The following is a 72,089-nucleotide window of genomic DNA, read 5'->3' as shown; positions in this document are numbered from 1 at the left end:
TGTAAATTCATTTTGGTGGTGTTCAGTGAAGAAATTACCTTATTAGTCCTATCAAGATTTTGTAGAGGACTATAGCTACACGTTGCAAAAACTGTGGGATCTATAATCTAGCAATGTTTTCATGTTTGCCGAAGGTGAAATATGGGGATTCTACCATAATCGTACCCTATCAATTCCTAAATGTTGAATGCTTATCCCTGTGGAGATAAAATAATGTGATCATACAATTACTGAGATATAAATGGTTATTATATCTTTCAATATTGCTGTGTATATGCTTAAAATTATACACTGTAATAAAATGAATACCAAACTTCCAGCACAAATATATACATAGGTGAGAATGTTTCCTCAATTGTATATGTACACTTTATATAATCTTTCAAAATGATTTTAATGTTTTATATATTTTAAGACCTCAACAGTAATGTTATCTTTAGTACTATGAATTACATTATACTTGTAGTCTTCTGGGTTTGTAGGTCAGTTCTGAGGATTCAAACGCTAAAACAGTGAGAATTCTTTCCTGGGTTTATTACAATTTCTGTTAGTCAAGTAAAGTAATAGCTAACAGTTATTATTCTTAGATAAGACTAAGTCAAAGGGTTGTAGAATAACTTTGAAATATAGGTCTTTCTTCCATTTACAGAGATCTTTTCAGATCTTCTTCAGCCCCATGGTCTACAATCTGCAGATTATTTTTACAGTTACCACTAACTTCTTGATCTCTTTAGTTACCAAGTCATATCTTTTGATATTTCTTCTTCTTCATTGATTTTGTTATTTTTTTTCTTTTTAAAGCCATTGAATGAGTTTATCCTTATACCTTGTATTGTATTAATAAAGCAATTATTTCTGTAGTGGTAGTCCTTGCCTCTAAGCTCATCTATTGTAATAGTTTCTTTCCATAGATACAATAATCATTATATGCAAATATAAATAGACATTTATGTTATTCATCGGCTTAAAAACATGTAATATCTCCTTTCTGGCAGTTATGTCATATCAAAACTTTTCAACCTACCAAGTATTTATATTTGGGTATAACATGTGAATATACCACCTATTCACATTAGGATACAGGCAACATAAAAAATGAGTGATTTAGGGCAATTTACTTAAAAACAGAACAGGAATTGTTTATACCAATGAATCTTATGAAAACTAAACTTGATTCAACTTCTCAAAGCTTAGTTAAAGAAGAACACAGATTTCATTAAATAGAAACGGTTGCCTTACAAAATAAAGCATACAATTTTGAAAAGTTTTTTAAAAGGAATTTAAACAAAATTTATGGAAGAATTTATCACATTATAGCAATTCAGCTTCATAACTACTTAGTTAGGGACTCATTGTGATTTCTGCATGAAGGTAAAAGTGTGTATGAATTATTGAGTTGTTTGTTTTCAGTGAAAATTCCCAGCCACACCTGAAATATTTTCACTTTCGATTGATATTTATGTTTCTGATGAAGTTGTTTTACATTTCAAATTTTCAAAATATGTTATTATAAATGTTTAGAATTTTATAATTGTGGAAATAAATAAGTCTAATTATTCTCCTCACTGATTTTAGAAGTTAGAGACTCTTGTGGACAAATGCTTGAGGGGAATAAGTCTCCTTCATATGATGTCTTATGTTTTAAGACTTAGCAGAATTACTGGCCAATTCTGACATGCAAGTGGCCCCAATTCATCATAACAGATGTAATGTTAATACAACACGCTTAATAGATATGATGTTGACCGAAATAAAGTGAGCAGAGATGCCGGACACCATTCAAGCTTTATTAAAGGAAAAGAATCTGCTGGGCTGTGCTCAAAGTGGGGAACAGCCCAGGGCTGCCATGAAAATGGGGGACAGCACCAGGCGTGGGGTTGGTAGAGCTTATATAGTGCACCAAAGGCTGGCAGATACCTTCAGGGAGGGTCATTATTCTAATGTGGATCGGTGTGGAGAAGTACATCCTTGTGGAAGCAAAAGGGGTTTCTATTTAAGTCAGAAGGCTTCTCCTGAAGGGAAGGCGGGAGGGGCTTGGTGCTGTAGTAGAAGACAAGGCTGGCGGCTATTTTGTGCTTATTGAGTGCACGATGGCACCAGTCAAATCCAAAATCCATCATTGACAAGATGATCATACAAGTTATCAACACATGTGGTATTTATATTCAAGTTACTACAAGGGGTATGTGTATGTGTGTGCGTGTGTGTGTATCTTAATAAGAGAATGAAACTGAATTGAAACGCTATAAAATGTACACATTCCCTTCTCTGGTCTTCACCAACATATTGTTATGCAAAAAAAAATGTGTGTGTGTATATATATATATATATATATATATATATATATATATATATATATATATATATATATATATATATATATATATATATATATATATACATACATACATATGAGTTAATATGGTGGCTTTCTTATCATTATTTCTACGTAAATACATGTTTTCTTAGATTCTTTATTGAACTTACCTCTGCTTTAAATAATTTTTAAGGTTGTGTCTTTTTATTTTCTTTAGAGCCTGACTCAGCAAGTCTTTAACTTGGCTGTATCACTTCAATTATATAATATGTTTCCCTAACCTGTTTCCTCATTGCTTTAGGTAGTGAGGAGTTGGTGATATTTTGTCAATTATATTTAAGTAACCCAGAGGTACACCAGATAATATACATTAATGTAGGATCACTGAAGATATTGTGTGCTATACATTTCTTACACTCAGGAACTTAAATGCCATATCCTGAACAAAAAATATATTTGGGGGAAAAAAACAAAAGTCAAACATGATCAACTACTTTCTGCAAGTTTTCTCTCATTTTATTTCTGGAAAACAAAAGAATTTCTGTCTTGATTGCAATAGACAGAGCTCTCACTAAGTAGTAACAGAATGTACATTTTTTAGTTCATCAACCCTCTTTACTCCAGAATAGCTATTTGGTTGCTTTTGAGTCAATATAATAAAATTGCATACTCCTTCTAAGCCTAAAGTTTTCATTTTCATTCAGTTTAAAGCATATATTTGTATATTGTTTTGTAATACAAATATAAATGTTTGATTTAACTGTGATTCATAGCCTAAAGGAATAAAATAAATCGTGCTTAGAATTCTATTGTTCACAAAACTCTCTACTCAGTTCACAATGGCACATGTTGTATGCTATTACTTTTTGAATTATTTCCAGGTAAAGCTAATTTTATCTTAAGTCTGGATAAAATGTCTTTGACTACTTTTTCTCAAAATTGAGGAATTTTGTTAACGACGTATGCTTGTTATCTACCTTCATGGCATGTTTCATATTAGATGTAAACCCTGAAGAAGCAGAAGATGTGAAAGGGCATGCTCAAGAAATTGAGTAGATAACAGCAGTGCACTGGGTGTAACATCTGGATTCTATTAAAGCATTTGATACAGTGTCTCATGAAATTTACTTGAAAAATTAGTTTGAATTTTACTGTCACCTACTAAGAAACTTAAAGTACTATCAATTTGTTTTTTAGTGTCAGCCTGTGATGATAATACTTTGAATGAAAATGAATTTATTTCATACTGAATCTCACAAAATATGCACGTCTGTATTATAACACAACCATGATGAAATGAACAAGTTTTTCAACATCGTTATTGTCATTCTCAAAAGCAGAGAAATGTGTGTAAAATATGATGAACTTACCTGTTTCACGAAGACGTACTTTATTATAACAAATAACTGAAAATAGAGAACCCTAATGATCTTCCAACATGTTTGGTTATAGAAGATTTTAAACGGTTGCTATCATTAGACTATACTTTAAATTTAATATATTTCTCTGATACAAGGAATAAAACATATTTTAGATGGTTCAGTTAAGGTCAATATTTTATTGATTATGTTATTAAAATTACTCAAATTTTAAATCAAAGCAGTGGTGATTTTAAATCAAATGTGGGTAAGTAAAGTTAAACAATAAAAAAAGCAGTAAGAGTAATTCAAATAACAAAAGGGGAAAATTATGCAGCCATTATTTAATTCCAGATATGATGCTACTTTTTCCCCCCATATACTATAAATCAACAAGTAGTAAGTGGTACAACAGAACATGGAAAAATCTGTTTGGCTCTTAACCTACATGCATAGTGTACATTTTTATGTAGCCTCATTTAAAGCTCATAAAAAGATGCTGCCAACATCCTTTTGAGGAATGTAGAGTAGATTTGATTCCCTTTATAGAATCAGAAAGGAACAAAAAAGTTACGTTTAATATGAATATCATAGAGTCAAGTTTCTTGGATGTTTATCTACTGTAAATTCCATCATATAAAGCTTTTCCTAATAGAGGTATCAACTATATATTGCTGCACACAAAGTGTCTCAAAACGTGATGATTTAAAACAACAATGATTTATTGTCACTTATTATTCAGTTGGACAGGAGTTTTTATAATACTCTGATTAAGACGCAGCTGGGTGCTTCTGTTCCCATAATATTGGTTGGAGCCACTTAAATGGCTTCATTCAACTGGATCCTAAGTAGGGCTAGAAAAACCAAGACGGTCTCTCATCCTATGGTGATCCTATTCCTGCAATCTCTAAACATTCAGTAGTGTGGTCTGCATTTTCTTTTTGCATGGTAGCTGGGCTCTAAAAGAAAATAAGCAAAAGCTTCCAATCATAAGGCCTACACATAAAAGTCCAAGGTCAATTTTGCTGCAATCTATTGACTAAAGCAATAGATTTGGGCCCAGATATAAGAAGAGAAAATATAGTTTCCAATTCTTGATATGAGACACAGCATGAAAGAACAAGAATAAGAGTAATTGTTGTTGGCCACGTTTAAAGCTTATGTACAAATTTAATCCCATAAAATGAACCACATACACACAGGAATTTTATGATAAAAATTTGGAAAATATTCCATTTAAAAGGCCTGTAATAAATATAAACGTATCTATAAAGATAAACATATACATGTACATATACATATACATAGTTTTACTTAGCCTAATGTTTCCAAACCTTATCTGATCAAGGTGAATTATAGTTGAAACAACTAAAATTTTTCAAAGCTGTATCAAGCATGTGATAGAAACATAGTTTTGCTGTCCTAAAATTAGTCTTTTTGAATTTATCAGATATTTCCACTTCCATTATTTTATCTAGCCATTCTATATTCTCGAAATTTTAGCCTGGATTCAGGTGTATATAAACTTTTGACTACTTACATAGGGGGAAATAAACTTAAGAGAACTCTGTAAATATATCAACAGTTATTTCAGTTTCTGGAAGCTATGGGAAGATGTTGTTTATTCGTATATTAATTATTAAACAAATCTTGAAATCCTAGAGGTGGCAGACACTGTGTGGACAAAGAGCTAAACTATATAAGTACACGGGGCATTTTTCTTACCTATCTCCACAAATAATGAAGAATATAAATAAAAATTAAGTAAAAGTGAAAAAGGGTATAAAAGGGAATTAAATTGATGGTGCCATGTAGCTGAGGTCAGATAAGGAGAGATATAGAAAGCACAGAATATAAAGTATAATAAAAAACTAAAACTTGGAAGGTGAACATGCATTAACTAACAAAAGAGAACGATTAAAAAAAAAATGGCCTGTAAGCAACACTTCATGGAAAGGTCCTAGAATCAAGAGAAAGCATTAGAAACACTGAAATAAGTTCATGCTAATTTACAAAGTTTGAGAAAAGGAAGAATAAAAAATAACATTGCAGAAGTAATTAGCAATTAGGTCATGTTTTTAACACATGTAAATAAATGTGCCCGTTAGTTGTAGGTTTGTAAGAAGGCATTAGATATGCTTTGCTCTCTTGTCTGCTTGCTTGTTTGTTTATTTCAAGTTGGAAGACAGAAGGTTAAAACTGCATTTTTAGACTGATCGTGTGTGATGATTCAGTAAATGGATTGGAGGAATCCAGGTCAGTGACATCAGGAAAATGTTACTGCAGTACAGAGGAGAAATAAGGGTAACTTGAACCAAATGATAGGGATAGAGAAAGTGGCTTACTTGAGAGATATTTTTTACATAGGCTCAACAGAGCTTCATGATCAAACTTTGGAAGTGAAAAAGAACCCAAGCCATGACTGAGGAAAGCCAGTAATATAAACATAAGAATCAAGAATAACATTTAAATTCTGGCATTAAATGCTGAGTGTGTTGTGGTGTTACTCACTGAATTAAGAAATAGACAATAATGAGTAAGTTTGCTGAGTGAATGATTGAATGGTTTGGAGACATGTTGAGGTTGAGATGTCTATGGGATATTCAAGCATACTCCAGTAGGCTGTTGAAGATTAAGATGTTATACTCAGGAGAGAGACCTGGGCGCAGATGATAGATTTAGTTGTTTGCAATATCTGCAAGACTGATAGCCAATTTTGCTATAGTAACATGAAACAATATGGCTTATATAACAAAAATGTATAAAAACCAATCCTCATGTTTCCACTTCAGCTATGGGCTGGTTGTGGATCTACTCTAAATCGTGGCTTTTCACCAGGCTATGGATAAACTGTGGGTCTGCCCATGTGTTGTTTTGTTCAATATGAGATAGAACATAAAGTTTCAGCCCACATATAGAATAGCCAACTTGTAGAAGAAAAAGTGGAATAGAGCTGGTGGAAATTTATGATATTCTTAAAGCTTCTAATCAGTCACTTTCACTCACATTTTATTGTCCAGAGCAAGTTCATGGCCAACCATAAACTCAATAGATAAGAACTTAGTCTCCTTTTTCAGAAAGACCCTTCAAATTGCATGATAATGATCATGGATGTATAATCTTTTTATAGGTTAAGAGTAAAAAATTAATTGGGCAAAATATATTATTTACTAGAAATGGTAATTTATAATATGGCTGTGGATGAGATGTCCAGGGATAGGTAGTAGATAACACTGTAAATTCAACATCTAGTGTGATAAAGATATGAGAGTTTTTCAAGAATCACAATATTATATCAAGGAAATAGTGGAATTTCAATTATCTTCCTTTTGCTTCAGCCAGGGTGGAAAGGCATCCCCCATAATAGTGAAACCTAAATTGAAAGGGATTGCAGAATATGTCACTGAGCTTTAGCCAAATATATACAGCAGAATATATATATATATATATATATATATATGTATATACACATATATTAATTCTCCCACGAGAGAGCAGCCCCTTAGGGGCACTGCCACAGACAGCACTACATACTGGCTATAAAAGCAGTAGATAGGAACAGAAGGTGAACTATCACAATAGACATTTAAGCAAAGAGATACTTGTTCTTTTTCCTTTCCTTTCTACAAACCCTAACACACTGGAAGAAACAGATCTAGAAAGGGAAAAGAGGAGGTATCTCAGAGTTTCCCCTAACTTCATACCATGGAGGAAGGCACCTTTTAAAATTCAATGTAAGTTTGGAGTTTTAAACTTGAGTGGACATTTTAATAATTCAAAGTAAATAGAAATATAGAGAATATTTCACATATGTCATTAAGGATTAAAAAATAATTTTATAGAATGAAATTGAAAGCTACAAAAAATGATTTCATGTTTATGACCCACTGCTCAGTAGCAGTTACATGTAACTCCATGGACACTTAATAATGAAGATTCATGTTGACAGGGGCTTGGAGGACCTGTGAAAATATCAAGAGAACTCCAACAACCCACTATTTCAAAGACAAACAGGAAGAGATTCACTAGGACAACCATACCAGAGTCAGGGTAAACAGGACCCTGCAAATATATGAAGATGCTTTATCCATTCAAAGTAACAAGGAAACAGACACCTATTCTCTCTTTTGTTTTTTTACAAGAGCACACGGTGATCTGAAACACAGGTCCTAATTGCCTGATATTCTCCTTAGCTGTTGATGGTGTGATTATGCTATGAATATGTTGTTTCTTTGGACAAGTATTAAAAATAACATCAAATCACAGAGTATTCATTATTCTTTTTTATTAGGGAAGGTCTATGGCTAAGAAGTTCTCAAGGATGTAGTATCTGAATAAATTGGGGAACTCATAGACTCTTGAGGCAAGAAAGAGCTAATGTGGTGACTTTTTGTGTCATGTCATTAGACCTGAAGTTACAAGTTATTCAGCCTTTTATTCCAAATTTTGGTAACATCTTTACAGTACTATACTTACAAATTGTTCTTTGTCAGGAAAAACATTATGGCTCTTTCAAAAGATTTATTTTGGAATTTATAAAAGAACTAAGATGATCTAGAGGAACTTACTGCATTAGTGGAAGATAAAAGGATTATAAGTAAAACTTTAGAAAAACTAGGAGAGAAATATGCGATTTTGGCACTAGGGGATAATTGGGATAAAATGTGATTATATTTAATATAATTAGGCTAATGACCTTTATATTTATCAGAGATCCGTTATAAATATTAAAGCTTAAAATATTGGGTAAATGATTATGTATTTTAGATCACCAACATTAAAATACACCTTGGAATATATAATTACACAGTTAAGTTTTATGATGTTTATAATTTTATGTCATTGTTGTCAATTTTATTTAAAAGACAGAAAGATGTTTGATAGAGCTAATAAAATCCTCTGATGGCAGTATTGTCAAAAATATATAGCAAATGTTTTAGTCTACTAAGAACCTATTTTGAGTATTGCAACAAAATGTCTTTAAAGCGTAAAGTGACAAAATAATCATCAAAGTACTGTTTATAAAAATTTCAAAAATAAAATCTTCATAGCATATAATGAACCTTAAGAGTCAGAACATACTACAAATATCAAAGGTCACATTGCCATGACTCGGTGACCTTCTTACTATTAAATGTAATTTTGATATTGCTAAATCCTATCAAATTAGTTTTACTTTTTGGTTTTTTGTTCGTTTTTTAACTTGAATGTTGTGCAAATGGAGGAGAATCACATTTGAATATTGTAGCTAAAAAGTCCTTTATGTGACTAGCAGGTACATCATACAGAAGAAATGATTTAAGAAAAAAAAAATTATCTCCAGGCGAAGCAATTTCCACAAGAAAATACATGGGATGCAATTACTTTTTGGTTCCAGGCCTGAAAAGAACAGACAGCTAGACATTAGTGTTGTAATTGTAGTCCAGAATCTTTCAGTGAAGAGGGTTGATTAAGTTCCTTTAAATTAGAAGTGTTCAAGGAGTGAACTATCCTTTATTAATTTATTGCCATAGGAATCAGTACACATGAGAAAAGAACATATTTGAAATCAAAATTAGGCACTCAGTAGCCAAATTAAATCTATACCAAATTTAGCAAACTAGTTGCTTGACTGATACTGTTCAAAGACCTTCAGAAACAAATCTAAGTTTTAGGCTTGTGATACCACAATCTGAGCATTTTACTTGGTATGTGATAGAAAGAATGCATTTAGTATCATATTTGAGTAATTAAAAATTATCAATAGCTTATTCTGTTCCTAGATATTGAGATAAATGCAAACATTTATGAAAGTCATTTAATTTTTTTTATGTTTCTAGCATGAGCATTTATTTCATATTTTTAATATTTTATTCCAAATATAGTATTTCATTCCAAATATTTTCCTTTAATTTTACTTTATCCCAGGTCTATTGAGATATAATTATCAGGCAGTAAAGTTCAACTAATTTAAGTGCACAGATTAGGAGTTTTGACATGCAGATAGAGGTTTATAACCATCTCTACATCGAGATAAAAGCATTCTCATCATTCCAAAAATCTCCCTCGTGCTTCTTTGGAGACAAACCTCTCTTCCAAGTCTGAATTCCTGAGAAGCCCTGATCTGTTTTTCTGTCACTATAAATTCGTGCATTCGTGAATTTCAAATAAACAGAATCATGCAATAGATATTATTTTGAAACTTACTCCTTTAACACAGCATAATGCTTGTGTTTTTACCAACATTTTTGCATCTATCAATAGTTTACTTATTTTTATTACTGAATAAAAAGAAATAAATTCCGCAATATAGGTATACCACAATTTGGTTATCCATTGACCAAGTGATGGGCACTGAAGTTGTTCCAGTTTTTCCCTGTTATGGAGAAAGGTTCTGTGGACAGCTTCGTACTTTCTGTGCATGATACAATTTACTTCCCTTGGTTAAATACCTAGGGTTTTATTTCTCTTGGTTAAATATCTTGGTATTGCTGAGTAATATGGTTAATGTATGTTTAACTTTATAAGACACTATCAACCTGTTTTCTAAAGTGGCTATAGAATTTTTGATTCCCATCAACAATGTATGAGAATTTCAATTACCATATATTCATCAATTCTTGGTATTTCCAATATTTAATTTTAGCAATTCTAGTGTAAATAGAATGGTATCTCATTATGTTTTAAATTTGCATTCATTTGATTAATGATATTGACAACTTTCCATGTGATTATTGTCCACTCATATATACTTGTTGATGTCTGCTCAATTTTTTCTCATTTTTCAATGACTTTTGTTTGTTTACTCTTCCACTAAGTTAAATTTTTTTTAATGCATTTTAGATAGAAACCCTTCACCAGATATATAAATTCTAAATATTGTTTCCCAGTCTGTTACTTGTATTTTTACTTACTTATTTGTGTCTTTGGAAGAGCAAAAGAGTCTTTAATTTTAATTAAGTCCATTATATTACTTATAATCCATATTGTTTTGTCCTGTTCTATTAATCTTTGATTATCCCAAGGTAACAGGTATTTTATCTTATGTTCTCTGATAGAAATATTATAATTTCAGTTCTTATGTTTAGGTCTACAGTCCATTTCAGCATAACTTTAGTATATAGAATGATGTACCTTTTAGCATTCTTTCTTTTTTAATACGGTTATCCAATTATTCCAGCACCACATGTTGAAAAGACTATTCTTTTGTCTTTTTAATTATGTTAGTGACTTTAATCATTAACTAGCTAAATGTGTGTTGATATATTTCTGAATTCCTTTGGTTTCATTGACCTATATGGCTGTTCTAATGTCAATGCAATATTGTTGGTCATTCTAATTTAATAATTTGTCAAAAAATAAGGTCTTCCAAGTTCTTTAGCCTTAATCTTCATTTCATTTGTTCATATTATAAATCTTTTGTTTTCCAACAAATGTGTTTAGAATGAATTTATCTGGGATAAATTTACTTCCCAACTAAATTGAGAATAACTTTGTACATTTCTTCAAAATGCCTTCTAGGATTTTGATTGGGACTGCTATGAATCTAAAGATAAATTAGAGAAACATTGCAATTTTTATAATATTGATTCTTCCCGTTTATAAACATGGAATTTTTCTCCATTAATTTAGGTATCTGTTAAGGTCCATCAGCAATGTTTTATAATTTACAGTGTAGGGGTTTTACACATATTCCATTAAATGTATTCCTAAATGTGCAATTAATATATGCTATAATAAAATAAGGAAATATTTAAAGTATAAATAAGGAAATATTTAAAATATAAATTTTCAAATGTCAATTGCTAATATGTAAAAGCACAGAGGATTTTGCATGGGCTAAATTTATCCTCAAACTTTGTTAAAATTTTGAAGTTTTAAATGACTAATTGTATATCAAAGTTTTTAATAACTAATTTCATAACAAAATCTGATTTGACCTGGATTCTTTAAGTGGTAAAATCTGACATGAAACGAAATTGGAATATTTAGGCTTATTTTCTATCACATGTAGTGTGAATATTCATAATTTTTGCTATGGATATTTTAATTAGTTTGATTACAAGGTGTTGCCCTTGACCACACTGGGGATGCAGCATAGCACATGGTATGTCTGCATTATTTACTTACTAAATTCTATAAAATTCTGACTTTTGAAACATATTAGACCTCAAGAGATTTGGATGGATAAGCAATTATGGATGGACACCTATAAGTGGAACTCAATTTTACTGACAGATTTTTTCTTAGGAATAAGATTTCATAGAGGGAGACACACAGGTACATGGAAACTTGAAATTCATTGATCATTTACAAATCAGTGGATAGTGATCGTACACAAATAATCTTAGGACATTTAGTCTTTTTCATAAAATAGAATTGATAGTAGACTTCTGCATTATATTATTTATAAAAATAAAAGACATAAACATATTAAATGTAATTCTAAAATTCTATAACAAAATATTAGACGACATTATATTCTTGGTGTTTTGTAGGATTGCATAAACAATACACAGAAACTGCACACTGCTAAAAAAATGTTGATAAATTTGACACTATGAAAATTATAATATGACACAATAAAAGAGTTACTATTTCTTGTGAAAGAGAAATTCTTTCTTTCTCCCATTCTCTCATTGTGGACACACAACCTTTTATAAATGCCTTGTTAAAAAAACTTAGAAATATACAGTATACTAAATTTTTACCTGTGGTTTCTTATGTGCAGCAATTTACTGTAAAAGAAAGTAGTGGAGAAACTGCTATATTGTCTGTCTAATTGTTAACACTAAAATGTCAGGATAAATTGTGTAAACTGTATAAATTAATTTTAACCTAAACCTTCTGGATTGTTAGCATCACAAGTGCTTCAAATACTGTTATTCATATCACCAAAAATATTTTAATGGAACTTAATATACTCATATGTAATAAATATATTCTATTGGTGAACTTATATAGGGTTGGTAAAATGATCTTTGTGGTTATACTGCCTTTGCAGGAATGAGGTATAAGTATCTAGCCAGCTCAGCAGTCAAACACCTCTGGATGTTGGGTTTACAACATTATTTAGTCCTATATTACCACGTAATAGTGAACTCTTCCTCATGAGCCAAAAAGAGTAATATTTGATCCTGATATCAGAACAACATTGCATCCACTTCAGAGTAATATATACCTGCAGGGCTCTTTTCAGAGTACTCAAGATTAGAGCATAAAATTCATTGAGCTTACTGCAACAGGTGGTTTTTAACTGATTGCCACAAATGAATATGTGTGTTTATTAAACAATCCAAAACAAAACAAAAGGTAAAGTAAATAACAGAATGTTAAGCTCTTTTCAAATTAATAGGCTGGTACACCACTGTTCATTATCTTATTCTTTGATCTTTTCCTATATATGTGAAATGCTTTAAAATTAAAAATGAAAAGAAAGTAATTAAACAAAATATATTAAGTTAATAATTACCACAGTCTAAGGATGGCCATGATAATAAATTTGACTCTTAAATGACTGAAATTTGGAAACACTGAGTTTTAAAAATACCTCATATGTAATAGCAATTTTAATCAATTAGTTTGGACAATTGTATTGCATTTGAAATAAAGGGTACTTCAAATGGTAAAGTGGGATTTCTATAGCTTGGCCTTCAACAATATAGCATTCCTAGTTCTCACATTTGCATTTTATGCATTTCTTGGGATTGAGGGCAATGAGGGGAATGTGGTCCTTGAGAGAGAGAAAAAGAACTTGTAGAAAAGAGAATCTGTGACAAAAGCAAAGCAGGAAACATAATACCAGCTTCCTGAAGTCTTCAAACTTCTATTCTATTATGGAAATAACATTTGAAACAATTTACTGCTTTTCTGAAACCAGATCCCTTCCTTTCTATTCTGGGAGACATGGGTTTTGAGATCTTTTCATAAAGCAAGGTTGAAATGTTACTCTTAGATCTCCCTTTGCCAATTCCCACAATGTTCACTAGCAGTTCTTAGAATGCAAGGTGGTCTAAGATCCATAAGTGCAAAACAGAAAAAAATCTGTTCCTATGTCTTCCAACTCCCTACTTCTATTATACATTTAAAGGCATTGTGACATTTACAGACAATTTTGTTGCCAGAAGATTCAACCTAATCTCCACGTGAGTGTGTTCATCCTGGGGATTTTGGGAAGGTCTAACACCAGTCTCTTATTTTCACAGATGCTACAAAGGAAACAGGAATTCATTAGCATCATAGAAATTTGCTTCTTCTTCGTTCTAGAAAGTCTTGCAATGGTTGAACATGTGTGGATCTGATTGGTCAATAGAGAAGTCTGTGAGTTTTCCATAAAAGAGTAGGACTGTATCCCTTCCCAGGGCCTGGTCAGGACCATATACTTTTGTGCCTTTCTTCTCCTCCTGTTTCTTTATCCCTTAGGCACACCTCTGAGAGTATTTGAAAATATGTAGAAACATTTTTGATGGTTACAAGGATTAAAGAGCACTACTGCACTCATAACCAATGAGGAATTGGCCTGTCAGCATATCAGTAGTGACCGCAGTAAGAAACACCACTGGGAAGAGTTGTTAGGGGTTTGTGTTTTCCACAAACCACACAGCACACTTGATGGCCTTATAATACACCACAAACTTCATCAATCTCTCATTTCTTTCTCATTCTCCATAAGGTTTGTCAAGCCACCTCAGACCTAATATTTAAATTGACATTTACAAGTTTTCATGCTACTTATACCAGCTACAACACATTCATAAGACAGTATTAACCAAACATCTTGACCTACTTAAAAATATACATATATAAATATATATGTGTATATACATATTTGTTTGTGTACCTGTGCATATGTGTGTATATATACATATATAGTTGCATACATAAATATACACACACACACACACATATGAGGAGTCTTCAAAAAGTTTATGGAAGGATTCATATTATCTTTTAATTCTATTTTTCAGTGAACCTTCTGAAATACCCTTGTATATGATTATCTTCATAAGATGATCAAAATATACTAATTTCTAATTTAGGGATCATCTTAAATAATTTCTTTTTTTCCTCAGAGACACTGTTACAATAAAAATGTGTCATAAAAAAGTAAGTAGCTAACATTAAGTTGCTTTGTTTAATATTTTAAAATAAAAAGTATGAATAGGAGTAAAAATCTGTTTGAAAAGTATAAATAGACAAATGTGTCTTGTTTGTCTCTTTATTCCAGTAGCTTGGTCTTTTTGGGTTTTTTTTTTTTTTTTTTTTTTTTTTTGGTTTTTTTAGTTATAAAACATTATTTTTTAATTACTGATAAAATAACCTCTAAAATATAAATTTGTATGCTTAGGACAGAATGACTCATCATTTAAATAATCTGCTGGTCACAGGTTTTGGTATAAGAATATTTAGCAGATTTTGAATTGCATCTCAATACTGTGTATTGTTTTTACTGTTTAAAAGTACTTATGGCTCTTTTTGGATCTATTCTATATCTGTCCCGAGTGGGTATATTGCAATTCAATATTGACTCTAATTGTATGAGTTTGCTAAGATTGCCATATTAAAATACCACAGACTGGGTGACTTAAACAACAGAAATTTATTTTCTCACAGTTCTAGAGGCTAGAAGTCCAAAACCTGGATGGTGGCAGAGCTGACTTCCTCTTATACTTCTCTCCTTGTCTGGCAGATAGACACACTCTTGCTGCCTCATCTCATGTTTTTCCCTGAGTGGGACCCCTCTAAGAGCTTCATTTTAACTTAATAATCTCCTTAGAGTACGTATCTCCAAATATGGTTACATTCTGAGGTACTAAGAGTTGGGATTTCAAAATATGAATTTGGGGGGAACATGATTCAGCCCCAAATATCCCAGCCTCTAGAACCCCCAAATTCATATATTTCTCACATGCAAAATGCATTCGCTCTCATCTCAAGAGCACAAAAGAATCAACCCATGCCGGCAGCAACACGAAGTCCAGAATCTCATCTAAATATCCTCTATGTCACGTGTGGGTTAGACTCAAGGTATAATTCATCATAAAGCAAAATTCTTCTTCAGCTGTGAACTTGTAAAATGAAACAACTTATCTGTTTCTAAGGTATAATGATGGGACATATATAGAACAGACATACCTATCACCTAGTTCCAAAAATAATTCCACATTTTTAATATTTGTTACATCAGTACCCTGTTTCTTGGTACTAAAATTTGTATTAGTTTGTTTTAGCTGCTGTTACAAAATACAAATGGGTTGGCTTAAACAACCTAAATTTATTTTCTCACAGTTCTGAAATCCAGATGTCCAAAATCAAGTTGTCAGCAGGGTAGATTTCTGGCGAAACCTCTCTCTTTGACTTGTCAATAGTGCCTTCTCACTGTGTCCTCATCTGGCCTTTTCTCTGCGTGCCTGTGAGAAGACAGAGAGAGATGTGGCATCTCTTCCTTTCTTAAAAAGGCACTAGTCCTGTTGGATTAGGGGCCCACCCATATGACCTCATTTAATCATAATTATCTCCTTACAGTCACTGCCTCCAAATATAGTCACCTTGGGGATAGGGCTTCAATATATGAATTTGGGGGAACAAAATTCAGTCCAGAGATAATTCAGAACAAGATGTATTCTTTATTATACCGCAGCACCTTAGATAAGAAAATAGTGCGTTTTGATTTCACTTTGAAGCCTAGAACTGCCTCTTTTATAGCTCTGAAGCATTGTACAAAATGCTTATTATCTGTAAGCCTGCTTCCTTATTGTGAAATTAATTTCCTTATCTGTAAATTAACATCAGAGCAGTTCTCTGAGAAATAAATGAATTTATGTATATAAAGTATTAAAAAGAGCACTAATTTTATAGTTATCTCAAAAAATGGCAGCTGCTATGGCTTATTCTATTGTTGCTTTCTGAATACAAGCAGTGTCATCCTGTTGTTAAAGGAGCAGCAGCAGCATGACACAGAAATAATTATCCCTAGAAAATTACCATTTTTTCATAAATTACTCTGAAAATTGACTATCATATAAAAATGACTATCATTGAGAAAAATATATTTTTTTAAATTATTGTATTAGTTAGCTAGGGCTGCCATAACAAAATATGCAGACTGGGTGGTTTAAGCAACAGAAATTTATTTTCTCTCAATTCTGGTGCCTGGAATTCTAAATCAGTGCCTCTTCTATTCTTTATGGGGAGGATAAAGAGATGTCATTATTGCTGCTCAGAGTTTTGAAGATTAAAGACAGAAGATACTTGTGGAGTATGCATAAAGTAAATGTATTTCACAGGGCCTGGTTTTCCAAAGCCTTGCGGTTTCAAATATTGACCTTGCAAAGGACAGGAAATTTTCCACAGTCTATACTCTCTGTTGTAAGATAAAGAATTGTAACATAGCAAGATTGCTGGCTCAAAGAAAGACAAGTTACTGATTTATATGTAAAGATACTGGGAAGTTGCTGTAAGAAGAGAATGTTTGCTAAAATCAAGCTTTTGTTAGTATATTGACTTAATTGCATTATAGAATGTCACCTTTCTTGTCTTACTGGATGTTACCAGTTTCTATTGTTAAACTTGTTGAACTATACTTAGCAAAAACCCCACCTATGTTCTCTTCCTGTAACTTCCTGGTCTGGAGAATAAATGTGGGAAGACAACACCAACTTGTGGTTAATTTCCCAAATGGAAGGAATGCCTCTCTCATGAGGGTTCCAGGAGATTGACCCCTTTTCAGGACTTCTCTCTGCTCAGAAGAGATGAGCTTTGAGTAATCTTTGGTGGCTCAATCACCCAGGGGAAAAGGGGTGACAAACCCATGGGAGGCAAAGCATCAGATATTTCTGAACAGATTTAGCAATCAGCACATCTATACAGACACCATTTTAGGTTATACTGTATTACGTATTTAAAAATTGATTCGATGTTATTCCTTAACTATTAGAGAAATTAGCAGAAATTAGCTTATCAGAAGCAAGCCTTTATATTTTATATTTCAACAAAGTAGGGCCGGAAATGTAGAAAAGAGTTGACACTTACTGTGACATTTCTTTGCATACATGGTTTCATTGCTTCATTTGTACAAACCATGTTTATCAATTGTCTTTTGCTGGGCAATGTTCTAGGCCCTTGGATTCCACTCATCAATAAAGAAACAAAAAATACTGCCTTCCAGATTTAAAGCCATTGCATTCTAGCTTGAAAGGTGCAATACAAATTCACACGAAAATAAGCAATCTAAGAATTATGTCAAAAGGTGAGGAGTACAGAAGAAGGAAGATAAGGAATTATTAATGATGAAGGGGTGAGGGGACAGGGTACAGTGTAACATTTTGTGTCAGGAGAGGCCACCTGGAGAAGATGATGTCTGAGCAAGGACATGAATTAGGGCAATCATTTAACAAATGGAAGTTTTGGGGGAAGATCATGTTAGAGAAAGATTCTAAGTAGGACTACATCCAGCATCCTCAAAAATCCTCAAGTCCATGAACCAGGAATGAGATGGTACACATACACATGGAAGTAAGAACTTGACCACAAAATGTGTGAGCATTATACTGGGTCACTGAGATTAAAACAATGACTCCCCTAATCCTTCTATCCTCATTGTTAGTGTTGAAAGAGATTGTGGAAATAAAGACCAAACAATTGAGTATGTGCAAAGGCTATAGCAAATGCCTCAGTCATTGCCACTTGTGTTTTGTCAGAGGAGGGATAAAGCTTTACAGTGGAATAAAAGGGAAGTCTTCAGGTATTCCCTGATTGGAAGCTCTTGGTATGAGGAAGCTATAGGGAGGCTAACTGGAAGAGGGACATGCTATTTGATTGGTTAGCGGTAATATTTTGCTTTCTCTGATTAGTCCTAATTTGGGAGTGGCAATGTTGGACCATTCTTGTAGAAATTGTTGTTTGTCATCCTGGATTTTTACTATAGGTGGCATTCTCCGTAAGGTTTGTCAAGCCTACAAGTCTGATTTACAGCAAGCTGGCTTCCTGGGCTGTTTATTATGGATAACAGGGCTGGTTTCCTGGACAGATTGTTGCAGATTGTAGGTCAGAGTACTATTTTTAGACATGACCTAGCCATCATCTGTTTGTATTTTCAGTCTCACAGTATTAACTAGAACCTATGCCTTCCAACCTCATATTTAGAGCGTGGTCACACAATGTGCCTTGAAGCCACTGGAACCAATATTATTATGCCTTTTGTGCCTGATTATAGTAACCATAACAAGAATACCCAAGAAGACCTATGGCCCAAGTCTGCCCTCATCTCATAGGTTACAAGTCTATGTTTTCCTCATTTTTTCCACTTCTCCCACTTCTCTCCAGCTCTACCATGTTCTCCGGAATTTACAATTTGTTATCAGCAAAATCGTAAATATCTTTAATTTTCTCCATATGTTCCATTCATCTTTACATTCTTATTCTAATGAAAACCTGACTTTTCTTTGAGAACACTAATTCCCCTCAATCCCTCTCAAGTGATAGCTCCAAATAGCCACTTTCAGACCACTGTTTTTCTCTCTTTGGAAAATACACATAAAATTAGTTTTGAAATATATGTAGTGGGATTATATTATCCACTAGCTCTTGTCCATTTATCTTCTCTTGCATATTTTCCCTCATTATTCTATGATTTTGTCTCCCAAATCAATGTACTTTCTCCAATATTATTATTGTCTTAATTCTTGGCATCTTGGTAGTATAATATAAATTTGTATGAGTCTTCCAACCCCTTCAGTATTTTGAATTCCTTTCTCCCAAAGTTTTGTACTACAGGCTTTCTCAGTTATTTACTTCAGGTACATAACCAGAAGTTGTCCATACTAATCACAGCAAATACTGTAGAATTGCAACTTTATATGTCCAGTTCACTGATCACCACCTCCTATCATTCCAGTTTTCTCTCTCTAGCCTTAACTCTCTGCAAATCCCTAGTCTTCGCCATGACCATCAATTCATTATCTTCCATCCAATTCACTGTCTCTGATCTCTTATATGTCTGCAGTCATCCAGTTTAAACTTCAGAGACAGTCATTATAAACACCCCTTTGCTTGTACATTTGACTCCCTTGTCCTTCTCTGATGTCTTTATACTGAGTTGGTAAAGTAGAGCTCTGGATGTTACTTTTTGCTACTTTATGTTGGTTATAGAGACAATAGACTGAAAAGCTCTGGGATGATTTTATTTTTCAATTACAATGTATACGTTGTATAAAAGTCATTAAGTAGCTTTTCATTTGATTTAGATTTTATCCCCCCAACCTTCTGAATTTTCTGTTGGTTTTGCTTCTTTTCAATCTATTATCTGTTATTAATGAGTTATCTGTATGCTGCTGAAGCCATTTTTTGAAAAATATGAGATTCTAGGAAATCAATTTATCAATGACAGTCACTGGTTCTGCCACAACTTTTTGTGACTTTGGGGATGTTATTTAATCTTTGCCCATAAAATGAGTATAACAGTAGTTGATACAAGGGTTCATTATAATATCTTAACAAATGCTAGATTTTACTGCTAATTCTACAATTATTATGATTCTTGCAATAGTTATTGTTTTGTCACCACTGTTGTTATTTAACACAAGGATTTGAAGTGTTCATCAAAAATCTTAAGGAGATATTTTTAGTTTGCAGTGATTGCCCTAACAAAATGCTACAGACTGGCAGGCTTAAACAACAGAAATTTATTTTCTCATAGTTCCAGAGGACAGAAATCTGAGATCAAGGTGCCAGCTGGTTTGGATTCTTCTGAGGATTCTTTTCTTGGTTTGTAGATGGTTGACTTCTCCCCTATCTTCACACAGTCCTTCCTTTGGGCATGCACATCCCTGCTGTCTCTGTGTGTCCAGATATCCTCTTATTATAAAGACATTGTCATATTGGATTGGCGTAAGTCCTAATGGCTTCTTTGTAATTTATTTGCCTGTATAAAAGCCCTATCTCCAAATACAATGACATTCTGAGGTACTGAGGAATAGTACTTCAAGATACGAATTTTGTGGAGGGACACAATTAAGCCTGTACCAGTTTACATCAAGCATCTCCATAAAGAACTGGCTTTTATGAAATCCCCACAAAAGCACACACTTACTGTCTTCATAAGCAGGACTGTTTATCCTAAGAGGGACCCCCAGCCAAGGATCCCCTGAGAGGGATCTCTGTCTTCTACTTCAAATCTCAAAAACCTATTTGCCCACCCTACCTCTGTCCACCCTGAAAATGCCACTGTTTATCTTCTATGTTTTGAAAACATGCCCTGACTCATTCTGTGGATCGGAACTTCTTTGGATGTAGGCCAGATCCAGAGGGTTTCCATTAGTCCCTTCTCCAATCCTTCAGAGATGGAATCGGCCCTGAACCACACCCTTCTCCAATTATCGCCATAGCCTCTTAACATATTCACCAAAAATTCCCTAGTGTTGTGATAATTCTTACTATTTCCTTCTCTTCAGTAACACCATGAAATTGAGGGTGGTATCCTCCTGTTAAGACTTCCTAGAGTAATATATACAATTAGAGAATGGTAATAATTATTCCTCAGAAAAGTAAAGACAGTTTTGATGACAACTAATGGCAACAACTTTTTGGAGCTCAGAAAGGATTCAGATGAGACGGACCTCACAAATATAACCTGAAATATCACAAACATACTTTTTCAGATCTTTTTTGATAAATAATTTATTTTTGAAGCAATCTGTTAGGTACTCACATGCTCTTGACTTCCAAAAGTTCCCCTCCTCTAAGGAGGGGCAAATGTTCTTATATAACTCCTAATTGAGAGGAAAGACTGACATTTTTTCTAAAGCTTTGTCGCTGTTCTTGACCTCAGTCTCCAGGGTTGTTTTTCCTATGTGTTCTATTTCTCCCTCCCTGGTGTATTTTTCCCTCAATTAACTCACATATCAGTCTTGCCCACACTTAAGAAAAAAAATCCTCCCTTTGAAACTATGCTATTCACAATGTTGTGCCCTATTTCTTTTCTTTTATCATAAAACTCATTGACTGAAACAGTTCATGTTGATGTCTCTATCTATATCTCATTCCCTAATGCATTAAATCTGGTCCCTATCTCTGCGACTACATGGAAAGAGCTGTTGCTGCAATTACTAATGAATTCCTCATCAATAAATTCAATCCCTAGGTTTTATTCTCATCCTATTTAATCCTGCTGCAGTATTTGGCGCTGTTGAATACACTCTTCTTTAAATCTTCTCTTTCACTTCAGAGAATTTAATCTCTATGATTTTTTTTTCAACTGTACTTTTTCTTACATTTAATATGACTTATGTTTCTCTACCTCTCCTAAAAAATTATATTTCTCATAAATAGGTTTTTATATTTGGTTATTATCACATTATACTTTCTTCATACGCAGGTAATCTCGTTTATTACAAAGATTTAAATTATTATCAATAGAAAGAAAGGCTCAAGGCAAGTTCAGTTTGGGCATGGTCTGGCTCTATTTAGTCACATTTATCTTCCTAGTACCTAGCCTTGTGCTTGTAAAATGGAATATTTTATTTAAAGAATAATATGATACTTAAATTTAAAATTTGTATAAACTCCATATAAATATTTGTAGGTGTGTCCTTTACATCTCCATTTTGATGTTCCACAACTAGTTCAAAGCTGTTAACAAAATCATTTATCTTTTCCCTGAAAATCTCTCCCTGTGCCGCATACCACATGTCACTTCACTCTTTCATTTATTTATACATGAAATATTTATTAGCTTCTATTTTGCATCAGGCACAAGCTACAGCAGTGAAGAGACAAAAATTCCTGCCCTAATAGAGTTTACATTGAAGTGGAGGAAATAGAAGATAAGCAAGATAAACAAGTAAATATCTCGAAGGTTGGTATTCATGACCGTTAAGAAGAAAAATATAAAGCACAGAAAGATGATAACATGTGTGCAAAGAAATTTAGTTCATACAAAATGTTTAAGTAAAGACCTAAATGAAGTAAGGGAGCTTCTTTTAACTTCCACATATATCTGTGGGGTGTGCAAGCAAGGAAAAAGCCCTGAGGAGGGAATTTCACTGTCTGTATTTAAAGAAGATCAAAGGGTCCAGCGTGGCAGGAACAAAGAGACCAAAAGGGAAAGTAATAGGAGTTTAGGTCAGAGAGGTAACAGGAGGAAAAGTTCATGTAGGGCTTTATAAATCATAGAGTAAGTAATGAAGGAAGACATTGAGATTTTTAGTCTCAGCACCTGAAAAATTAGGTAAAATTCACATTATCTGATATGGAAGAGATTTCAAGAGAAGCAAGTTTAGGTGTCACTATCGTATGCTCACATTTGGACATACTAAGCATAATGCATCTGACTAGTTATATATACGGGTCTGAACTACCAGTGGGGTGTGGGTGCTTACAATATATTTGTAAATTACTGGTAAATATATGTATTTAAAACATTAAAATGGATGATATGAAGGGATAAAAGAAACGTTTGAATACTGAGCCTTGGATTCCTCCTAAATTGAGAGGTAACAAAAATTAGGAGGAACCAATAAAAGAAAATGAAACAGAGTACCAGAGAACTAAAAGAAAAACTAGGCTCACGTGGTGTCTTAGAAGACAAGAGATAAAGAATTTCAAGGAAGAGAGATTGATTAACTGAGACAATTGTCAGTTTGGTCAAATAAGTCGCAGATGGAAAAATGAGCTAATTTTACTACTATCTACATTTTAGCAGGGTTATATTTGGTCTTTCACAAGATTATGATGAACACAATGGTGCTTGTCTTTGTGGGGGAGTTTTTGTTTTTTTATTTTAGTTTTTGCTGTTAATAACCATTGATAAATAAGTTTATACCCATTAATTAATTGGACGTTGCAAAATGGTTATACTCTATCAATTTTTCATGTATTAGTTGGGATAACATTAGAGAGATTAGTTTATTTCATCTGTCTTATAATTATTCAGTAATAAAGTTCATGCAGAAATATTAGGATAAATGCTTTTACTTGAGTTTTATTTACCAGTTTTCAAGACAATGGATTGGTTTCTTCTCTACCTCTGAAGGTATCCATTTCTTTTTAAAATATATTTGCTGTTACAACAAACATTGATTTAAACATATTTGAAAAGTGTTAATACACTGTAATTATTATCATTATTGAAGCAAAAATTTTCTCATCTTTGGCTAACAGTAGTATCTTTAAGTTGGCTTCAAAGAGCTTTTTACAAACTTCTTAATCTTTCTGGATATCTTCAATGAAAAGAAATACCTTGTCTAGGTTTATATTTAACATTTCCTACCCTAATAGTGGAATTGGAACAGAATTTCTCCAAATGTCCTTTGTGAGAAATGGTATAGATGACCACAATCACCTACTGGGTTTCTCATAGTTTCAAGTCATTTTTAGTGGATACTGTTGGGAGTCTAAAAGTGTGTATGTGGACATGTACTGAAGTTGCAATTATCATATATGTGTAAGTGTGCATCATATTAAAATATTTTATAGTGATAATTCCAATCAAATTCAAGAATACATGCTTACTCAAATTTTTTACTATGTCTGTAACTCCTTTCTTTCACATGGAAAATTCTGATGCTTAAGGACATAAGACGTAATGAAATGCAGTATCTCAAGTTACTCATCTGTTCTGTTCTATTTTACCTACTTAAATCGGAATAATGATACTAATATTAACACCATTATTATTTCTTAAAACATTGCACAAAAATCATTTTATAGGTAAACTTTATCTATACATGCATTATTGTAGCATAAAGATATCAGAACCTGTATCCTTCTGTTCCTGTTATTCCACACTTTTTCTTAATTATATGGGTGACATTATATTTAATGACCTCCATTAATTCTTGATATCCTTGTCTCTGTAGCCATTTTGGTTATCTGAAGCTCACTCTAAAAGAACTCATTGGAACAGTGTACCCCACAACATTTAATGTTGGTTAGTTTGTCTAAACCCTGATGGATATAAAATCCTTGGCTCACAATATCTTTTCTTATCTTAAATATTTTATTTCATTATCTTTTGTCATAAAAGCATACTATAGAAAAGGCTGATTTTATACATTCACAGACACACACACACACACACACACATATTTGTCTATTTATTTTATTCATCTGTTGTCTCTAATTTGAACTCCATGATAGCAGATTCTCATCACTGTGAGGTCATGTTCTAGATTATAGCCACGGCTTGTAAGTTTTCTGAGTTCATAAGTAATGGAATACTCCAATCCTTAATCCTTATCACCATAAGACCTCTTGAAGTTGCCTGGCCTTGGTTCTTTCCCATTTTTAGCTATTCTTTCCATGTTTACCTGCTATGTTCTTTTTAGTGACTACCCATTGTTTATGTTGGTGTTTTCCTGTTCGTGAGTCCTTCAGAGACTTTCTCTTTGCTTCCTTACTTTCTTCCCACAAAGATGTTGATGCAATGTAGGTTTTATGTCCATTGGTGGTTTATTTTCATCTACTTAAATTTTAGGGCTAGGGTGCATACTTTGCCACCTAGTTTTGTTTTGATGTATTGTCCATGGATTTCTGATTTTGCTTTCTAGTTGCTGTCTGAAAAACTGCACCGACAGAACCACCATCTTGCCATAACTCTTTCCAAAGGAATCACATTTGACTCTGAGCCTCCGCTATACATTATTGGTGTCAGATTTTGACATCTGAGGGCAACTTTGGGTACTCAAGGGAGTATCTGAAATAATGAGTTTTTATTTTTTAAAGTAGAGCAATTAAAATTCAGTTTCTATACAAAACATTTATATTAATTGCAAAAGTCTTGTCATTTTAATTAGGAACCTAAGGATTTTATATAAAATATAATCATATTCATAAGGAATTATATTGATGCTTCTACAAGGTAAATCATAAATACTAAATGATCCTTAAACAGCTCCATTTGCAATATTAATCAATAAAATTCCCTTAAAAGAGTTGAACAATATATACACAATCTTAATATATTATTTATTCCTTGTTAGTACTATAGATATCCAATTGAGCAATCTTAGATCAAAATAAGGCAATCTACATACACAGGTACTTATTAACTATTATAAATCTGAAGAGTACATTTCCTATGATGAATCTAATAAATCTAATTAACTAGTATATAGAAACTTTACTCAAATTTTCAGATGTTCTTTGAATTTACATTATGTGATATATTTCAACTTAAACCCAAGTTTAGAATAAATTATACTTTTTCAACTAGAATCACACTATTTCTTTTTGATATCTCTAATATGCTAACTACCTTTCAAAATTACAAGCATTTTAATTCTTAACATATTATTCCTACTTTTAAAGCAAAATTATTAATATTAATGAGTTTAATTTGTTCTATTATATTATCTTAATTATAAATCATTATAGGAATGAAAAGATAGGTGTTCCCTAAAAGAAGGATCAATTTGTTACCTTAAAAGAGTTTGATTATTAAATCCACAGCTCATGATCACAAAATCTCAAGTAAGCTGAGGATATGCACTGATCAGGATTTTAGACTACAATTAATAGAACTTGCATTAACATATAACCAGCAAAATCCGCAGAAAGGGCATTCAATTCATAGACATTAAAAGAAGTTAGTGTCATAACTTGGTCTTCTGGGTTCAGATAATAACTATACACTATGTTTTCCTTTGATATAAGTCAAAGAAAATCTATTCATCCACCTGGGCTGTAGCTAACTGCTTCAATTTATTTATTACTTTGATAAAATCTCTAGTCTTTTATTAATCACAAAAAATTCTCTCAGTTTTCATTTCTCAATTTTAGTATTATATAATTTCTAGAAAATTAAATGGTTCATCTGAAATACATTGTTTGATAAGTTTTGACAAATGTATTTACCTGTGGAGCCACAACCATCATCAAGATATAGACCATTTCCATCAGGCATAAAGTGTACTTCATGCCACTTTGCAGTCAATTTCGTTCTCTAGGCTAGAATGAGGTAACGACTGATCTTCTTTCTGTTATTACACATGTTCAAGTTTTCTGTTATTTTATGTAAATAGTATTATACAGTATGTGCTCTTTGTGGCTGCTCTTTTAACTCATCATAAGGTTTTTGAAAGCTATGCACATAGTGGCAAATACCATTAGTCTGTTCTTCTTGAGTACTCTATGGCATTGCATCAGATGCATACAACACAATGTGATTATTTATCTACTTGTTGTTGGAAACTTCGATTTTTCACAGTTTTCGGCTATTATAAATAAAGTTGCTGTGAACATTTATGCACAAGTCCTTGTGTGGGTATATACTTCCCTTTTCTTTTGTACAAATACACATGGATTGTTGAGTTACATGTTAAGAAATATGTTGTATTTAGTAAAAAACTCTTATATGTTATGACTGTATGGTTACAATTTCTAAATTGTGATAATGATTTAGCTTCTTACATGGGTAGACCCACATCTGTTATAATTGGAGCTATATCTGTAGCCTTTTAAGTAGTTGCTGCCGAAAAGTGACTTTTGCTAGCTATGTAATTTTATAAAACATAATAATGCCGTAAAAGAGAAATGGTAAGGGTTTCTGTAAATTGCAGCAGTTTATAAAGAAGCCTTTTATTTATTTATATATTTTTCTGTAATTATGGGAGCAAAACATAAAATATCTCAAAGATTTTCATGTTACACAGGTGAAGTATGGCAGCAAATATGGTTTGATTCAATAGTTATTAAATAGTGATATACCTTCATTTAAACCTCAATCATGAAACAAAGGAAACTCTGAGGTACAGTGTATCTGAAAATTGAAGCTTGCAGGTGTTTCTCTAAAGACAAAAATGACAGAACAGTCAGTGGCCTGATAATTGTACCCCATGAAGATCAAAGACCTGAAAGATAAAAAGGGATCTTCTCTCTGAGCCTAAATGGGTCCTTCAGGACAGTGATTGACAAAATCATTCTTTACCTCAGACACACAATGGGAAGATAATGAGGTCACCAGAGAGGAATGGGCATGCTTCTTGGATTTTGTATAAAAGATTCTGAGAACAGAATTTCCTGAGAGCACTAAGTCTAAACACTTACCTAAAGTGTAATGATCCACCATTTTACTAATAAAACTACAATTCTGGATTGATTATAATTATGGTGAGATGTCTAGGCAGAATATTTGTGTGTGGATAAGATCAAATGTGTTACAAATTGAAACTTCCTGCTTTCCTGTCTTGAGCCTTCATCCTCTGATGAAGAAATCGCATCAGTGAGAGATCCAGGATATTGAGGTTAACTGGGTGAATGAATGAAACATTGGAGAGTCTTTACAGGCAAAAGATGAGTGTATTTGTGCATGTGTGAAACGAGAGTGAATCAAATATTTGGTAGTGAGAAGCATGAAATGTAGACATTAGTGCCTTCATCAGATATTTCCATATGGCTCCCAGGCACTTGTAGGATTGGATGCCTTTAATCTTTGAAACTATATAGGACATGCGACTACTTCTGTGCAATAAAACATGAGAATAAATGATATATGTTATTTCCAAGTGGAAGTTGGAATACACAATTTGTGATTTGCCACATTTAGAATGAAGTTTGTACATTACTTTTACCTCCTATTGAAACACTGAGAGAAGCTATTGCAGCAGAGCAGCCTGTTACCAACTGATTTAATAGCAAATGGTAGCAGCATAGTGGAAAATCCAGAAGGCTTCCATGGCAGCATTGAAAGATGTTTCATCTGTTGAAAGGCAGAGCATGCTTAAAAAATTAGAACAATATCTGATTACAAGAATGGTGGAATTCACAGCCATTGAAAATTTCTGGGGGGTAGAAGTGAAAGCTCCTAAGAATCTTGAAAACCAAGATTTCCCTGAATCATCAGGGCCAATGGAGTTATCAACTCCCCCCTGAAATGATGTCCTTTTCTTGTAGACCATGAAAACGACTCATGTGAGGCAGGTGTCATACAAAGTGCTGCTTGCCTTCCTCTAAATCTGCCACACCTCCTTTTATTCTTTTCACTCCACAAAAATGTATGAAGTAGATGTCATAGACTGTTCATGTTGCTATAATAAAATACCACAGATTGGGTAATTTATATGTAATAGAAATTTATTTCTCATGGTTCTGGAGTCTGGGAAGTCTGAGATCAAGACACTGACCAGTTTCTCTAAGATGGCTCCCTGTTGTTGCATCCTCCAGAGCAAAGGAATGATGTGTCTTCACGTAATGGGAGGAAGGAACAAAGGGCAAAAGAGGGTGAGCTTTCTCTAAAGCCTCTTTAATAAGGGCATTAATCCATTAGTCACTTCCCAAAAGACTCCACCTCTTAATACCACCACAATGGAAACTAAGTTTCAGTTTCAATTTTGGCAGCAACAATGGAAACACGTTGGAAATGCAACGTCTAGAGGCTACCCTCAACTTAGTCATCAGAAATTCTGGGGGAAGAGCCACCAATCAATACTTTAATAAACCTTCCAGATCATTTTCATGCATGCCTTAGTTTGAGAACCACTGTTTTAAACTAGTAAATAGGGTAGTATTTTCTCTACTTTAGAGGGAAAACATTATTCCTCAAAGGATCTTCAAGACCCAGCTAATATGTCCTAACAGAAAATGGGAGAAAATGCCTGAGAATGAATCTTTAGGATTTTTGATTGGTATGAAAATATAAAGCTGGTTAGTAGATAGCTTGGATATGGAAAATCTCTGTATGATTTAGGAAGACTGAAATCAGTCCTAATTATTATGGAACAACTTCTTGAAGCATGAAAAACATAGCTTATAGTAAACAAGGTGAAAATTCTAAAGCTGCCTTGAGATAATGCTGAGAGGGTCAAAATATGCACATAGCAAAATTTTTTTTTTAGGTAAAACCAGATAATTTACCAATTAACTATATTCCACAGGAGGATCCTGTCAAAGGGAACCAGAGCTGGATACTAATTAAAACAGTAAAGATAGATTTTATTCAATGACTCTTTTGCAATAGGGAAAGAGAGACTTCAGTATAGAGCTGAGATTCTGAATATGACAAGGACTAATAGGGATTTGTTGACAAAATCAGGGTGAATAAGTCAGTGGATGGAAAATTACTAAGAGGATACATCAAAGTATGGGAGCATGATGGTTAATTTTAGATGTCAACTTGACTAGATTAAGGAATACCTAGAAATCTCATAAAGCATTATTTTGACGTGTGTCCATGGGGATGTTTCCAGAGGAGATTAGTATGTGAGCCTGAGTGGAATAAGTTGAGAAGATCTGCCCTCATTATGGGAGTATGCCATCGAATCTGCTGGGGATCCAGAGAGAACAAGAGGACAAAGAAATGTATCTATCATTCTGCTGGGGCTGGAATGTACTCTTCTCTCCTGTCTGTGAACATCAGAACTCCAGGCTCCTCAGGTTTTGCATTCCAGGACTTAAACCAGCAGCACTCGTGGGTCTCAGGACTTTAACTTTGAATTACACCACCAGATTCCCTAGCTGTGAGACTTTTAAACTTGGACTGAGAATGTCTCTGGCATATCCGAGTCCCCAGTTTACGGGCTGCCTATAACGACCTTCATAATCATGTGAGCCAGTTCCCCTACTAAATCCCTTCTCATATATCTATAAATATCCTATTGATTCTATCTTTCTGTAGAACACTATCTAATACAGGAGGATACTTGTTAAACCAGCTTAACAGGATTCTTGTTGAAGGCAGGCCAAGATGATCACATATCAAGATTGGGTAATGAAGAATTTTTTTACATATAAGGGTAATTAGATACTAAGTATGGAGAGAATGACTTAACAGGATTGTTTGCTAAAATGGGGCTGGCCAGGCCAAAGACAGGACAGGTGCCAAAGTCAAGACCTAGCGGAAAAAGGGATCATTGAGTCTTTACTAAAGTTTGGTCAAAGAGAGATTCCTTGTCATTCCAGAAGATCTTCTTCTCCTAAGTGATAAAAAATTTCACTGTTGGCTGTCTCTTGGAGGTCAGGGTTGATGGATATGGTAATGTTATCATGGAACTCGGCTCCTTCTGTCAGTGAGGATGACAGGATTGTTAGAGTAGCAGAGGTCATGTGATGACACAAAACCTTTACATGTAAAGTAGAAATAAATACCATAACAGGCAACAAGACTGGAAAAGCAATCAGGAAGCCCTTGTAGTGATGGCTAATATATCGTGGTGTTTCATAGGACAAAATAAATACTCACACAATAAGGACATTTGTTGACTTCTATACCTTACAATGATCAGAAGTCAGCAATTAAGATTGATATGTTAAAACAAGGTAAAACAGTTTTTCACTAATTTTCAAAACGAGCTAGTTTTCAACCAGACTCTTAATGTGGGGTTGTAGGTTTTCTCATTATAGATAGACATCAGAAGCAGTTCACATGCACTTGGGTGGATATCAGTATACATTTATAGTTTGTCAGTGCTCTGTTATCTCTAGCTTTCTGTCACAATATAGTGTGAAGAAATTTTTATTGTCTGGAAATTCTGCAGAGCCTAGTGCTAGGTCACTATTTTGCTGACATATCAATCAGACCTGACAAACAGGAAGTAATATATTCTCTAGCTGGAAGCTATAATTAGACATATGGACACCAGAAAGTGGGAGAAACACCTGACAAATTTTGAGGTTTTTTTATTACATTGGTGACATTTATAGAGATCAATCAAAATGGGTTATACGGAACTCCCTTTAAAGTAACAGAAAAGGTATTGCATCTTGATCAATCACTGTGAAAGAGGCCCAGCATTTGGTAAACATTACTGAGTTCTATGGTCTGAATGTTTGTGTCCCCAACTCCCCCAATTCATATGTTAAAATCCTAAATCCTAACCCCTAAGGTGATGGTAATAGAATGTTTGACTTTGAGTAGCCATTATATCCTTAGGTTGGAGACCTCATAAATGGGATTAGAGCCCTTATAAAAGAAGCACCAGAGAGCTGCCTTGGCTTTTTCCACCATCTGAGGACACAATGAGGAGTGACCGACCATCTTTGAACCAAGTTATGGGCCTTCACCAGATACTGAATCTGCTAGTGCCTTGATTTTGGACTTTTCAGACTCCAGAACTTGAGGAATAAATTTCTGTTTATATAAGCTACCCAGTCTATGGCATTTTGTTATAGCAGCCTGAAGGATCTAAGGCATTGAGCTTGCTCAGGCTGTGCAGGGAAAGCCAGAATTGCCAAAGAGTAATGTCCTCAAAGCTTTTGTCAACAAATGAAAGACCTTGATTTAGTTAATAAGTTTCCCAGATTCCTTGCCTCATTGATGGGATAAGACAAACCATGTTCTGTTCTGCTTCCTCATTCTTGCCTAATGAAATTAAGCTTTATATCCCCACAGTGTTATCTTGCTTCATAATATATTCTTTTGAGACATTCCTCTCAATCTCCCTTCTCCAGTCTTCTTTCAATGTTACCCGAGATTGCATCCCAAATAAATTGTTTCTGCTCTAATCTTTGTCCCAGTGTTTTGCTTCTAAAGATTGCTGTCTTAGACAACTGTTGGTAGAGAATTCTATACCTGATTATGAAAAGTATAGCCATATGGTGATACTAGAATTTTTAGCATTAGCCTTTAGTAAAATTTTTAAGACAATGTTGTCAAATTATCAATGATTAATTGCTGACATCATTTCTTCTTTCCTACCTAAATGCTTGAAGCATTTGAGATCTCCTTGCATCTTTTCTTGTCATATCTCTCTTAGGGGTTCTATTACACTCTTTTGTACTTATACCCCTTCTCTGCATGATAATAAGCTTCTTGAAGACAGGGATGCTTTTGTAATTACCTTTGTATTTCTGCATTAGTTAGCATAAAGTATTACTCACTTGGGAGCTGTGTAGATTGGTTAAATTAAAATAAATTACCTTGATATTAATATTAGCATACCAAAAGTGCTAATGAAATATATTTAACATACATTTTTCTAAAAGGCATTTCCTGTTTTTATGCCAGTACCATACTGTTTTGGTTATTATAGCTTTGTAGTATAGCTTAAAGTCAGGTAGTGTTATGCCTCCAGCTTTATTTTTTTTTGCTGAGCATTGCTTTGGCTATTCGTGGTCTTTTATTGTTCCATATAAATGTCTGAATAGTTTTTTCCATTTCTGAGAAAAATGTCTTTGGAATTTTGATGGGGATTGCATTGAATTTGTATATCACTTTGAGTAGTATGGACATTTTCACTATGTTGATTCTTCCAATCCAAGAGCATGGAATATCTTTCCATCTTCTTGTATCCTCTCTAATTTCTCTCAGCAGTGGTTTGTAGTTCTCATTATAGAGATTTTTCACCTCCTTGGTTAACTCAATTCCTAAGTATTTTATTTTTTTGGTGGCTATTGTAAATGGGCAGGCTTTCTTGATTTCTCCTTCTGCATGTTCACTATTGGAGAAAAGAAATGCTACTGATTTTTGTGTGTTGATTTTGTATCCTGCTACTGTGCTGAAATCATTTATCAATTCCAACAGTTTTTTTGTAGAGGTTTTAGGCTGTTCGATATATAGGATCATGTCATCTGCAAACAGGGACAGTTTGACTTCATCTTTTCCAATCTGGATGCCCTTTATTTCCTTCTCTTCTCTGATTGCTCTGGCTAGTACTTCCAACACTATGTTGAATAGGAGTGGTGAGAGTGGGCATCCTTGTCTAGTGCCTGTTCTTAAAGGAAAAGCTTTCAGCTTTTCCCCATTCAGGATGATATTGGCAGTGGGTTTGTCATATATGGCTTTAATTATGTTGAGATACTTTCCCTCTATACCTAACTTATAGAGGGTCTTTGTCATGAATGAGTGCTGAACTTTATCAAATGCTTTTTCAGCATCTATAGAGATGATCATATGGTCCTTGTGTTTGAGTTTATTAATATGGTGTATCACATTTATTGCTTTGCGTATGTTGAACCAACCTTGCATCCCTGGGATGAATCCCACTTGATCGTGATGAATAATTTTTCGTATGTGTTGCTGTATTCTGTTTGCTAGTATTTTAGTGAGGATTTTTGCATCTATATTCATCAAGGATATCGGCCTGTAGTTTTCTTTTTTGGTTATATCTTTACCTGGTTTTGGTATCAGGATGATGTTTGCTTCATAGAATGAGTTTGGGAGATTTGCGTCCGTTTCAATCTTTTGGAATAGTTTGTAAAGAATCGGTGTCAATTCCTGTTTGAATGTTTGGTAAAATTCTGCTGTGAATCCATCTGGTCCTGGGCTTTTCTTTGTTGGGAGCCTTCTGATAACAGCTTCAATCTCCTTTATTGTTATTGGTCTGTTCAAATTTTCTACATCTTCACAGTTCAGTTTTGGGAGCTTGTGTGTGTCCAGAAATTTACACACTGACCAATGGAATAGAATAGAGAATCCAGAAATCAACCCACACACTTACTGCCATCTGATCTTTGACAAAGGCACCAAGCCTATTCACTGGGGAAGGGACTGCCTCTTCAGCAAGTGGTGCTGGGATAACTGGATATCCATATGCAGGAGAATGAAACTAGATCCATACCTCTCACCGTATACTAAAATCAACTCAAAATGGATTAAGGATTTAAATATACACCCTGAGACAATAAAACTTCTTAAAGAAAACATAGGAGAAACACTTCAGGAAATAGGACTGGGCACAGACTTCATGAATACGACCCCAAAAGCACGGGCAACCAAAGGAAAAATAAACAAATGGGATTATATCAAACTAAAAAGCTTCTGCACAGCAAAAGAAACAATTAAAAGAGTTAAAAGACAACCAACAGAGTGGGAGAAAATATTTGCAAAATATACATCTGACAAAGGATTAATATCCAGAATATATAAGGAACTCAAACAACTTTACAAGAAGAAAACAAGCAACCCAATTAAAAAATGGGCAAAAGAGCTAAGTAGGCATTTCTCTAAGGAAGATATCCAAATGGCCAACAGACATATGAAAAAATGCTCAACATCACTCAGCATCCGGGAAATGCAAATCAAAACCACATTGAGATACCATCTAACCCCAGTTAGGATGGCTAAAATCCAAAAGACTATGACCGATAAATGCTGGCGAGGCTGCGGAGAAAAAGGAACTCTCATACATTGTTGGTGGGACTGCAAAATGGTGCAGCCTCTATGGAAAATGGTATGGAGGTTCCTTAAACAATTGCAAATAGATCTACCATACGACCCAGCCATCCCACTGTTGGGAATATACCCAGAGGAATGGAAATCATCAAGTCGAAGGTATACCTGTTCCCCAATGTTCATTGCAGCACTCTTTACAATAGCCAAGAGTTGGAACCAGCCCAAATGCCCATCATCAGATGAGTGGATACGGAAAATGTGGTACATCTACACAATGGAATACTACTCAGCTATAAAAACGAATGAAATACTGCCATTTGCAACAACATGGATGGACCTTGAGAGAATTATATTAAGTGAAACAAGTCAGGCACAGAAAGAGAAATACCACATGTTCTCACTTATTGGCGGGAGCTAAAAATTAATATATAAATTCACACACACACATACACACACACACACAAACCGGGGGGGGGGGGAAGAAGATATAACAACCACAATTATTTGAAGTTGATACAACAAGCAAACAGAAAGGACATTGTTGGGGGGGAGGGGGGAGGGAGAAGGGAGGGAGGTTTTGGTGATGGGGAGCAATAATCAGCTACAATGTATATCGAAAAAATAAAATTTTTAAAAAAAAAAAAAAAGAGGGGGAGGGGAGGGATCAACAGCTACATGTTATCTCATTCAATGAATAAACACCAACCTATTTGTTTATTACCCCTACAAAAAAAAAATTTAAAAAAAATTTAAAAAAATAAAAAGAATATTTACACTCACTGTAAAAAAAAAATTAATTAAAAAAAAATTAAATAAAAATAAAAGGCATTTCCTAATTGTTGTGAACGTGTAGATAGAAGAAAGATAAGCTTACAAATGACCCTTGATTTTCTTCATCTCCAATGCCTAGAAAAATGATCCTATGAGCCCCAAAGCAGGAAAGTTGGAAGACACAGTTAATTTAAAATGAGGATGACTGTGAACAAACGTTTGAAAATGCGAAGTGTGAGATGGTGTTGAGTCATTAATATTACCATCACTATATTTTGGAGGTACGAATTTAGGACATAAATCTGGAGCTTGGGTATTATAGACATATTGTGGATGAATTCTGAACTAGAATTGCCTGATCCTATCACTTACTTTCTGGAGGCCACAAGCAAACCACTTAGAATTTCTAAGTTCAATATTTGTATTTGCCTTGACAATAATAATAATAATATCTAGTTCCTAGTGTTATTGTAGGAATAAAATAAATTATTTCTGCAAATTATAAGAAAGGAAAAAGTTGGGTCAAGATTTGGAAAATGTAATTATTTTTGTTTAAAAACTGACAACCATTAAAAAATTATTTCATCTTCTTCTTGAAATTATTTAGTCTACTGTGATAGTTTCTTAAGCTATTGCTTTTTTATTATTATGAAGATATTCTCTTGAAAGAGGTAATTTCTTATTAGCACTACAAGACACCTTTCCCCTATTTGTAGCTTACTTATGAGCTTGATAGGTAAATTTTATAATAAGTGATCATTACATGTAACCTTAAATTATCATGTAATTTACAACTTCTATTATACCAGACTAAATATTTTATTAATATAATAAATGTTTATTAAAATAATTATAATATCTAAAATAAATGTCACATACTACATCAATTTGATTTCTCTCCAATGTCTTTATTCTCTTTCTATTTATTTATGTGTATATTTGAATACACTTATAGAAAGTTGTATTTGTGTTCTTAATTGAGCTAAACTTCATGGAATAATGCTTTAACAATATGTATCTAACGTCTAGAATAAATTACTGATGTCTCTGGTTGTAAGTTGAACAATTTTGCTTCTTGGCATCTAAAAGAGTTGAAGACATACTTAGGAAGTATAATAAGGTTAACATTTTAATTATCACAACTTTCTCATTTCACGTAAGTGTCATATTTTAAAAAATCTATTAGAGTGTAGCATACGTTTACACTACTAAATAAGTTTATACACACATACATTTATTAATTCTTTATAATTGTCAAAACTCAGACACAAATACACATCAACATTAGAATGGATACAATGTTTATATTCATTTGGAATGCTGAATAGGAATAGTGAACTACTGCTATGCTTAGAAATCCATATTAAAGCAAATAAAAGTAAAACAATAAATAAAAGAAAGCATCAAATAATCTGCAATGCAAGATTTCATTTATATATGAAACTCAAGTTCAGGACAATTTTTTCTATGTTCATAAAAATCAGAATAGCTGCTACTGTTGCATAGGGATTATTAACAAAAAGACACGAGGACTCTTCAAAGTCTATATAACAAATATGGAGAACAGTTTTGTGGCTAATTAGCTAATTATGTTAAATAGATGTCTCCAATTCAGGTCTCAATATTCATTATTGCAATGCTGAACATTTATATCAGTTACTTTTGCTTTTTTATGCCAAAAAATAAAAAATTTGAATAATTGTCTTTTAAAACATGGGAAAATAATAAATTAATTCAGTCCCATTTGTGAAATTCGATCTTTTTCTACCTAGATTTAGCTAATGATGCTGGAAAATTACACTGCTTATTCTAGAAATGTTTCAAAATGTTTTAGTCATACTGTGTTTCACTAACAGACTTTTTAATTACGTGTCCTAGTAAAACTGGACAAACAACTCTACTTAAAGGAATAAAAGAAACTTTCTATTTTTTCCAAATTCTATTCTGAAATGCACAGGGCTGTGATGATTCAAAGAAGTTAAAGTTACTGTCTTAGTTTAAAAGTCAATCAGGGAGATGTGAAATAGCTAGAAAGTAACAATATAATTCACAAATAAATGCTGGTAAAATTCAGAGGAAAGTAGAATATAGATAAGATTTTGTAGCACATAAATTGGGTTTGGTAGGGAAAAAGCATGAAGAATTTTTAAGTGGTACAAATGACATGAACAAAACACAGAAGCAAAAAATTGAATGTTTTTTTATTAATAGATCTTCCTGACTAGTTGATACACATCATCAGATCTTCATACTTTCATTCGATACATCCTTCAGTCTAATAGCATGCACGTTACTGAGACCTCGGACGTGTTTGCTTGCCACTCCCCAGCCAATAATTGAAAAACAAGTGTTGGTGTAAGGAAAGGTAGCCTTTAATGAGGAAGCTGGCAGCCTGGATAAATGACAGATTTATGTCTCAAAGACTATCTGCACCTCTCCCAGGTTTGCCAATGGGTTTTATAAGGGTCTGTGGTGGAAAGTTAATTCATGGTGACCAAGTGGAGATGTGCAAACATACTTGAGTGTTTCAGATAGTCATCAAGGAACTTCTCAGGTGTGAGACGATCAGCATCATACATACTTCATTCTCCATGGGTTCGATTCCTGTTATTCTCAAATAAGATCAGGTTAGTAAACTAGTAAAGAATAACTAATAATAATTAATACTTTTTCTTTATTTTGTGCACAATGAGAAAGCAAGCATCACTGTGTTTTGGAAATTAGCTGTAGGCTATGTGGTTTGTGTTACAGGAGAGAATAAGGTTTTAAATTTAAAGGTTTAACAAATGGACTCACTTCTGATCAGGCTGTTACATGGACGCTTTGTACAAGATACTGTGGTTTAAGCAGGTGATACATAAATTAGTGTATGAGTATAATTCAAAGTGCTATATATGTAGAACAAAGAAAGCAGGAAAATAATCAACTGCAAGATAAATAAATAAAAGAATAATTAGCTTAATATACTCCAGCAACAAATCATTTATAAAATGAAATAAAGAAAATATCACATTCATAAAGTAACTCACATTCTAAAATTTTAAAATTCTTTACTGCTTACAAATAAAGTTAATAAGAGCTAATGAAAACAGTAACAGAATGAAACAGTGAAATTTGAATGAAATTTAAAGACTCATATATGGTATAAATGGGAAACATAAGGAGTTCATGACAATATGTAATATTGTAAAGATGTCCTTTTTAAAAATTATTCTATGAAAAGAATACATATATGTATACAGGAAAAAAAGAATTTAAAAAAATACGCTTGAGCCTGTAAAATATCCTAAATTTTGGGGGGCAATAAATGTGATTAGCTTTCAAGCATACTAAAACATTTTATAAAGTTATAGCAAATGAAAGTGTGGGCTTTGGAAGACCAAAAGATTGAAAAATAAGAATAAGTGAGTATAACCAGATACATAGATATAACACCAGAATTTAATGTGTGTTATAGGTAACGTTTTAAATAAATAACTTATGGATAGACTAGTCAATACACGGTGATGAAACACCTGGCAGATTATTTGGAACAAAATTAAAATCAGACCAAATTCTGAAACCATACACAAAAAATGAATTCCAGGTTGTTTTAAATACTATTAACATAATTATGTAAGAAATCGAAGAAAACAAAGTAGGATAATTACATAGCATTTAAGCAGAAAACAACTTCTTAAGCATTGAAATCAGTAAGAAAATATACAGAAACCATGGATATATTTGCATACATAACGACAAATAAAGGCTGTAAAATTAGCACACCTTAAGCCAACATATAAAACAATTAACTGAAAATTTGATACGTAAATAACAAAGAATGTAACAAGCCAATAAGTAAAATAAAATAACCCAGTAGAGAAATGAGTAAGCACATTTTAACTACAAAGAAAAAATGGAAGTGACTAATAATAATATAAATTGCACACATAATAGTGTAGGAATTAAAGAGGAGAAAATTGTAACAAAAATAGATAAATAGATACTAATTTGTACACAAATTTGGGGAAATTATCATTCAGATAGTATCGTGGGTTGCACGGGCAAGTTGATATTCACAGTGATGTTTTTTATGGTATTTTTTGTGTCTGTGTGAAACAGGAAAACTGGAAACAATCTCAAATTCAAATAATTGGAGCATTGTTAAATAAAAGATGATTCATCATTACAGTATTCTATGAAAAACTACACACAATGACAAGGTTTGCAGGGGAGAAAAATTATAGCGAGAAAGAGAAAATAAGAGTGAAAAGGGAGAAAGAGAGATCTGGTACATTTTCTGAAATATGTTGTGATAGAATAGTAAGTCATAAGTACATAATATGGAATATGATTTCATTTATAATTCCACAAAGCAACATATTTACTACGTGTGTGTGTGTGTGTGTGTGTGTGTGTGTGTGTGTGTGTGTGTGTGTGTGTGTGTGCATGTGTGGTGTTGAAATGCTCAGAAAGATTATGTACATTGCAAACAGTACCTCTGGTGAGGAATTTGATGGTGAGACTATCTTTTTTTTTATTATTTATTAAAAACTTAAAAAATATATTTATTTATTTTATTTTTGTTTACACATTTTTATGGGGTACAGAGTTGACTATAAGTATTTGTATAGAGTATGTGATGATAAAATCAGTATTATTAGTATGTTCATGATTACAAATATAATTGCTTTGTGTCTCTGTAGTGCATTGAATTATGTCCCTCCAAAACTCATTGAAGCTTGAATTGTGTCCCCAAGTTTTATGTATTAGAAACTTAGCCCCTACTCTGACTGTTAAGAAGGTGGAAAATCCTATTATGGTAACTGGAAGGTGGGGCCTTAAAGAGGTGATTGTATGGTAGGAATGTGCAGTAGTGAATGGATTACAAATGGTGGTCAGGCATGTGGTTCTGAGGGCTTCGAAAGAGAAGAAAGTCTGTCTTTCTCTCTCTCTGCTCTTTCTGCTTCCACCATCTTGCAGTGTGAGACCCCTGGGTCACTGTTGCCACCAGATGGACTTTGGACTTCCTACCCTCAGAAACTGTAAGCAATAAATGTCATTTTTCTTTATAAATCACCCAGTTTCAGGTATTTTATTATAAGCAATGGGAAACGGACTAATACAGTCCCTTACCCTATTCTTCCCTAACCTCTCTCCCCCTCCCCTTTTCCCACCTCCTGTAACTATAGGTCTGTTCTTTCTTTCTGAAAGTTCAATATTTTATTGTGGCCTTCCTTCCTTCCTCCCTCCCACTCTTCCTTCCTTCCTTCCTTCCCTAGCTACCACTTATGAGTGAGGACATGTGGCATTTCTTTCTGTGCCTGATGCTTTATTTCACTTAACATAATTTTCTCCAGGCTCATCCATGCCACTGCAAATGGCAGAATTTCATTATTTTTATGGCTTAGCAGTATTTCATTTCATATATATGTACATTTACCATACTTGGCTCCATATCTTGGCTATTGTAAGTAGAGCTGTGATGAACATGGAGTGCAGGTATCCCTTCAACAGAATGATTTCCATTCCTTTGGGTATATATGCAGAAGTGGGATTGCTGGATTGTAATATTGGAAGTATCAGCCAGAGCAGTCAAGAGAAAGAAATAAAAGGCATCCAAATTGGAAAAGATGAAGTCAAATTGTCACTGTTCACAGATGACATGATCTCATAGAGAGAAAAACCCATGATGACCTCTACCAAAAAACTTCTAGAGCTCATAAACAAAAAATTCAGTAAAGTTGTAGGATACAAAATCAATACACAAAAATCAGTAGCATTGTTATACACCAACAATGAACAAGCGGAAAAAGAAATCAAGAAAGTACCAAAATAATAAAATACCTAGGAATAAATTTAACCAAAAAGGTGAAAGACGTTTACAATGAAAACTGCAAAACTCTGCTGAAAGTAATCAATGATGGTGAGAATATTTCTAATGTTGGCTTCTGCTTGTTACTCAGACACTAACATACACTAAGTTTTGTAAAATTTGTAGGAGAGAAGGAAGGCAAGGCAGGAGAGGATCAAAGGAAGGGAAAAGAAAGGGCAGATAAAGAAGGGAGGGAAAAGTTTTAAATGAAGGAAGAAATCAAGCAAGAAAGCCTATTGTGAGATGGGCCAGGTTGTAATGTCTGTCTTTCTTTCCCTTTGGAATGTAGAGAGATATATATATATATATATGACAGTTCAGTGATTATGCCAGCTACTGTACTACCACTTGATACCTCTGTGTTGGGAAAATACAATAATTTAATCAGGCTCCCCTCACCTCAGGGCTGGTTGGGGTGGTTCAATAAACAAATTGTGTGTGTGTGTGTGTGTGTGTGGGTAGGTGGGTGGGTGGAGTTAGTGCACATGCATGGCGCTGCAGCTTTGCTGGTGACTGCTTCAGGTCTCTGCCCACGCAGTGTGCTTTCTAACCTGCGGCTTCCAAGGACCTATTTGCCTGTGACCTAGCTCATACACCTACGTGTAAAGGGTCTGGGGACCCAGCCTGGAGTGTGAAGGGTTTATGACTCAGTCCGTGAATGGGCTTGAGGGGTCTGTGAGCTCCAGCCCCAGCCCCAGTGCGACAATCAGCCCAGTCAGCAGTCTTACCAGCAGGTAAAAGAGCCCGACAACTGGCATAGTTATGTAGTTTTACAATTCATGTCACCAACAAGATAAAAGAGCTCCTACAATTGGTGATATCGGCAGGATTCCAACATTAGCCATAGCGCCACACTCTGGATTCCTGCCAAAGTTCACAGGAGTTGAAACTGGATGAGCTGACATAATAAATAGTATTGTACAATCTGACTCATCTGAATTAGAGATCTTATTCAATATCAAGTTTTACTAGTAATTTCAAGAGTCTAGACAGACAACACAGTGGGGGCAGCTCCCAAGACTCCTTGTTCCAAATCAAGCATACATCTTTAGACCAGAATATCAGCAGGTAATATCTAGGTTAGAAGTCATCCCCGTTTTATACATCAAATAGTAGCATAGCTCATCTGACATTTCCCAGGGAGCCAAGTCTTATAAATCTAGTATTCTAGGTTTGTTTGCAATAATCAGTTCTAAAGCAGGACTAAAAGCATCTCATACAAAAGGATCCTTTCTCACATATCATTAGTCTACTTGCCAGAGGTCTGGTTGTTATATTTATAAGCAAATGAGACCAAATGTCTTCTTCCTCTCCCTCTGCAGTCCCAGTATTGTGAGATGAATAGATCACAGGTTAGTTGCTTTAATTTCTTTCTCCTCACTCGATATAAGAGCATGATCCAAACAAAATCCATTCCCTGAGAATAGAGTGATGAGAAGAGTAATAAGAGCAACTTTTTGTGAGTGGGTGGGTGGAAATTTCAGCAAAAGTTTCATAGAAAAGTAGTGTGCATGGGCCCTATGATGTAATATGGTCTAGTACAGCATCTTAAATGCTTTTAAACTTCAAAATGTAATAAATGATTGTTTCATTATTATAGTGATGTAAATGCATGCATTATCATTGGGCCATGTCAAACATTATTAGCCTATTAAAATAAGTATGTCAAAAATGACAGTTAGAAAGATCAGGTCTATCAATTATTATGCCTTCTCTTTTTGTTACCACAATACTAAGTCAAATAAGAGTCCTTGTGGTCTTTTATGCTAAGAGAGGATTTGTACTAATACAAATACAATTTCAATCTTCAGGTGTTTATAAGAATCACTTTTGAATAAATTTTATGATAGGAATTTATATTTACATCTTCAGTGTGACACAGATAAGATTGTTTGATGCATGAAACAGCAATAATTCACAGCTCGTATTCTAAAAATAATCATAACACAAATATGCAAATAACACAGAACATAATTTAAATGATAACTGTGGAAAAACCATAATTTACTTCAAAAAGATCAAATGAATATTTTATAATCATATGAAATTCACTGGGATAAAAAAAAATAACAAATAATTAATTCAGTACCACAGCTTACAAGATGTTAGAAATGAATGCAGTAAATGAAAACATTCTATGAACTGCAATCAAATAATAAGAAAAATATTTATTTAAAACTATAGTAGAATGAAATTCACCAATTTCTTTGTCAGCACTCTCTAAAATAGGTTCTGAGCAATGAACATAATATTCAGAAAGAAGTATTATTAGAGAGTTTTTTTAAAAACTAATATTTTGGGGGTTATTCATAATAAAATTTGAGGGTTTAGAACAAAAGGCATTATAATAAAAAGCATTTTCAAATCTACATACAGAATTACCTTTTAAAACTAGTCTAACAAGGGCCACATTTAAATAAAAAATAAAAATATAGCAGAGTTTGTCTTCAAAAGTTTATCAATTTATACACTATCTACTGAGCACCTCTTATGGACGAGGGTATAGTGGGAAATGAGACAAAGAATGTCCCTACCCTTTCAATGTAAATTCCATCTGGGGATTGAAAAATTAAAGATAAACACTCTCAAAAAGAAAAAAAAGTATTCAAAATGGTTACGTGGTTTTATAGAATGATATGACAGACAGTGATTTTAGGACTACTTTTAAGTAACGGGAGGACAAATTTCTTCTGAGACAGTCACTTAATCTGAGATTTGAGTGCCATGAAACTGGCATCATAAGCCACTCTAACCAGAAGGGGATACAAAATCTGAATAGAAAAATGTGTTTAACATGTTCAACGTACTTAAATAAAATTAGTATGACAGGCATAAGGGAAGCCTCTTTATAGAGACAGGAGATGAACCCAGGAAAGTTGGCAGTGTCTTTATAAGCTAGAGAGCAAATAATACTTCTCTATATTTTTCTTGCTCATGGATCATAAATGTTTAGTGAAGTAGTGACAAGATTTTTTTAAAATAAAATTAACCTCAATCCTTAGGCAACTTTGTCATTGTGTGAATATCATAGAGTGTACTTACACAAACCTAGATGGCATAGCCTGCTGTACACCTATGCTATATAGTATAACCTATTGTTTCTACATGAGTAATGCATTGTCGTATGACTTAATGATGGCTACAACGTCACTATGCAACAGGAGTTTTTCAGCTTCATTATAATCTTATGTGACCACTTTTATATATATGGCCTGTCTTTGATTGAAACTTCATTAGGCAACAAAAGACTGTACTGAAAAAAAAAAGGAAGATCAAACATGATTAAGTTGATATTTAGTGCCTACATGTCAGGATCAGGAAATACATTTTCTAGTGTAATGTTATTGCATTCATTTTCTATTATCGTGTAGCTAATTACCATGCATTTAGTAGCCTAAGGCTTTAAAGAACTTACATTTATTTTACAGTTTTTGTAGGTCAGAATTTGGGGATGAGCTTAACTGGGTTTGCTTCTCAGGATTTCGTAATGCTGAAGTAAAGGTGTTGGTTGGACTGTGTTTTCATCTAAAGACTCATCCAGGGAAGGATATTCTCCCAAGCTCCCTCAAGTTTGTTGGCAGAATTTACTTCCTTATTGTTATAAGACTAAGGACACTGTTTCCTTGCTGGCTTTTAGCTAGGAGACTTTTTTAGCCCTTTGAGGCCACACGTAGCCCTCAACCATATGGCCTTCTGGCAATATAGCAGCTTACTTCTTTAAACATGAAAGAATCTCTTGATTCTCTCTTCTAAGACAGAATACTATATAACAAACATGTGGTAACATCCCATCATCTTTACCTTATAATATAACCTAATCAAAGCAGTGATGTCTCATTCATCTCTTCCTTAAAATATAACCCAATCAAAGTAATATCCCGTTACTGTCATCACATTCTGTTGGTTAGAAGAAAATCGTAGATTTCCCCACACTCAAGGGATTATGAAGGGTGAAACATCAATGTGCTGATAACATGGGACCATCTTAGAAATCTGTCTACCACACTTCACTGACACTCTAAAAAATTATACATAGTAGGCTCTAATATCCTCAAGTTACTCTGGGATTCAAAATCAATATAGCTACTCTCCAAGACTGCTATATAAACTACAGTACACAGCATTGTATAGGTTATCTAAGGAAAGATGTTTTTATTAGTTACAGAGAGAGGTGTAATAAAATCTATTCTGCTTGTAGATTTGTCAAATTCTTCTTTTTTAGTTTTGTGAAATTTTGCTTTATAAATTGTAAAATTATGTTATTAAATACATAAAAATTTAGGATTATTTCATCTTCTAGTTGAACTCTTTTAAATTTAACTTTCACGTTTTTTAAAGTGACACATAATAATTGTATATATTTATGGAGTGCATTGGGATGTTTCAATACATGTATGCAACATGTAATAATAAAATGACGGTAATTTACCTCTGACATTTATCATTTCTTTGTAAGAAGAACATTTAAAAGAATTATGACTTGTAATGATGAATATGCTAATACGGATTTGATCATCACATATTATGAATAAATGCTGATAGTCAACACTGTACCTCATATAATCAATTACATTCTAATTTAAAAAACAAAAACAAAATAAAAAGAATCTCTCTTCTAGCTATTTTGAAATATTCAATATACTTTTAATTGACCTTTAATCATTACAAATCACTCTCTTCGTCTTGTAAAATTTCTTGCCGTAATATCTAACTTGTAAGATACCAAGAGATTTACAAAAAAAATTTGAGTTAGTATTTTCATGGCATATATTTCTTCGCAGTTTTACATTTAATCTTTCTGAGTAACACTCTTGTCTTGTTCCTAATCTTAGAGGAAAATTTTCCAGTCTTTCAACCTTGATTATAATGTTAGCTATGGATTTTTCATAGATGCCCTTCATCAGGTTGAGCAATTTCCCTTCTACTTCAAGAGTAATTTTATCATGAAGGGGCATTGAATTATGTCAAATGCTTTTCCTTCATCTATTGACATGATTGTATGTTTTTCTCCTTTTATTCTATTTTTGATGGTGTATTACATATATTGTTTTTGAGTATTGAACCAACCCTTCATCCCTGGAAGAAATCCCACTTGGTCATGATGTATAATCGTTTTAATATGCTTCTGGATTAAGTGAACTAGTATATATCTTGGTTAGAATTTTTTGCATCAATGTTCATAAGACTTATTTGTCCCTTATTTTGTTTTCTTGTAATATCTTTTATCAGGTTTTGGTATCAGAATAACACTGGACTCAGAGAATGATTAGAAAGTGTTTCCTCGTCTTGTATCTCTTGGAAGAGTTTGAGAAGAATTGACTTTTATTATTTTTTCTTTAAATGTTTGTTATAATTAACCAGTAAATCGATCCTGATCTAAGTTTTCTTTGTGGGAAAATTTTGTCATTACTTAATCAATTTCTTTACTTGTTGTAAATCTTTTTTATATTTTCAATTTCTTCTTGAAATTTCTTTCACCTAGGTTATCCAGTTTGTGGCATACGATTGCTCATAGTATACTTTTATAATCCTTTGTATTTCTGTAAAATGGGTATAAATTCCCCTTCCTTCATTTCTGATTTTAGTAATTTGAGCCTTCTCTTATTTGTTCTAATCAGTCATCTAAAGGTTTGTCAATTTTGTTTATATTTTTTAAATTTTATTTTATTGATTTTTTTCTATTGTCTTTAATTCCCTATTTCATTTATCTCCACTCTTATTATAATTATTTTTCTTTCTGATTGCTTTGTGTTTAGTGTGTTCTTATTTTTCTAATTTTTTGAGATAAAATTTGAGGTATTTTTAAAAAATTTTTAAAAATTTATATATAAGTACATATTTAGCATACCCTTTTAATTACATTGTTATTTATTTTACTCTATAAATTTTAGTTATATTCTTAGTGGTTGCTCTGGGGATTATAATTAATTTCTTTATATAAAACAATTGAGTTTGAATTAATGCCAGCTTATCTTCAATATTATAGAATAGTATCCTCCTATGTATCTCTTTTCCTCCTCTCTGCTCTATGTTATCATAAATTACACCTTTATTCATATGTTCCCATCAATATAGACATAATTATTGTTTTATGCATTTGTCTTTTAAATTAGATTTTTTAAAAAGGAGTTACAAATAAATATATTGATACAATTTTTATATTTTCCAATGCTGTTACTTTATTACTATTTATTTCTTTGTGTGAATTTGTCTATTGACCTATCATTCAGCTTAAATGACTACTTTGAGCCTTTGTTGTAGAGAAGGTTTGCTAGCAATAAACTCTCTCAGTTTTTGTTGATCTGGGAATGTCTTAATTTCTCCTCCATCTCTAGTAATATAGATTTTCTGAATATAGAATTTTTGTTTGACAGGTGCTATGTGTCAGATGTGTCCCACGAAAGTTCTTCTATTGAAAACTTAATCTCCATTGTAAAATCTCTATGTTAAGAAGGTGGGAAACCCAGTTATGGTATTTGAAAGGTGGGGCCTTCAAGAAGTATTTCAACTGTGAGGACCATCCTCTTGTGAATGGATCGATCCATTGAAGGAGTAACGGGTTGATGGCTTCATGGGTGGTCATGGGTATGGTTCTGATGGCTTGATATGAAGCTTGGATTTTCATTATGTACTCATGGGTTTGTTTGCTTAATTTGTTTTCCTTTTGTTTCTACACCTGAATAATCTCAATTTACATGTCTTCAAGTTCGCTAATGCTTTTTTTTTTTTTTTTTTTGTCTTCTTGAATTCTTTTATACAGGATATTTAAGCCTGTTTGGAATTAAAATATGACATGTTAAGTTTACATTCAGACAAATGCAAATAAAACTACACCTCACATACATAAATATAGAGATAAGACACATAAAAAAATCGGTACCTTCACATCATGAAATAGAGATGTTTTGATGAATATAAGCATGTACAGTGAGTTAGCCTTTCCTTCATTTTCTCCTTTCCTTGGTTGCTAGCCATCAAAATCATGAAGTAACATTCTGACCTATCTTCCTTCCTCCAGTCACTTACTCCTCCAGCCTAATTTTTACATTTCTACCAATCTTAAAGTAATTTATACATCAGTTTTTCCCTTCAAAAGCCACCAATGTCTTCCCATTGCATGTTGAATAATGACCAAACTTTGGCTTATAGCATTCAAAGCCCAGCACCAAAATTGGCAAGTGGGTTTTAATTAGTGTACCAGCCCTGATGGATTTTTGTCCTCTTTGCCTGGAGCCTTGTGTTGAAGGTGGGATCTAACATTGTATCTGAATTCAATGAAAAGGCACTTTGTGATTGATTGGGGGTAACTGCCATGACTTTGATATTTGGGAATGAAAGCCCGAAGCCATGCATTTCCTGCTCCTGCCTCACACGATCCAGCCTCGTGTCTCGTTCCATCTCCATGTCTCCCTGTGTTATCCCAACTCTTTGCTCCAGCAACTGCAAATTATCTTATATTCATTCAAGTGAGGATGAAAAAGTATAGCAATGTTTTCCTCATTAGAGTGTCAGATATTTAAGAATATCTAGCTTATTTCACCTTTTAAAAACTTTTGTAGCCATCCCTTCCCTGCCATGCACATTCCCTCCAACTTAGTTCATACCTTCAGCAACTCTCAATTGGCCTACCGCAGTATTGTCCTATCCAACCATGATTTTATTGCACATTAAGCCCGTTGGTGGCTCCCATTTCAATCTCCTTAGCTTGGCTTAAAGGCATCCCATGATTTAGCCAATGCTAAAGTTTCTGATATCATCTTTGCCACACCTTCAAAGGCAACCTGTGATTAAGGCCAACTTCAATTGTAAGTTTCTTGAGGACACAGCCCATGTCTTATTCACCTTTGTTTTCCACACCACCTATTACATTGCTTATAGTACTGTGGATATTAAATCAATGTTTTTTTGAATGGATGGAATAATGCATGAATAAGTCCTGAGGATCTGGATGTTAGCAGATGACTTCTGAGTATAAGTGCTGAAAGTTTTGTAACTTCGCAGTCTTGGGAGTGAGATATTGAGAGCTGTGGATTTTGACGAATTATATTTGCTGCTTAATGGAAGAGTGAACTTTGGAGTTCCTTACACTATTATGTTTTCTTCAACTCTATTGTGTAAAAATATTCCAGTCTGGCAGTCTTTGCTTTTTTTCCCCCCAGCAATTTTGATGTATTATTTAACTGTCTTTTACTTTTTCTGCTTCAGTCTTTTTTTTTCCCCCCCTTTTGGTAAGTCAAATTTTTATCTCATTTTTTCTGCTTTAAATATAATATGTTTTTTCCCCTTTGGACACTTTTAAGATCTATTTGACCTATTTATTTATTTGAGTATTTTCAGCATAATGTATACTGACTTAGTTTGAAGCACTTTTTGAAACCGTGACTTAATTTCTTTTTAGTTTTAGAACAATTTTAGCCATCTTATTTTAGATTATTGCTCCTGACCAGTCTACATTCTTCAATGCAGATTCACCAGTTATAAATATTTAAGGTCTTTATATGCTTTTCTATATTTTACTTTTCTGTATTTTCCATTTTTTTTTTTTTTTGCTTCTTCATGATTTTTTTTTCTAACTTATCTTTTACTAATTAATTTTTTCATTTGTCTGTGACCATAGAGGTGTTAATTATCAGGTTTTCTATTTTTTTTTTTTGTTCAGAATTTCCATTTGCTATTAATTCATATATTCTAAAATACTCTACCGAAATTCTCCACCTTGTCTTTTAATTCCTTGCAATAATACTATAACTATTTTAAAGTCTATTTGTCTATATGAAAGTACTGTTTAAAAAGTCTGAATTTTAATTTTTAGTCACATTTTGTTGTTTTTTAAATTTTTTTAAATTTTTATTATTTTTTTAAAAATTTTAACTTCTCAATACACATTGTAGTTGATTTTTTTGTTTCTTTACCTGTTCCTCTTTCCCTCCTTCGTCTGTCTCCTCCCCCCATCACTACATTATATCTGTTCACGTGTCTTAACAAGTTCAAGGAATTGCTGTGATCGCTGTGTCTTCTTCCACCCCGCCCCAGTTTGTTTGTTTGTTTATTTGTTTATTTGTTTATTTATTTATTTATAGCTCCCACAAATAAGTGAGAACATGCAGCATTTCTCTTTCTGTGCCTGACATATTTCACTTAATATAATTTTCTCTAAGTCCATCCATGTTATTGCAAATGGTAGTATTTCATTCTTTTTTATAGAAGAGTAAAATTTCATTATGTAGATATACCAGAGTTTCCTTATCCATTCATCAGTTGATGGACATTTGGGCTGGTTCCAACTCTTGGCTACTGTAAATACTGCTGAAATAAACACTGGAGTACAGGTATCCCTTTGGCATGTTATTTCTGATACTTTTTTTTTTCTTATATTTTTCTTGTTGAAATTCAGGGGTTAAGTATGAAATATTTGAGTAATCATGTGTAATGCCATACAATCTTTATAGATATATTTTTGCTTCCAAATTGTTTTTAGCTCAAGTGTACTAGAAATTCCAAGTCACCTTAATATAATAAAAGATTGAAGAAAGTCAAAATCAAGCTTCAGTCCTATGATGGCTAGTTTATTTTCCCTCCAGATTTACCTCTTCTGATGCTCAATAGTATTCTGAAGTTGATATCCAAGTTCTTTCTTCTTGGTGGGCTCTGAGTTCCAACTGTTCTTCTCAGCCTCATGAGTCTGTCAAAATCACCCCTTAGCTTTTTAACCTCTCAGCTTTCATTTAAGCCTTGACGTGAAAAGTGGATCAAAATGCTCGATGCTGTTTTTTCCTACCACTTCATGTACTCATTCTTTGCTAGCTCTCCAAAACCTTCCAAAAATTTTGCACAATAGTTTCAAATTTGTTAAATAATTTTCAGTGAAATAATTTATCTAAAACCAGCTAATGTGTCATTCTGAAAAAAACACCTTTAATTTATGAATTTTCATGATATATCGCTTGATTCATATTGTTTATGATAAACGGACCTTATTTTTATTGTTTATATTTTATTTGATGTATTATTTAATGCATTTGACCGTGGATTATCCTTATATAATGTTAGTAAATTGTATGACTGATTATTTGGTTATCTTTTTCTTGGCGTACTTTTGCCATTTCTTTTTATTTTTAAACAACTTTAATTATGTGCTTTAGATATGACTTTTATATGAAAAATATAGTTTGGTTATACCATGTGATCTGACTTGTGGCTTTCTAAAAATTGACATGTAATAACTGCAGGTATTTATGAGATATACTGTGTTTCAATACAAGTATACAAAGTGCAATGGTGAAATTAGGATAATTAACATATAAATTGCCTCAGAAATTTATCATTAATTTGGGGTGAGAATGTTCATAATCCTCTCTTCTAGTTACTTTGAAATACGCAATATATTTTTGCTAACTATATTCAACCTACTGTGCAGTGAAACACTAGGACTTATTCTTCCAATCTAATGATAACTTTTACCCATTGACAAACCTGTCCCTGCCCAGGCCCCACCCCTCTTTCCCCACTTCCCAGCCTCCAGTAATCACTATTTCCCTGTCTATTTCTATGAGGTCAACTTTTTAAGATTCTGCATATGAGCGATATTGTGATGTATTTGTATTTCTGAGTCCGGCTTATATCATTTAACACAATCCAGATTCATCCATGTTGGTGCAAATTACAGGTTTTTATTCTTTTGTTATGGCTGCACAGCATTCCATTGTGTAAATACATCACATTTTCTTTATCCATTCATCTGTTGATGAAAATTTAGCTTAATTCCCTATCTTCCCTATATTGACTAGTGCTGCAATAAACATGGGTATGCCGATATTTCTTTGTCATGCTGATTTCATCTACTTTGGGATTACTAGACCGTATGACAGTTCAATTTTTAATTTTTTGAGGAACCTCCATTCTGTTTTCCATAGTGGCTGTACTAATTTACATTCTTGCCAACAGTGTATGAGTTCCCCTATTCTGTACATCCTCACAAGAATTTCTTATTTTTTGATTTTTTGGTAGTAACTGTTCCAACTAGAGTGAAATGATATCTTATTGTTGTTTAAATTTGCATTTTCCTGATAATTAGTCATGTTGAGCAGTTTTTCATGCACTTGTTGGCCATTTGTATATGTTTCTTTAAGAAAAATCTATTCAGCTATTTTGCCCATTTTTCAGTCAAATTATTTAGGATTGTTTTTGCTATTGAAATGTTTGAGTTCTTTACATTTTCTGGATATTAACCCCTTGTTAAATACATAGTTTGGAAATATTTTCTCCTGGTCTGTAGATTGTCTCTTTAAACTGTTGATTTTTTCCTTAGTTGTGCATAAACTTTTGATGTAATCCCATTTGTGTGGATCTACAATACACCCTAAATAGTCAAAGCAATATTGAAAAACAAAACAAAACAAAACAAAACAAAAAACAATGCTGGAGGCATCACTCTACCTGAAGTCAAATATAATACGAAGCAATAGTAACAAAAGCAGCATGGTACAGGCATAAAAAGAGACACACAGATCAATGGAACAGAATAGAGAACCCAAAAATAAATTTATGCATCTACAGCCAACTGATCTTCAACCATTATGTCAAGAACACACACTGGGGAAAGGATAATCTCTTTAATAAGTAATGCTGGGAAAACCAGATATCCACATGCAGAAGAATGAAACTAGACCATTAACTGTCACTACTTACAAAAATCAACTCAAAGTCAATTAAAGACTTAAATGTAAAACCTGAATCTATAAAACTTCTAGAAAAATACATAAAGGAAACATTTCACAGCATTGGTCTAGGAAAAGATATTTTTGATAAGACCTCAAAAGCACAGGAAACAAAACCAGAAATGGACAAATGATCTATGGCTTACTAAACTAATCCAGATGCATTTATTTATAGGGAAAACTGTGATATTTTTTGCATTAATACTAGTTTTGATATATTACTTTTGTTTTCTTTAATTCTGTGTGTCTGTTTCTGTTAATATTTGGAATATGAGTGACGTGCTTGATATAATCATTACTTTGTCACTTTCTATCAGTGTGATCTTGGGGAGTTACCTAATTTCTCTGTGCCCAAATTTTCACATATGTAAGATAATTTAATAATAATACCTAACCAAGATTACAGTGAATAGTTAGTGTATGGGAATACAAAATTAAATTAGTCTCAGAAAACAGTAGTTTTCAATAATGGTCATTTTGTTATGAATGTTTTTCCAAAGAGCACTAAGCTGTGTTTCCTTATTTATTTTATTTCTGGAAAGATTTCTCAGATTTTATATTAAATTTTTTGGAAAATTGTTTTTAGTTTTTGTCCTTGGAAAAGTGGTTATGTTTAGATTGGCCTTTGCTGGTATACCTTTGACTTTCTCCTTAATTAAAAAAACAAACTCTCAATTTCACTTAATTTTGGTTGCATTTCTAAATTTTGACCCGTATTACTTTTACCATCTTTTTACCCATGGTATTTTTCTTTAGGATGATTACTATAAAGATCTTAATTCTCTGATGTTTTTAACTTTGCAATTCCATTCATTGTTTGAGCTATTTTTATCAATGTTTTGTTTTGTTTTGTTTTTTTGTCTGATATTTCCAGTGCAGTTTTCTAGCTGTTTTGAGGTCTTATAGTTTTATCATTATGGTCTTTTAGTTCCCAGTTTATATATGGTCATGATACTTGTTTTTATTTGCCATTTTTTCCTATTCTTTTTTTCATTATTTTTTTTCTTTCTTAAACTTTATTCGTAGAAATTCTGTGTTGGTTGCTGTTGAATAAAATTTTTTTTCAATATATTTTTCAGTCTTTCCTTGTGTAAAGGAATTAGGGCAATGTGTGGAATAGCAAAGATTCTTACTGATTCAAAGCAACGTTCCTTTTGTGTGATTGAGCTCTGTGTGTGTGTGTGTGTGTGTGTGTGTGTGTGTGTGTGTGTGTAATTCCTCATGGTGTTTACTCTTCCTAGTTTACAGTGTTCAGCTGCTGAATCTATTCTCAATTGTTTTTGTAACCAGCATTATCAACTTACTGCTTCCTGCAAAGTAACATGCTTGGGAATCTCCACGGTCACTCTTTAGGCTGGCCTCCCTGCTATTCTCTGGTCACAAAATAATCAATGAGTTTCTTGCAGACAACACATAAAATACATTTCAGCTGTTGCAAAGGAGGGGTGTTTGGTAAAAAGAATCTTATGAATTTGAGCTCCACTGACAAGATCATATCTACTCCTAAACAAGATATGCTTTATTGCATTTGCTAACTACTTTTTCTTGTATAAAATTTTTTTGGAGAAAGCCATAGGGTAGGTATTGAAATATAATGTTTAGCACCAACACAGCATTTATAGAACCAACACATAAAAAAATAATAAAAGATAGAGCTACATAAATAAAATGCTGTCAAATATTATACACAAACTCTAAAACTGGGTACAGCAAGGGAAACTATATTATTTAAAATTATTTTCACTACTGAAACATAACTTATGTTTTAAAAAAAATGTCTTGATGCAGTATTTTAATATAAAAAATAATTCTGAAAGAAGGTTTCAGAAATTTTTTTTTTTTTTTCAGTATGAGGAGCTGTTAAAAATTGTAGGCTAAGAGTAAAAGACCTTGGGTAGGGGAGAATGGGAAAGACTAAGGCTTAAAGGAATACCCATTGAGAAAGTCCCTCTAATGGCAACAATCAAGAACTATTTCAGAATCAGTTACATGTGTTATTTAGCTTTGGTATTTGTGGTTCTTTGTTTAACACCACCTTTGTTACTCAAAGAATTTTAATAAAAGTTTGCAACACACATACACATTATATCAGTAGTACTTTGGGAAACTAATAAGGAACGGTGTCTATATACTATGTTTACATTAAGCTATTGGATAAATAACAACTAAAAAGGGGAGAGAAAGGCTAGAACCAGGCAGCAATGAAAAGACTGTGGTAATGGATTGACTGAAAGGTAAGATAAATGTTTCTACTGTAGAGAAGGTCTGCGTGGACCTAATAACTTAAGTGGAAATTTGACCATTTTTATTTACATATAAAAAATGGATGTTTCCTCATGAAGCTAGAGAATTTGAAAACCCACAGGCCATTGGCATCAACATTACACTTGGTCTTGTTGTAAGCAAGTTTCTCAAACAGATTAATCAGTCTCACTTATAAGAAATATAAATTTTGTGACAACAAAGAATGAAACCCAGGCTTTACAAATAAAACTCAGTTGAGCTGAATGTCATCAGATAAATGAAAAACAACAGGTTTCCCTAATGTTTATTGTATGGTGAGCTGAAAAAGAAAAATCATAAGCAGATTGGAAATAAGTATAAATTTAAGCATACAGGAAAGTAAAATCGCATGCAGTACAGCAAATTTGTGAACTGCTGAGAAATAGTTGCATCAGTCAATCTTGAAATAAAGCAATAAACAAACAGGTTATTTTTTATGAAGTTAAGCTGTGGAAAGTATCCTAAGTGTCAGAGACATTCCCCCAAATAGTGACAGACTTATCAGTTCTATTCTTAAAATAAAATCAGTCATATTATGTATTGAACTTACTAATTTGAGACCCACCTATGGTTGTACTGTGAAGGAAAATAATATGTTAAGGCTAAGAAATAGCATTTACCAATAAAACTGGTATTTCTGGAAAACATTAAAGGAGGCAAAGATCCTGCTAAGTGTATTCACTTTATACAACATAAAGAATATAAAAGTTTTTTTTCTGTTAAATGCAGTTTTTACTCAAATATACTTGGTGATATACACTGAAAGCCACAAAGTACTTCAGTTGACAATGGCAGAATCATGTTTTTATTTGTTTGCTGATTGTTCTTTTTGTTTTCCTTTACTGTTACTTTATTTTTTAAAAAGCATTTGGGTAAATCTGTTAGTTGAACTCTTAGTTTGGGGGCATGTTTGCATTCATGGACATCGATCATTATTAATATAATATTTTAAAATGAGCAAGAATGACACCAAATATACAAATATACAACAATATTATCGTTTGAAATGTTTTAATTTTAGGCTATGTGAAAAAGAATAGAAGAAAATAACCAGATTTGGCATCTGCCTATTATCATTGACTTGACCACGATGACTTAGAGAGCAAGTTATCTGGAACCAGGCAGTGTTCTCCAATTATTACTTTCTAAGTTAAAAGAGCATCCATAAGTTTTGTAAATTAATGCTGCATTACGCTGAATGTTTTTGTTGATAATCCTGTGCATATTAAAACTTTCCAGAAAATTGTGTGTCAAATATTCATTTTTATGAAATAAAAAATTAAAGTTTAGATTGAGTTCAGATATTTATCGTAAGATCAATGTAGAAATTTTATAAAGAGGAGTTTTTTTGGATTGTTGTTGCTTAGTAATCCTGCAGTATGAAAAGCTAGTGAGTGTTTTTATAACTTACTTTGTGCATAATACTTTGAAGATTTTAATAATCGGTTGTTGTCTATTAGGTACAATCTTCTACATTCTGTTATTGCTATGTGCACTCTGAGCAGTAATTCTATTATGTTTTCTTTATATACCCCTGAAATTGATCAGTACTGACAGCACATCTTTTCTGAATGCTGCCTGTGGCAGGAGCTAAAGTATTTCAAGACTGCTTCTTCATATTAGAAACAATAATAAAGTTAAACATGCATTCTATATGTTACTTTATTTGCCATGGGTACTTGTAGTTTATTTTGGATGTGTGAGAATTATTGAGGTTTCCAAATAAAATAAATTCTGCAAAATTAAAAAAAATAAACTATTTTTATTATCTGTTAATCTCCATATATACATTTAACCATATAGTATTTGGCTCAATATGTGTGCATATGTGTATGTCTAGAAATTAAATGTATATGGAATTGTTATAAGTTTATTCAAGGAAGTTAAAAATAAATGTATCCATCCATTTATATAGAGGAAAAAGCATAGAAAACATCTAAAATAGAAGTATAGTTTAAAACCCACACTTTAAGAAATTTTAATTTTTTCAAAAGATAAATTAAGCACAGTAAAAATGTAGCAAGTTGAAATAAATATTAAGACTGAAGCTTAGTCAGGAAAGGCTAAGAAATAGTACAATAACATAAAATCTCAAACTTTAGTAGCTTGACACAGCAAAAATTTCTATCTTCACCATACTACATGCACAATGTAGAGAAGTATGATGAACCAAATCGTGCAAGCTCATAGTTAGATGATGCCCAGGCTACAAAAACCAAAAGAATAATGATCCAGTGTTTTATCATTAATATAAATATCAATATTAATTTCATATATTGTTGCAACTTCAAATATGGTTTCCATTTAAGAAAAGAATATATAACATGGCTAAGAAAACATTCTTCATTCTTGATGAAACCCACTTTGTGTTAGCTATTCTATTAGAAGAGATAGTGTATCCTGTGTTATGGTATCAGACAGTCTCAACATCTCAATGTTCAAACATAGGATAATTTCTCATTTATTCTGCATTTTATATTAGGGAATATGGGTTTCATGCTCATTATAGTCACTCAAGGACCAGATTAATGGCTATTTCATCTAAAAATGTGTTTCCGTGAATGTTGAAGCCCAAAAGGAACAAACAAAATTGCATGTTGTTTCTTAAACCTGTTTTCCAGATTAACATGATTTCTGCTCTTGATTGTCCGTTGCCTACCAGTGCCCAGAAAGAGAGAACACCAGGAATAATGGGGACGTGTGCTGGTTATTAGAAAGACTCAATTAAGAAAATAAAATACCTCTAAAAATATATTTTTAAAAATTATTTTGTTTCAATTATTTTTATTCACACTATTATACACAACTCTGCACGCGCACGTGTGTGTGTGTGTGTGTGTGTGTGTGTATACACATGCACTTAGAAAATAATTCTCAGTTAGTGGTGTTAAGTTGGATTATCATATTTATATATATTCACATTCGTTTTTATTTACTCAGCATCATTTTAAGTAAGAATGTCTTGATTGATATATCTATATTACATGTCACATCTATTCTCACCTGGGAATATTTCATACATTTTGCCCTATGAGAAAAGCTGTTGTTGTTAGTGAAATACACAGAACAACCCTGACAGTGATTGAGAAAAATCAATTTTATCAGAAATATGTACTCTAGAGAAAACACAAAATTGTTCTAAAGAAAAACTGTCATTGATTTATTTTTTTTATCATGACACAAGTAAAATGTACAATTTCATACACCTTTTTCCATTTCATTCATTTTCATTTACTTTCTACTCACCAAGGAAAAACAAAACTTCTCCATCTGTATTTCATGGATTTATTTTACTTTAAAAAAGGTAGGATAATATATTTTACTTTTGAGTTTTATACTATGTTTATTACAGATGATGTTACATTACTTGATGTTTTAGGCTATTTTGTTCCTAGATATCAAGTGTGAATAAATCAAGAAGATTAAAAAATTTATGAGTTCCCTCAATATTTGAAAAATAAGAAAAATACAAACACATATTCTGAAATTTAGACTACTGCTATCAATTAGCTCATCATCACTATCTTATAATATTAAATTGGCATACATGATTCTGTGATGCTTTTGCAATTCAACTATGTGCATAAAAAGAATTGCACAAAGTTAATATAAATGGAGAGGTGTTTCATTGTCCTGAGTTGCATTTAAACTACTGGTGGTGTACGACTTTTAGAAAATCCTGACAGAACTGTCATTCAGTAAAGGGGTCTATGAGATTTTTTTTATCCACAAGTACCAACAAGAAGCAGTGATGTGAAACAATCTTACTGAAGAACTGCAAAGTTTTATTTTTTACTGTTAAATTTAGAAAGATGCTAACAGCCAGCCTGGATAAGAATAAGTTTGAATATTTTACAGTAGTGCTAGGTGTCTGTAATAATTTATTGTATGTCTTCAAATGGCCAGAAAAGTGGAGTTCAAATGTTCTCATCACAAAGAAATGATAAATGTTTGCAGTGATAGATATGCTAATTAGCCTAATTTAATCACCACATTGTGTATACACATATCAAAATATTACTATGTACCCCATAAATATCTAAAAGTATGTGTCAATGAAAAGAATAAGGTATAAATGAACAATAAAAATAAATTTTACTCACGTAATTGCTTTGATATAAAAAAGTGAAATACATTGACATAAATCTTCATAGTTTTATTCACTAATATTAAAAATAGTACATATGAGTATAGCATCTGTGAGCAAATATAGCTGAATTTGAAATCATTGCTCTAAGGAAGCAATGACTAAATGTTGGTTTCTTGAGAGCACCATAATTTAATAAAAAGACTGTATAATGAAGGATACTGGCCATTTTTTTTAACCAAATTACACAATTAGATTTAAAGGCCTTGAATTACAATGAGAACTATTTTAGAAAGAAATCACTGAGAAAAGGACTTGACTTCATCTATATATTTGCTATACTTAAAAAAAAAAACAGTTCTGCAAGACAGCATAATTAATTAGGTAAAAGAGAAGTGAATGAATCAATAATTAGTACATAGATCTAATTTCATTCTTCTACACATAGATATCAGTTTTCCCATCAGTATTTACTGCAGAGGCTGTCCTTTCCCCAATGGATGTTCTTGATGCCTTTGTCAAAGATCAGTTGGCTGTAAGTACATGGGTTGATTCTGAGATTCTTTATTCTGTTCCATTGGTCCAAGTGTCTGTTTTTGTGCCAGTACCATGCTGTTTTTGTTACCTTTGTAGTATAACATGAAGTCAGTTAGTGTAATGCTTCTGTTTTTTATTATTTATTTATTTATTTATTTATTTTGCTCAGGATTGCTTTGGCTATTTGGGGTCTTTTGTTGTTCCATATGAATGTTAGGATTGTTTTGCTCTACTTTTGTGAAGAATGTCATTGGTACTTTAATGGAGATTGCATCGAATCTGCAGAATGCTTTGGGTAGTATGGACATTTTCTTTATATTAAGTCTTAAAATCCATGCACATGGAATGTCTTTCCATCTTTTGGTGTCCTCTTTAATTTCTTTCATCAGTGTTTTCTAGTTCTTATTGTAGAGATCTTTCACCTCCTTAGTTTAATTTATTCCTAGGTATTTTACTGTTTTGGTAGATACTGTAAATGGGCTTGCTTTCTTGATTCATTTTTCTGTTTGTTGGTTGTTGGTATATAAGAACCCTACTGATTTTTGTGCATTGATTTTGTTTCCTGTAACTTTACTGAATTTGTTTATATCAGCCCTAGGAATTTTTTGGTAGAGATAATAGGTATTTCTATACATAGGATCATGTCATTTGTGAACAAAGACTTTGTCTTTTCCAATTTGTATATGCTTTATTTCTTTCTCTTGCCTGATTACTCTGGCTAATATGTTTTTTGTCCTTGATTTTATTGATACAGTGTATCACATTTATTGATTTGTGTTTCTCACCAGCTTTAATTGACTCTTTGCCAGCAAGTAGATAGGGATCAAACATTGTGATTTTATCAGGCTTTTGATGTAATTCCCTTTTTATCCTATTTTACAATAGTTATTATATTTCTTCATTGCCAGGCATATAATCTTGATACTGTTTGATCATCTTCTTAATCATGTTTTTCTTCACTCTCCAGTTAATATATTTATTTGTTCAAAATCAATTTTTTTGTAGTATATTGCTATTCAATGTGTAACCTATGAAAGATGCCAGTCCAAAAACTGTTACCGATTTACAATGAGAAAAATAAAGGAATTAATAATAGGCATTGGAATTTTTTTCTAAAAACTTAACATAATCAATAATTTCCAGGATTTGATTTTGCATAATATATAAGAATTGGTTCTTGAAAGATTGAGAGAATATAAACAGCTCTGATTATTTCATATCATACCTAAGTAGTTACCTTAACAAAATGCTATCTTTGTTCACAGAAAGCAATCGTTAGCTGCAGGCTTCTGGTCTCAATGATGCAGTCAGTTTCAAAGGTAGAATTTATCTCAACACCACAGAAGAACCAATCTGTGAAATATAACTAAGAAAACGAATCCCGAATGATCATTCCAATCTGACATTATAAAGTTAGGTTATTAGAGAATAATGCTTGATTTCATTTCTTCAGATTATCCACATATGCACCTCCAGTAAATCTTATAATGTGGCATCAATTCTATTCTTTTCAGAGGTAAAACAAACATTCAACAACAGCAGCAAAACCCACAGGGGTTTTTCTCAGCACTGATCATGAGAAAAATAACTAAGAGTGTTATTCTCTTTCTTTGAGATGTTCTCTCAGGAAAAGCATGATGGTGTCCTTTCCCTTTTATTACCCATTTGTGTGTTCACTTTTCTTCCCCAAATTTGTTCTTTCTCTCTCCATTTATTAACTGTTTCATTCCAGACTTGACCTCCTCAAGTTGGAATTTTTGTTTCAGCCATACCTACTCAATTGAGAGATCAAATGGATTTGCCAGAACCTCCATTTTTATAATTTCCAGGAAGAAGTCAGGTTAAAAGAGGAAAGAATAACGTGTCTATTTCTACAGTCACTCAGTGGAGCAGCTATTATAATCAGTCCAATTTTAACCACATGAAATAAATTCCTGATCAAGTCTGTTTTCCCTTTAGGAATGTGCACAGGCACATTCAGAATAATTGAATTTTTCTACTAAGCAGCAATTTCTCCTTATGCCTAGATATGCAAGTATAATCTTACCCTTTGTATGAGACTTTATGATAAGATAAAGAATATGTTATAAAAGGTAGGAAAAATAGTTTTGTGTGATTGCATTATTTCCAGCACTCAATTAAAAAACTTTTCTAAAAATGTTCTCACTTTACACTCATACTCAGATGAAGTACCTATAAGTTCATATGTATCTTAAGCAAATCATCCAATAATGTACATATCACTTTCTTTCTCCATTTTTATTATGAAGTGTTTTACTTTATAATTGCTTGTTATGACTGTTATGATTCTGACTCAAATAACTTCTGGGTTGTAAGGGATATAGTCAGTCCAAAATATGGTATGCTTTTTAGACGATTTACATCATTGTCATTAAGAAAAGTATATTCTGGTTCATTTGGGGACCAATCTGTCAATCAATTTATGGTTCCAAAAAATTAATGTATTTTTCAGTCAAAGTAGATTACTTATCTGAATGGTCAAGATCATTTTAAGTCCCTAACAATACTGGTAATAGTCTTTTATAGACCCACATTTATGTAGGCCTTTGTTCTTGAGAAATATTACTCAAACAATCTTTTCTTGTTTTCTTTATATGAATTTCATAGTTACTTGAATCAGCAGGCAACAGATTAACATGTTGTCATTTTTTGCCAATATTGATTAGTCAGAGCACTTTAATATTGCCTTCTTTCATATACATGTAAGGGAGGAGGTTGTCAGTCTTCGATTTTCAAGGACCTTCAAAGTAAACAACTTCCCTCCACTAGGCATTCATGTGTTACTACATGGCTCCACTTTAATTTTTTCTAAGAATTCCTATTGAGATTCCCATAATTATCTTACTCACATTGGAATGTCCATGATTGTCCCATCAATTATGGGCAATTTTCCTATCCCTATTGAGAGTTATTTGCCAAATCTTGAGAAAATAAATATCCAGTGAATACCCTGGGAACAAGAGCCCAATGATTGAACCACCAGATATACTGCCCTCAGTTTTTCTCATTTTGAAGACTTACCCTGGCCTTCTCCAACTAAAGTTTTATTATTTACATGAATGTAAGAGTAGAATTCCAAACTGTATTGTTTCCCTTATTTTAAAACTTTCTTCAGTAAATGAGACAATTATTTTGCTGTCCATTCAGCATTATGAGAATTCAGTTTTTCAGAGGTCCTGTCATCAGCGCCAAAGCCAGAACTTCAACTTGCCTGTGGGAGTCGCGTATCCCACAGGGCACCCATCAGAGGCATGCTTCTGCATCTGACATATCTTTTTTATTTTTTTTTTCAGTAGACTCTACCGAACTACACCATCATTATTGAACTTCTCTCAGTGGATTCTCTCAATCCTTCTCTCCTAATCCTTCTCTCAATACCTAAACTCAAAATATAGGTATTTTGAGTTTAAAATTATTTGAGAGTTGCTTCCACGAAATTCCAGTAGTTTTTCTGTGATTTTCCCTCTACGAAATCATATAATAGCTACTGTATAATGTAAATTTTAAGTCCAAAATCCCAATGGTTGCCACTGGGGCAATGTTAGAAATGCTCCCACAGACTCAAAGTTAAAATCTTTCTGTGTAAAAGCTCTTTTCCAAAAAAATTTTGTGTTTGAACCATACTGCTCAAACTCTAAATTTACAGAACAGATTAGGTCCTTCCCAAAAGTGAAAATCTGAGGAAAAGAAAGAAAAATGAATAAAAACATATGAAGAGATAAGAGGGTACTTCAAAAACTTCATGGAAAAATAGAATTAAAAGATAATATTTTCCATGAACTTTTTGAAGAGCCCTCTTACTCAATGACATGTGGTACAATATTAGGTAGTTTCACAAATTTGTAACTAGAGTCCCAAAAGGAAAAAAGCAAAATGGAAAACAATGCTTTTTAATGCTTATCAAACTTCAAAATGTTTTTACAGTATCATCATGAGATCTAAGAAGCTCACTAAACTTCAAGTAGAACAAATACTAAAGGGGAGGGAAAGCAAGGAAAATCTAGCCAAAATGCTAAAAACAAAATAAGAAAATCTTAAAGGACCTAGAGAACAAAGACATTAAATAGAGGGAAATGACAATAAGAATGATGTCTGACTTCTGTTCAAAAACAATGCAGGTCAGCAGTAATGGAACAACTTTATTAAAGTGACGAAAAAAAAAATTCTGTCAGCTAAGAATTCTATAACCACAGCATATCCTTTAAAGATGTGAGTAAAATAGATATATATTTATATACAGAAAAACTAAGATAATTTGTTTTCAGCAGTCCTCCAGTATAAGAAATGCTAAAGCAAGATATTTCTATTGAAAGGCAATGCTAAAAGTGCAACTTGAATTTGCAGGAAGCAATGAAGATCATTAGAAATTGTAAACATAGTTGTAAATTCAAAGAGTATGATTATTTATTAATCATTGTAAAAAAATAGAGTGTTTAAGGCAACAATAATAATAATAATTGGTGGAGTTTATCACTTGGGAAGACTAAAATATATGATAATAATAGCATAACAAAGGGGAAGACAAAAGCAATTATAATGTTGGTTGTTGCTATACATATGTGTAGAAGGACAATATAAATTCTAACTAGGCTACAAAGTAAGAAACAACTGAGTTCTTGCTGCTTAAAAGCTTAAAATCTAGTTTTGGAAAGAAGTCACAGCCATAGTTATAACCAAATAACATTAAAAAGTTATTGTGCCAAAGAGATCTTCTACACACCAAGTTCAGAAGCATTGCAATCATTATCATCAATATGGGAAAATTTTCATGGAGAAACTTGAAATTATAAAATTTTCAATTTAAACACTTTTTAAATTCACATAAAGTTGACTTTGGTAAGAATTATATTAAGTGAAACAAGTCAGTCACAGAAAGAAATATCACATGTTCTCACTTATTTGTGGGAGCTAAAAATAAATAAATAAATACACAAAAAACTAGGGTGGTGAGGAGGGAAGAAGACACAACAATTCCAATTCCTTAAAGTTGATACGACAAAAAAAAAGAAAGGACATTGTTGGGAGGGAGGGGGAAGAGGGAGGAGGGAGGGAGGTTTTGGTAATTGGCCACAATAATCAACCACATTGCATATTGACAAAATAAAATAAAATTTGGAAGAAGAAAAAAAAAAAGTTTGACTTTGGTAAAATATATAAAATGTGTTCTTATGCAAAGTACATCAGAGCTGGAGAATTTTGCAACAACAATAATTTACTCATTCACTCTGTGTTTTCATTTACAATGATGAGTGTGTGTCTTCATTAACAATGAGTTCTACATTTAGATTCGATAGACTAATGACTTTAATCAAATCACTAATTACAAAAAGAGATGCTTTGCCTGAGGAAAATACAAGGTCTTTTACACTTTATGAAGAGTAAACAAATTTGATGAATCACACTAAGTGCTTAAAGAAGTCAACACTGTGAGTGGTTACTCAAATCCTTTTTTTCAAAAAATATCAGACAACATCAAATAACATGAAAAATGAAAAATATAAAATAAAACTGAAGAACACTCTTCCTGATAACAGGGGAAAAAAGACTTTCCAATTAATTTTCACAGACCATATTATTTACCAATGAGAGACCAAATATGGGCATATTTTTCTCACAGTCACAAAAATTTTAAATAAAATATTTGGAAGGAGAATGTAATAATTTATTAAAAGGTTAACATACTACAACAAAGTTATTTTTTCTCCTGAAAAAGAATAAAATGCGTTAAATGTTTGTAAATTAGACTATGTAATTTACCACATTAACCAAATAACAGAGAAAAAAAGCATGTGAAAATTTCAAATAATGCAACAAAAAGTATTTGATAACATTCAATATAAAGTGTTTTAAGCAACTATGTAATGGTAAGAAATTACCTTAATCTGATAAAAATATCTATAAAACTACAATAAAATTTATTTGTACTGTTGAGGTATGAAAGCATTTTTTCTTAAGATTAGCAGGAGGTCTGCTCTACTTCCTGAGATTTGACAATGTAATAGAGGATTTAACTAGTGTAATAAGGAAGAAAAAGCAATAAAATATATAAAGCTTAGAAAGAAACACTTGCATGTGTTACAATTATATACAAGGAAAATGAAAAATAAATTTACATGTAAATTTACAACCAGGAGATGAATTTGGCCATGTTGCAGTAAACAAGATCAATATGGGAAAAAAAATAGTTGTTTCAATATCTATCAACAAGAAATTAGAAAATGGCATTTTAAATAGTATCCATTTATATTAATGTCACATATATACCTAGGAATAATTTCAACAAAATATTTACCTCTACATCCACTCCCACCAATAATATAGAAAATGTTACTGAACAACTTTTACAAGACAAATAAATAGAGGAATGTGCCATAATATAAGTTATAGGACTCATAACTGCAAAGATGGCAATTCTTCCCAAAGTGATATAGATTCAAAGGAATACTAATAGAATTTCCAGTCTTTATTTTTCTCTTATGAAAAATGACAAACATCCTAAAATCTACATTGAACTGCAAAGGTACAAGAAGAGACAAGACTATCTAGAAAAGATGAGTACATTGGAGGTCTTACAAGATATAAACAATATAGTAGTCTGGTATAAGCACAAGTACACACAAGACAACAAAACCCAATAGAAAATTTAGAAACTCACCTGCATCTGTGTTATGATAAGCGTGCCACCATAGTGTCCTGAGAAAATGAAAGTATTTTTAATAAATGGATCTTATTTATTTGAAAGATCCCATAAAAATATAACTAAACTCCTATGTCACTCAACATCAGGAAGAAAAAAAAAAAAAAAATCAGCTGAAAGCCCTGGTGTGTGTGGTAAGCTTCTTGCATGTAAAATAATAATTTTTATTATAATTTTTAGACTTACACTAGATTGTATTGCCTCATGAATTAATTTATTTAAGTATTTTATTTGATGTCAACATTTTTGGATGATAATGATAATTAAGAGCTGAGACTGCCATGATCCATTTGACACTGTAAAAAATTTAAATATCTTGAAAGTACAATTATATGATAGGATTAGAACTTCTAACCTTTGGCTGTATTTTCTAAACACTGTATCTTCTAGGCAATGCACCTTCCTGATGTTGAGTTTGTTTTGCTCTCTCTCTCTTCTTTCACCATCTTCAATGTGAGAAACCTGAGTCACTGTTACCACCACTAGATGGACTTTGGACTTCCCAGCCTTAGAAACTGTAAGCAATAAATGTTGTTTCTCTTTATAAATCACCCAGTTCCAAGTATTTTGTTATAAGCAATGAAAGTGGACTAATACAGTACCCTAAGTGAATCATTGTATAGCGTATGCATGTGTTGAAACAATACATTGTACTCCACAAATATGCATAAGTAAATGTTAAATTTAAAAATAGTGATAATTATAAAAAGGTTCTCAGGTGCTACGGATGCTTCTCATCTGGGTACTGAACACCAAGAACCACTGGCCTTGCTGACTTTAAAGGTGTTTGAGCTTGCAGTCCCTCCTAAAGCACATCAGTACACTCACGTTGCAGGAAGTGACAAATGACTAATGCGCCTCCAGAAGAAAAGACCAACTGACACAAATTACTTAAACTTTTCAAAATTCAATTTTTCTATGTAACCAAAAATCATTCTATTCACCTATTTGCAAATCTACCACTGTTCATTTAAAGCACGGCTAAGATTTAGACCTTAAATATGCATAAAGATGCCCACCCCCCATTTTCAGAGCAAAATAAAATAAGAATAAGAATTCTTAAGAATTATCCCAAGAATAAGATAAAAATAAAATGACCAACTTATTGTCAGAAAGCTAAGAAGGGAACAAAATTTTCCTAGCTTACTATTTTTTTCATATGTATGACTGATTAATTGATTATACCTTTGAAACATTGCATATTTGAAAGAGATCTATTTTCATCTCACATGTTGACTTAAAATATTATTTTGACAGAGCACAAATACAAAGCACTGGAAAAGAAAAACGTTCAGAATTTCTTAGAATTTCAAGTTTCTAGATATCTGATGCTCATGATATTTACACATTTTAAAGCTTATCTTTTTTTGGAGAAATTGGGCCTTCTCAAAAATATGAAATGTGTTTTTCTGACAGACTGTATACAATTAAGCACTTATTAGTAATTTTAAAATCATGGCTCATTTTATTGTGTGCATTTTTGTATGCAATTTGTTGATTAGGAAGTTATAAAGAAAACCATCATGAGGAAATCCAGGTTGAAAACCAAGTGTTTTCAGCATATGAAATAGATGTGCCTAGGCATGTTTGCAGTTGATAAAAGAAAAACTTAAGCACATTTCAATTTTAAAGAGTTTATTTGAGCATTCAGACATTCATGAATCAGGGATGCCTCAGACTGCAAGCAGCTAACACTCTTGCTCCAGGATGAGCAAGAGGGGAAACTTTTATAAAGTGTTTGCAAGACAAAGAAAACAATTTTGATTAGTTAGAGCAGAAAGTCCTTAGTTAGAGGTTAGTTAACTGGTGGTTTCTAGCTTCAAGTTACTGTTTACTTTAGGCTTTGGTTTGTTACTTTAGGAATTTAAAGTGCTGGAACTACCCCAGTCTAAGCTGCCAATTAGATTTTTTTTTTTTTTTTTCTTTTAACAGAGTGTTTATGGACAGGCATGTATATTGTAGACACCATAAGAGAGGAGTAACTCAGTCAAACTTCTCTTAATAATAAAATTCTATCTGGAGGAAACAAAAAAATTCTTTTCTTTCTCTCTTTCCTTTATTTTTTTATTTTATTTTATTTTTTAACCCCCTACTTTATTTCTGCAAGAATTGTCTCCTTGGCAGAAATGCCTGGTAGGGGGATCTTGGACCTGTGCTCTCTGTTCTCTATGTGCCAAAATCAGTAAGAGAAACTTAAAAATTCAAAGCTATTAGTAACATTATCTTCTGTACTTTACTTTTTTCACTCAAATTTGTTCCATGGATCAGCCAATGTATTGACATGCAAATTATAAAACAGTGGTTCTCAACCAGGCTCAGTTTGTCCACTCAGGTAATGTTTGGCAGTGTCTGCAGATATTTTTGCTTCTTACAAATAGTGATGGTGCTACTTGCATCTAGTGAGTAGTGACCAGGAATGCTGCTAGACATTCTACAATGTACAGGACAGCCCCCTCAACAAAGAATCCAACCCCAAATGTCAATAGTGTGAACTTTGGGAAACCCTGTTCTTGAGAAATCTAAGGTGCAAGGACCAATCCATAGAGCTTTTTTTATTATGAAAGAGACAACCTAGGTATGCTTCAGTAACTCTCTGAAGACTTTAAATGCTAATAGAAACGGAGACATTCTCCTCTTTGTCACATATTGCAAATTTCAGACAGCGCACACAGCATTTTTGGCTCCTTGAAATCTCAAGAGAGATACTTGATGATATCTCTCTTGATACATGACAGATGGTAAAGTCTGTCATGTCAGAGGTCTTCTTGATTATATGGCTTCCTTGGGCAGCAGAGGCATCAAGCCAGAGTGGAACAGCTCTGTATATTTGACAGGTAACCTAAGAGGGGTGGGAAGGAGCAAAAGCAGAAATGGCAGCAGTAACTTTTAGAGATACAGTCCTTAGCACCAATTTCAGCATTCTCAAATTGGTGGATATTTCCTTCCAGATAGTCTTCTAGAGCCATAAAAAGATACCTACCTACAATTTGGTAATTCTGAATTACACAATAGATAGTTATTACATAATCTGTTATTGTGTCGCTCAGAATAGCAATTTTTCTCAAATTGTTTTGAGAAAATAATTTAATTTTTTTATTCTTTAAAGATAGTGGGTTTATAACCATGTTTTCCTGACTGATAATCATTTCATGCTAAAATCAGGGCATTTGGCCATCTGTTTCTAACTTGTAGTTTTTACTGAAAAAACTAAAACATGAGTTGAGTTATTGTAGCTAAAGATGTTGGCCAGTTTGTTACATTTTGTCTTCTGTATATGCTAGAGATAAAATCCAGTATGTGAGAAACTGGTCAAGTAGCTTCAGTGGTATAGTGACTCCATAAACAGATTTTCCATTGAACACAGAATAAAAAGAAGTAACCAGGTGTTAATATTAAAAGTCTCAATTTCATTCTGTTGCACACTTATGTTCTTATTTACAATGCAACTCCAGTCTTCTCACTACATACTAGATCATTAAATTCTGGCTACAAATCTTGTCTGATATATATTTTTTTTATCTTGAAATAATAAAGAAAAAACTAAGGATAGTACAGTCTTTTTTTAAGCTTGATATCTTCTAAATTTCTTTCCTAATCTCCTAGTAGATGGTAGGCTCTTTAAGAAAAGAGATTGAGTCTTTGCACCTTTGTTATTCAGAATGGATCCTTGCACATTATAGTGACATAGTAATTACCTCTGAGACTGAACAGAATAATGTCATCACTACATTTCTTGACAGATTGCATTATACAAGTTGTTCATATTTTCATATTTATTTTATTTATCTCTTGTAAAATTGCTTCAACTCTTAAAATCCCTTGGAAAATAAATTTTAAATGTTCAGTGCCCTTCTAACTGGTCAATACATAGAATTTTCCTATAAGCTTCACTCCCATAGAGTATAAGTAAGTATACATCTATCTTCTTGAAAATTTATCTCCCTTTCAAGTAAAGTTCTGAGATAATTGATTCTTACTTTCTTTATTTTCTTCTACTAACTCCATTTGATTATTCTGAATCTTTTCAATATTAATATGATGAAAGGATATCTCATGAAATGATTTGTTCTTTTAGGTCAATTTTTTTTTAATTGACTATATTTTCTAATTTAAAATACACTATAATATTATAATACATGAATAATTCTTTCCACAAATCATCTTTATATTATAAGAAAACACCCTCAAACATACAAGTTCTAAAAAAAAATAATAAAATTATTTATTTGGCTCAAGTTTCTGTTGGTTGGCTTACTGTTCAAGTTTGGATTGGCTCAGCCAAACAGCTGAACTTGCCTATGTGGCTGAGGTCTTTTATTAAGTCAGCAGGTGGCTATATAATGTAGAAAGGCTTTACTTACTTGTCTGGAAGTTGGCAGGTTGCTGGCTGACAGCAGCTGCAATGGGGTTACATGTGTCTTATCATCTAGTAGACTAGTCAGGAGTTTTTCATATAGCAGTTATATGATACCATGAACAGCAAAGGACAAATCCAAATGTTAAAATACTTTTAAAGTCTCTGCTGGTTTGAGTTTTCTTTTGTTCCATTGGCCAAAGAAGTCTAGAGCAATTTTGTACTAGCATCAGTGTGAAAGGGAACTACCAGAGTCAGTGAAGAAGTGAACTATCAAAAAGTTTGCATGTAAGGAGAAGTGAACATATTAATGTAACAATTTACAAAAATTTTCCCACTTATCTCAATGATTCATGAACCACCCTACAATAAACATATATATATATATATATATATTCACTCCCAACATCTCCAATTATCTCATCTAATCATGACATCATACATGGAGATCATAATTTTACACTCTAAAATTGTATGCAGAGGTGGCTTTTCAGATGTGGCTCCTATCAATTCAGAATGCTGCTAACATACAATGATGCTATAAAGACACAGTAATAGTAATGCTCACTTTCATTTGAAAATGGAAAGAATGGGAGGTACACGGAAGCCACTGTTGCTTAGAAATTTTGAGATCAAACTAGCCATACAGGAGTTATGGAATATTTCTTGATTAAGCTTATGTTTTGTCCCAGAAGTAGCACCCTGTCTATTGTTGTCTATGAACCTTTGTCTTATGATCTGAACTTCCTTTTCCATAAAAAAAGTAAGCTGTGTTTGTAGCTTAATATCTCTCACAACCTGCTTCCTGACCACAGAATGCCATTTCCTGTTTTTCATTTGGACTCTTTTAGTCCAAGCTGGCATTGCTTCTACAAGTGTAACTGTCTTAAACATTCTGTGGGGTTCCTCTAAATCTGATTGGTTTTATTTCATGCCTTAATAGCTGCACCCAGGGTTATTTCTCTGAAGGCTTCTCTAAACTTTGGGCATGTCAGGCTGCTGTGAGACAATGTTTTTAATATTCTTAGAAGCCCTTTTGTCTAGCAGAGAGGCAACAAATTAAGTCATTCAG

Source organism: Cynocephalus volans, chromosome 1, assembly GCF_027409185.1.
Source record: "Cynocephalus volans isolate mCynVol1 chromosome 1, mCynVol1.pri, whole genome shotgun sequence".
Taxonomy (NCBI): domain Eukaryota; kingdom Metazoa; phylum Chordata; class Mammalia; order Dermoptera; family Cynocephalidae; genus Cynocephalus; species Cynocephalus volans.
This window is presented reverse-complemented; position numbering follows the sequence as displayed.